The 60948-nt window shown below is 39.6% G+C and overlaps 2 protein-coding genes across 6 annotated transcripts; one reads left to right on the top strand and one right to left on the bottom strand.

Annotated features, from left to right (window-relative positions):
• Window positions 1-7931: 7931 nt before the first annotated feature.
• On the bottom strand, window positions 7932-29809 carry RBM27 (RNA binding motif protein 27). Of its 5 annotated transcripts, none has more exons than XM_068697703.1 (21): window positions 29638-29809; window positions 28290-28408; window positions 27585-27709; window positions 26346-26437; window positions 25561-25754; window positions 24512-24772; window positions 23730-23963; window positions 22336-22470; window positions 20045-20194; window positions 18051-18198; window positions 17610-17763; window positions 16241-16504; window positions 15982-16110; window positions 15139-15261; window positions 14580-14654; window positions 14310-14474; window positions 13774-13878; window positions 13470-13661; window positions 12338-12424; window positions 11778-11888; window positions 7932-11152 (listed from the first exon to the last, which is right to left on the bottom strand). In XM_068697703.1, the coding sequence occupies exons 1-21, from the start codon at window positions 29694-29696 to the stop codon at window positions 11066-11068; spliced, it is 3009 nt and encodes a 1002-aa protein (XP_068553804.1). In that variant the 5' UTR covers window positions 29697-29809; the 3' UTR covers window positions 7932-11065. The 5 variants fall into 5 exon arrangements, with proteins under 5 accessions (XP_068553804.1, XP_068553802.1, XP_068553805.1 ...); XM_068697701.1 differs by having other exon boundaries at window positions 26346-26440; XM_068697704.1 differs by having other exon boundaries at window positions 24512-24769; window positions 29638-29808.
• Window positions 29810-29971: 162 nt separating this feature from the next.
• Window positions 29972-57946, top strand: LARS1 (leucyl-tRNA synthetase 1). Its single transcript, XM_068697700.1, has 32 exons — window positions 29972-30105; window positions 30343-30461; window positions 33030-33117; window positions 33822-33902; window positions 34336-34476; window positions 35591-35752; window positions 36063-36175; window positions 36612-36675; window positions 37204-37271; window positions 37614-37839; window positions 39135-39222; window positions 39331-39407; window positions 40057-40110; window positions 41082-41222; window positions 41878-41955; window positions 42974-43059; window positions 43152-43217; window positions 43318-43400; window positions 44044-44182; window positions 45695-45907; window positions 47381-47438; window positions 48394-48457; window positions 48986-49169; window positions 49400-49490; window positions 50394-50534; window positions 51135-51275; window positions 51380-51490; window positions 52603-52713; window positions 54069-54173; window positions 55323-55418; window positions 56405-56537; window positions 57545-57946. Exons 1-32 carry the CDS (start codon window positions 30100-30102, stop codon window positions 57748-57750), a joined length of 3534 nt encoding a protein of 1177 aa, XP_068553801.1. The 5' UTR covers window positions 29972-30099; the 3' UTR covers window positions 57751-57946.
• Window positions 57947-60948: the final 3002 nt, after the last annotated feature.

A 60948-nucleotide genomic window follows, 5' to 3' on the forward strand; every position in this document is an offset into this window, starting at 1 on the left:
CGGCATTTTGTAACAGAACACACTTAAAAATTAATAGCTTGGTTTGGAAAGCAATAAAATAAATGGAAGCATAGTTAGAAAACAAGCTGCCTTCAGAAATTTAAAAATGTATTTCCTTCAAAGGAGTAAAGATTACGTAGCCAGGAAAGGACTTAGAATCCTCCCGCTTTGCCCAAATTCACTGGCCTGAAGCGGTGCTTTTGGTTGCTGTGAGATTGTTTATTGCTTGAACAAAAGCAGCGTGGGGACTGCTCAACGTGTGTTTAAGCAGACACTCCTAGGCAGCCTCTGCCTGATTCCGCAAGCAGTGTTTGCCTCCACATCCAGCTAAAGGAGCCACAGAAAGCATACGGTGGAAAAACTCATGAAATTACACTACCCAGCAAAATTCAACAACAAGCAAGTTCAAGCAAACAGTGCCAGAGAAAGCAGTTTAGCATCCTCAGGCATTCCCTCCAACATTACCCATTTGCCTCATATTTACCACATTTTGGCCATCACCCACAAGCTAGAAAGAGCAAATATTTCCACTTCATTAATAAGCAATCCATGATAATTAGCATAAAGATGAGAAAAACTATGTGTTTCTGTAGGAGAAAAAAAATCAAAATCTTTTGAATGCTGGGAGGCAGCTTTGCACTCCCCCCTTTAAATGGCTTCTGAAACATTGCAAATCGTGTTGAAGCACCGTGAGTTCAGGACTCAGCCTCACACACATCCTCAGTGCCAATGAGTTTCCACAAACCAAAGGGATTTTATGACTTGTCCATACTATAAAACCTCTCATCTATGTGTCCAACACAGCTGGACATTCCATCAGCATTGCTGCATCTTAAAACTAGCCCAAGGAGCAGGTCAAGCTGCTTAAATCCTGCCTCCACATCACAGGCTCCATATCATAGCTGGCGCTGCAGCAAGCAACGCGCTTTCCTCCCAGGATCCCCAGACGAGCTGGTTATCAGTTTAACGACCAAACCCAAAGCACATTCCTGCTCCTATGCTCCAGCAAACAATTTTCCATCACATGTGCCTTGGGAATCGTTCTGAATTTGTTCCAGTTGTACAAAGCACTGTGGGACCCCACACCGAGGGTTACGTGTTGTGTCCAGGAGGGAATGTTTGTCAAAATCTGCACCCCTGAAAGCTACTGATAGCCCACAGGCTGAAAATTATAGGGAGCATGGATGTTTGGGAGGTGGTGGATGCTTGTGTGCCCTGTAGCTCTATAAAATTATTCAGCTTTGTGCTGCCTTCACATTCCTTTTACATTAATGCTCTCTGAAATCTTCATTAAAATTTGAAATTAAAATGTAACAATCAGAGGGGGATGGGGAGAAATCCTGTCACCTGACATTAAACTCATCCCTTCATACATTTACATTTCCTGGATTTTTAATTAAAGAAGTCACACCGACCGCTATAGCAGAGTTTGGGGAAAACAAATTGTCACTGGCCAAAACGTGCATGTGTTAGCTACACTCCCTCAGCAAGCCCCACGTACGGTGTCGGTGTTGACAAGCCAAAGTTTCCTCTGCCACTCAGCTATGTTTTATTGAAGAGGCAGCTCTGCAGGGCCACGTCGCTGGCAGCGCCTGCTGTACACACACCAGCTGAATTCCCTCTGCCACCGCAGATGCTCCACGGCTGCGTGCATTACGCTGTATTTTTAGAAGCTCTGCATGTCGTCTTCCGTGTGACATCTCTTTGCTTCTTGCATAGTTTTTCACCTATCAAACCTACCAAGAAGCCTTGTTGTGATCAGGCAAAGAGAAAACTTAAGTTCCTAAGTAACTTTACAGTTAGAGGAAAACACCCCACCTAGAAAGCCCTGTGGGCAAGAAATATTTCCAAAGCAGCAAAAAGTTTATGTATAAAAACCTCCCCTTTGATGCGAGGTCTATCACACCGCCTGATTTCCCAAGCTCTTCTGCTGAATTGTGTACCGGGATGAAAATATTGTCTTTCCCATACGTGAACACCACACCTCTGCACTGTCCTTCCCCGCAGCCACTGCTGCCTGCGGCCAGGCTCCAGGGGCTGGAGGGGCTGCGGGGCCAGGCTGGCCACCGGGACATGCCGCCCGTGCTCCTGCAGGTCAGGCCCCACTCCACCTAAGATAACTTACACAAATATGCAAATGCACGTGTACTCGTGTGTGCAAATATGTGCGTGTTTCTATGCACATGTAAACGTATGGAGTGCTGAAATCTCAGAGGCGTTAGTGTAGCACTGATGTGATTTTGCTCCCACCCTTCTTTTGTTGCTGCTCCCACTTCGCTGCTGTCCCCGCTTGTTGGTTTAATACCATGTCCATACCAGCCAGCACTGCTCGCTCAGAGGGGCTGCAGTGGTGCTGGGGCAGCAGTGCCAGGCCTGTGGTGAAAGGAAACTGTGGGGCTGGTACCAGCTCCTGATAATCTGCATGTAACTAGAAAAATAAAAGAACAACCTGACTGCAAAGCGGACCTGGCGCTCCACATTACATAACACACAGTGGCCACATTACAGTTAAAGTCTCTCAGCAGAACTTCCCGTGGTGACCTTTCCACACGAGCAGCACCAGGCTGAAGTTTTCAAGCCTGTGAGCACACACCTCTGCTGCTTGAGCAAACGGACTGAGGAAGAAGAAATTCACACCGAGCAAGCAGGAATCAGAAACAGACCAGGAGCCCCTTCCCTTTAGGAGGAATTTAGTTCAAGGAAGCCCAAGCCACGTATAAGAACTCCTCAGGCTGACAGGTGACAGGCTGAGCTCGGAGAATTCGGCTCATGACAGACTTTTCTACCCAGCAGCCCAGGACACCCGCAGAGCACAAAACGTCTCTGCTCGGGGAGAGCCCCACGCTGCGCCCGTCCCCACGCTCTGCCTGGAAGCTGACCCCGCTGTCCCGCACCTTCAGCAGCGCCCGGCTCAGCGGTGCTGCCGTGCCACCTCCTGTGGAAAACGTTATGCTTCCTGCACAGAAAGCTGAGGTTTCCAGGGAACACTTACATGTGGGGGCTGCCAGAAACGTGCTCCCAGGGAGCTGCGAAGTTGCAGAGGAGGTGTTGGCTCCTCTCAAAGCCAGTCAGGGCTCAGACAACTGAGAGAAGTGTTTAACGGCAGCTCACTGAAGCGTAGCAGCGTAAGAAGCATGCCTAGGGCAACACGCAGGCATCTTGAGGCATAACCATGGGCAGGAGCTTGTTTCCTGTGTGGAAGCAGGTTCAGCAGCACCGACCAAGGCAGCACCGAGACTCGCAGGGTCTGCTTTCCCCACTGGGCTGCCTCCACGGGTGCCCGTCCCTCCTCCCAGCTCCTGCAACAGCCCCAGATGTGGCTACACCAACTGCTGTGCTAGGAGACAAGGGCAGCGGTGCTGGGGCTTCGCTGCAGCAGCAGTGCCTGGCACAGGGAGAGGGGAACCTTTGCTCTCCGTAAGGTCTGTGCCCCTGCTTGTGGGGTAAGCAAGGAGGCTCTGGCCCAAACCGTGCAAAGGCTTGCATTGCTAATTGTAAGAATACTTTCTTATAGGCCTAAATACGTTTAAAGTTACACATACGTCTATCACAATTTATACTTTTCTAATATGGGTATCAGAAGTTGGAAATTTGCTTGTTAGAGAACTCCTCATCACTTTTCTTTGACCTACAGATAACCCAAAGTCACATTAAAAAGCGAAAACGAAAGGTGGATGAAATTGTTTGACATATCTTTAGCCACCAGAGACCACGCAGAGGTACATTATATTGAGTTGACTCCAAATAATTTTCACATGAATTACTAAAGTGCCAGAAATGTATAATTTATTACCATTTAAATAAATCACGGAGCAGAAGTGCTTTAAGGCTACCAGTATAACATGTGCAGACCAGATAGACTACTTTACCTCAGAAGTACCGTGGAGCTTTACCACACTCACACGACCAAGGCAAAGAGCAGAGGAGGTTTGGCTCCCAAACAAATCAAACCAACGATACCAGCAACCCAGCCACTGAGCAGCAGAGGAAAGCTGCTGCGCTCCGCTCGTCTTTTGAGAGGTGGCCAGAGTGAAAATTATCATTTCTTGTAGTGTGAAAAGGGTCCTGCCTTATGTGTGCAATATTCAGTATTTGTGCAATCACAAGTTTAAAAACCACAACATCAGCTTTTTCTATTAATATGATTTTTTGGGTCATATGAAAGCTGCAAGATCACAGCTGAATATGTTTATAAACTTTCAATTTATGCCAGGGTTAAAAACAAGACATCAAGGAGGAAAATATTGAAAAAACACAGCAGCATATAAAAATCTGTATCATCATAACTGAGTTTCCTATTGTGAAAGCGCATGTAAGATCAAATTGAAAACAAAGCAAGCAGACAAATCACAATAAAATGCATTAGATTTGGATGAACATTGCTAGGGTCACAGAAGATATTGCTTTAAAATATATTTATCCTGGGATTAACATAAACCCTGTGTCACATGGTTTCCAATAAATTTTCTGCATCTCCCTTCTTCCCCAGAGACGCAATCCACCGTGCATGGACGGATGAAGCTAGGGATGAGACTCGAGGCGCCAGCCAAGCAGCCCGCTGGCAGCGCTGCTGCGCTCACCTCTCTGCGGGCCTGCACGAACCTGGACGGGCAGGGAATAGGCACAGGCGTCCCTCTGGAAACCTCTCCCCCCAGTCATTGCTGCTCAAGGTCCAAATGACACAAAAAAACACCAGCCAGCAGAGGGGAGGGCACGGCCCAACAGGCTCACCCCACCCCTGCCGTCGTGGCCACAGCCTGGCAGCGGCGGGCCTGCGTCGGGCGTGCTCGGGGCACCAAACGAGGCGCCCCTGCCTGACAGGGGTGTGAGAACACGGGCTGCACTCACCTGTCCTCAGGTGGCGTTGGACACTGGCCCAGCCCTTCATCCTTATTGCAGAAGTCCCAACTAACCCCCAAAAGCCTCAGCAGGGAGGAGCAGAGGGCAGTGAAAATGCTGTGGGGTGGGCATGGGATGGGAGGAGGGCACGGAGGGGCGCAGGCACCGGACACCCGTAACTGCAGGAGGTGGAGGACACTGCTGGCCCCCGACTTGTACGTGGAAAAACTGTAAGCTGATGAGCTCCAGCAGCTGAACACCAATGTAATATGCTCAGTTTTATAAAAAAATAAACCTTGGGCTGCACCCTGTTCAGAGCAACCCCCACCGCTCCAGACGAAGCAGCGATCGCGGCGCTGTGGGGCACAGCTCCGTGTGCAGGCCTGGGACAAGCTGCTGAGGGTTCGTGCGGCTGTCTGACTTTTAACCGAGTGATGCGAACTCAGCCCCGATATTCACAACGTGCAGATACCTAACGATGCAGATTTCTAACAGCAGCAACAAGTTCAGATAAACACTAGGTTCTGGTGCTTCTAACTGCCCCTTGCATCCGTCTCCAACGGGGGGAACACCCGAGGGATGCTGAAGCACCTCGGGTGCCGCGGAGCAGCTCCCAGCCTTCTCCTGCCCTCTGCAGGGGAGCTTCACCAGCACCAGGTGAGGTTCTCCAGCCCACACGGCTCACCCGCTTACACCTGGCTGCTACAGCTGAACAGAAGGCCCCCGGATGGGGGTCAAAGCCCTTTGAACACTTCCCTGGCACAGGCACTTTCTGTCGCCTGCACCCCCCACCCGTACCTCAGGGCACTTCTGTACCTCGGGGCACTTCTGTACCTCAGGGCATTTTTCTGGGAGCTGCCGAACCTCACGGGGCGAGCGCCCGACGCCAAGCACCGTGCTGTTGCTGTTGTCCCTCACTGGCTTCCCCCATCTGGCTCCCACTTGCAGAGCCACAAGCCCAGGGTCTAGCACAGATCAATCTACCCTAAAATTAACCAGCATCAGCCGGAAACACTCTGGGGGCAATTCTGAGGAAAAAAGAGAAAAACTTCTAGTGAAACCAATGGTGGTTACTGCTACTGTGGATCCATCATAGAAGTAAACAAATAAACAAACAGGAAACCAGCAGCGCAAGTGCACCTCGGTGTTCTTTAGAGGAACTGGAACAGTAAGCACTGGCATAGCTCACTCGTTTAACTGCCTACAGAGTCCTTACATCTAGGAAAGGCTTCAGGTTCTCATCACTTTCTCCTCAAGGACAGACCCCAAGCCCAGCACTGCACCGTGCTGCTCGGCCAGCTGGAGCCAGGACGCCGGGAAGGCTGCTGGCACCGGCCAACCCCAGGCAAAACATTTCCCCATTTTCAGCCTCATGCTTGTGTCAGCGCTCCTGACAAGGAGGAAGCAGAAAGGTGTTACACTACCAACGGATACACAAGACAGAACCGGATCCCACAATTCAAGAAAAATTAAAATTATATTACCATATTTGAGAAACCTCTCTATATACAATTACTATTGAATTTCATACAGGCAGAAGTGTAACTAATATATTAGGCCAGGAACCTCTTCTTAGAGCAACAATTTACCTTTATGTATTCGTTCAGCTAAAGCAGTTACTTGGCGTACCTTTCTTTAAAATGGCTGAAATTCCTTTCCGTTGCTTTAGTCACATCCTACTAAAACATAGTTCTTTCCTTAACAGGGAAAATTTAAATATTTGAAAAAGGCAGGGAAAAAATAATCCAAAGCCACATATGTACACAAATAGAAAATGCTATCCCCCTTTCTTGATTTTTTTATTCCTTTTTTTTTTTTTTTTTTTTTGCTATTAAGATTAATTTTGATCATACAGAAAAATGCTTTTTTTCTTTTTTATTTTTTTTTTATTTTTTTTATTTTTTTAAAAAGGAACAAAATATTTCCCATTCAATGTCTAGACTCCATTTCTTCAAGGGATTTTATTGCATCTTGCAAAATAATGAGGATAAGTTGGTGATTGATTATTTATACACAGGAAAGCGGACTGTGGAAGGATTCCTAAATTCAATTATTGACAATGAAAATAGGGCAAAAGGCATAGGTTTATCACGAGAACTCTGTTCTACGATAACAAAAAGCCAGTTCACGTTCTAAAACATTTATATTGCAGACCAGAGACGAGAGAGAGAGAGAGAGAGAGAGAGAGAGAGAGAGAGAGAGAGAGAGAGAAAGAGAGAGAGAGAAAGAGAGAGAGAGAAAGAGAGAGAGAGAAAGAGAGAGAGAGAAAGAGAGAGAGAGAAAGAGAGAGAGAGAAAGAGAGAATAATCACAACAATTAAATGTACTAGCAGGTTCTTTGCACTCCTCCCCCTATCCCTCAGAATGAACGCAGTGAAGAAAGGAGGGAGGAAAAAAAAAAAAATCACATCCCTGTAAAACGTCTCTTCCCAAAAGTCTTATTGCAGCACACCAACAATCCAGGTTAAAAAAAAAAAAAAAAAAAAAAAAAAAAAAAAAAAGGAATGTGAGAAAAGTGTAAGAAAAGATCACAAATGGTTACATTCATGAAAACAAGATTGAAAGGGAAGGGAATAAGAGAAACTAGAATAAGAGAAAAAAAAAGAAGGAAAGACCGAAGATAAAGTTAATGATAAATAGAGTAAAAGAATAAATTAGTTTTCAGACCAAAATGCTGAGGGGTTAAAGATTGCATTTATACAATTTTTGGTTTTGCACTCGCTATTTTCAATAACCCAGCAACACCGGAAATCTGTAAAAGAGACCATGGAATCCACTGTAATCTATAAAACAGTTCTCTTTTTATATTAGAATTTTGAACTGTCCCCAGAGTGTAACATTGTCTTTACTGGAACTCTGCTCCCACTTAAATATGACTGGGGCTTATCACCTGTGTCTTCTCCCAACAAGTTGGCTATCTTAATTTGCACAATTTCAGAGCACTGAAGCACTTGATTTTTCTCCTACCTGATTCAGCAATTACTAATGAACATTCACTATTAAGCAAAATAAACTTGCTTGCATTCTCCACAAATAAATACCCTTCATACATACTTCCAGAAAAAAGAAGTGATAACGCTCTTTTTGTGATAATTGTATTTTTTTTGAATGGTTCTGCTGTCCAATTTATTTAAGTTAGTTTTCATTTTTTCTAAATCTTGAACCATTCCATAGTATATCTTTATTGCAAAAATTCAACATGCATCTTAGAAATTCAGATTGTAATCAATAAAACAAACATTACATATATGAATTTAAATGTATAAACAGTTAGAAATTCAACAATATCTCCTATTATACTATTACACAAGTTCACAATTTTGTAAAAACTATAGTACAAGTTTACTATACACCAAGAGGAACTTTATTCCTTTTCACATGATTTTGCTAAGAAAAAAAAAGTGTTGGATTTTCCACAATAAGCAGGCAACTGTTTTCATATTTATCCTTTTAGCTGTTGGGGTTTTGTTCCTTCTGCTTAGCTTAATTAGATAATGAAAGGGAGGTAAGTATGATTCTATGTAACAGATAATTTCTTTTCCTATCACATACACTTTCAATGTTCATACACTATGCTTAGACTGGTAACATCTTATTATAGATGTCCTGTAAATATACTTGCTGGTGTACAGAAGTCCCAGTGTTGATTATAAGTTCTATCTAATGTACTCTCTGAAGTTCATTAATTTCACAATAAAATGTTACCATAAAGCAAGCTGTACCATCATGTTACCTATTAAAATAAACAAAAAACACACGGAAAAAAAAAGAACAGTTTAATATTGCCTAGTACATACATCCTAAGGTACAGGGAGATAAGCTTTGGCAAAATGAAGGTCACTTTCAAGCATCTTTTCTACTCCTTAAACACCACAAGTCAGATACTGCTATGCTGCCCATCACTTAAATCCCCAATAATATAATAATAGCATGCTTTCAATACACAAGCTGAGTTCAGAGGCACAACTCATTTTTGTGCCTCAGCATTTACAAATCATGTTTGGGATGTCACTTGAGGATTTATGTAAGCCTGCCAATGTGTACTCTAAAGGCAAAAAAAAAAAAGTAATCATGTGAAGCTCTCCAAAAATCATTAAATAAAGCTACCACAGTCGCTTACTTCCTGTCTTGCCCAACTTGAAAAGCCAGCACGTGTGGGAAAGGGCGAGTGTCCCTGAATATAGTGTGCCAATCAGGTGTCATTTTAGAGCTAAAACCATATGAAAAGGAATCCCATTCTACGCGTGTCAAAGGCTACTGCAATTTTTCTTACAGCTTCATTCATTCACTGTAATTTTCATTTTCCAAATACAAAAATACAACAGTTCTTATTGAAATCTATACGCTGGTAGTTTTAGTACACAAAAAGCAAAATATTTACAAAATTATACAGTTTAAGAAAAAACTCTGTACAAAAAAATATATAAATCCTTTGTTCCCTCTATCATTTTTAAACTGTCAGGACTCAAATATGGTTGCTGCAATGGATTTTTCAAAATATACACTGACTGAGCCACAGACATTAAAAAAAACATTAGAGATGATGGGAGAAAAATCAAGACGTTCTAAGTATGTAGAATTGGTTTTCCCTTGTTTCTTTATGTATGCAATTTAGCCTCAGTATTAGCAGGAAAGCCCTAATTATAAAAAGAGGTTTTAACATGAAGAAGAATACTGAAAGGCATATTATCTTCAACTGACAAGGAAACAAAAAAAATATACTATTTTGATTTTTATATTCCACCACAGCAAAAAGGTAACAGGGGAACAGTAAACTCAAAGGCTTGCTCAACTCCATGTCATTAGCTAAGTTCAGAGCCACTGAAATTTAGAGGTCTTGATGCAATTTTTTTTTTAGTTGGGAATTTGCTGACAAATAATTCTGGTAAACTATTCAAAAGAGGAGCACGGTTTTGCACCGACATTGTTTATTTTGTATAGAAAAGTACATAAAAATGTACTGAAAAGTGTACGGTACAAATACAGAGAGTTAAGGAAAACGCTTCCTAGATAACACATGTTCATGAACTGCAAAAGCCACATAACAGTTAAGATACATGGCTTAAGCATCTAAACTTGTTATACTAATTTCTATTATTATACACCATTTTTGGTGTGTGTTTGCTTTTTCTTTTTCTTTTTTTTTTTTTTTTTAATATGGTAAAGTGACGAGGCAACTAAGAATGTAATGGTATTCACCTTAAATGTGTCTGAACAAAACTATACTTGAAGATAAATGGTTAACGTTCCCAAACCAGGTCTGAACACTACTCTGAAGGCTCGCTGACCAGCAGACTGACATTTTTTGGATAAAAATATTTTGCTCTGAACACTTTATAGATTTGGCTTGAACATAAATAAAACAGGGATAGAAGAAGAGTTTCTAATGGCTGGTGAGCAGTTCCCAATTTCATTCTTTTTGGGGAAAGCATAAAACATCATATTCACAAATACTGAGATGCAATAGATGAACAGTATAATTTAAATTTGAACACTACTGAAACTACAGAAGGAAATCTCAAACACTCACTCAAATCGTGTGTCGTTGCTGATGTTTTTGTGAAGCAGGATTTGAAGAAACAGAGTGAACTGGACAATATTATAGTAATAACCTGTTGAATTACTTTTTCCATCTCCTCTGACAAAAAGCAGAATATAGAAACTGTGTGGCCTTCAAACATCCTTAAATAAGTGAAGGATGAACTTAGCCACAAATAATTTCTACAGTGAGTGATTGCATATGAAATAAAATGCTACCTTTTTTCAATTAGTAAATGAGGCATTTTTTCTTTCATAACATTTAATGAAAGTTTGTGTCTTTCCCCCAAGCCTGTAATATTGCTAAATAAAACCTGTAACATCTTTTCAATTATAAGCTAACAAATCAATCACATTATAAAAAACAAAACAAGGTAATACAGGTGACACGAAAATAGGACAGGAAAATACTAATATTCACTTTCTTTCTCTCTTTTTAACCTTCTTAAATAGAAAAGAATCACCACCCCGGTGAGCTTGATAATTCTGTAAAAAGTTACTGGGCCTTTGGCTAGCTTGGCATCACAGCCCTTATCTGAAATGTTTTTATAACAAACTTTGCTCACTTTAAATCTTGTGGTTTGAAAAGAAAGTAAAGCTTTTTTTGGCTCATCAACTTTCTTAAATAAAAGTTTAAAAGATATAGCTTGAACTATATTCCTAAAATTATACATTTCCAACATCAAGTTTCATCTTCTCCAAGAACGGGATTCATCCTCATCTTCATCATCATCATCATCATCTTCATGCAAAAATAAATCTGAGGTTTCAGTCTCCTAGATAAAGAAAAAAAATGTTTTTAAACAAAGAAGTTCCATGCTGTATCCTAGGAAACTTGTATGACAACACAGCCTCCCCATTGCTCTTTACATCAGATTCTTGTTACTGTAAATCTCACTGAAATGCACACAACTATTTTCCACAAGCTTTAGGGAAAGAACAGTAGCCTCACACATAAGAAAGGGAAAGAAAGCCAAACTTCAAAGAAAGCAGGAATAAACAACCACCCACCCTCTCTGAAACAAGTTTCTGTCAAATGCCTAGGCAGAAAAGCATTTAAAAGCCTTAAAGTGCTCATAATTACAATCTAAGAATATACATGTACAGAACTTATCCCTCAGTAGAGAATTAATAAAGTGAAAAACGATTAGCAGCATGTACATATGTGAGGATGCGATGTTTATCATTTCAATTTAAAAATCTAAGATTTTGGAGTGGATTTATTTATTTCTTTCCTTTTTTAAAACATGGAAGTTGTACCTGACTATTGAAAAACAGTTCAGCTTCTGGCTTGCAGAAACATTTAATGGAATTTCTCAGTAAACAAAAAACCTATCTGAAAAGAGCTCATAGCTTTTAGACTGTTAAAAGAGTGATAACTTTATCAACATATTTTCATACCTCTTCCTTAGGCTCCTCTTCCTCAATTTCTGTTGACACAGAAGGTACCTTAGGTTTGTGCCATGATATCTGTAGTCTTCGGTCTTTGAACCGGGATCCCTGGTTAGCAGCCTACATTGTGTTTAAAATGAACATATTTTCAAAAAGAGAATCAAGTAAAGGATTAAGATCATCAATAATGAGCTAGACCCAGTGAACACCTATCACTGCAGAGGTGTATCAAAATATCTCAAACACACAATAATCATCTGCTTCAGTCTCCAAGAGCAACTTCATTTAAACCTGAACCTATAATCAATGCTCATCTACTATCAATCTGAAAAGACTAACAGAGTTCTACACTGATGGGAACATTGAACCTACATCAGAAAAGACCTTTACTAACTCATGTTATTAAACACAAGTTATTTCACCTTTTAGCAAACTATATGTGAAAGCAGCAAGTATTTGCACTATCTAGCTTGAAATAGCAGGATCAAAGCTAGCTCAATTTTAAAACACAAGAAGGCAGACATGAGTAGTTTGGAACCAGGAAAAAAATAATCCATTATTTCACTTACATTCTCAGCTTCAGAGCGAGATTTAAAAGTTAGAACAACACTTAGTGGGGAATCCTCTTCTTGAAGGTCTTCAATATCTCCAAATTTCTGTAAGAGGAAAAACTGATTAGGAAAAATAGTAATATTCTCCTCCAGAAACATGATCATCATGTACTACAAATACATTGTTCTGTATCACAGCACTACTGAAACCTTGCTATTTTTTGGGTAGAAAAGAGAGACAAATCTCAGCTGCATCATCTGGCAACGCTGTAGCATTTGTACTTGTATTTTTGGGCAACAGCTCAGACTTATTAACATTCTAATAAGTGGGGATTTATTTTGCAGGAGAAAAGGCACTATATAGCTGACAAGTGAACCCAGAGAATTCACCACTTTATATCTTCTGCCTTTCAATGTTGTACTACTACAGAGCTGTTAAGTCCTTTAGAGCTTATTTACTTGCAAAAGAAGAGATTTGATCAATAGGAATCAAACTTTGCTATATAGCTCCTGAATATGCTAAATACAGAACATTTTTTTCATGGAACAGGAAAAAAAAAGTCTAGTATGGCTAGATTAACAGAACATTGCATCTTTAGAAATGGTATAGTGCATAATGTTAAAAATTTGAATGTACACAGCAATGATAGATGTAAAAAAAAACAAAACAGGACAAAGCATCAAACTAACAAACACAAACACAATTTTATCTATTTACGAAGTATTAGATTATCTCCCTTACAAATTTACTAGGTTTGCAAAAGGAAACATTTTATTCTGGGTAGTGTTAACTGAAGGAAATGTCCAATGTGTTTATCCTTTATTGTGTTAACTCAGGTCTGATACTAACATACCGATTAACTCAGCTTGCAAACTACCAGCTATTTTCTGTACAAGTTTGTAAATAAGTTTAACTTACAGAATTAATAAGATGAAGCCATTTGGCTTTTCCTATTAAAGGAATGCATTGGGCAGCTACTGTAAATCACCTATAAAAGACATTATATTTACATCCTTGATAACTCTTGAAACTGGTTATCCATAGCCTGTTCCATGAATTCAGGATAAATTTGTTTGTATTACAGAAATAAAGACTTGCATCTCCAACTCTCCTCTCCAGTTTCTCTATTTAACATAACCTAATACTTACAGAGAAGTGCTGTAACAATTCATCTTTTTCTTCTTCAACAAATCCTCCAACTGTTAGTGCTTTGGGACGATGGTCTACCACCATGTGATTCAACATGCCCCTTCCTCTCCCACCACGACCCCGCCCTCTTCCTCTTCCTTGAGCTGGCATTGTCTTTCCTCGACCAACAGGCAAGATACCTAAACGGGCAGCCTGTTTAAAAAAAAAAAAAGGCAAATAATATATAAAGCTTATCCGCAGCTTGAAAGGATTTAAAACATTTATATATCTAATACATTAGAAACATAAATGCAGACACGCTTACTTCTACTTGTAACTGATTTAGCTTTTTTCGCAGTTCAGTTGTGTCTTCTCCAGAAGAAAGTCTTTTATGGAAGTCCAGTTCTGCATCTAGAAGTTCCTTTTGTGCCTTTAAGAAAAATGTATAGAAAGAGAAAGTGCATGGGAAAAGCAGAACACAAATGTCTGCTTTTAATATTTAATTCCACTTTAGCAATAAATTTATATAAAAGATAAAGGTGAACCAGCACACAACTTCCATATTTTCCTCTAAATTCAGTTGTTTGTTTTACTTGCCTCCATGTGCTTCTCCCCACCTTTTGGAGGGACCCAGAATTCTATACTTCAGAACAGGAACAAGCTCGAGTAGGTTATATGCAAACTGGGTCACCCAAGGTACTTAAAACTACTGCTTGGTTCTCCAAGCAGTAGTTTTGAGCTATCGCTCAAATTCAAAATACTGGTGGGAAGTACACTGATCTAACAGCATTGTGTTTTTAGGACACATCATTAGAAACAGTTATAGGAGATTGATGACCAAGTGTCTTGTACAATAAATACCTCTGTCTTGGACTTTAATTTTGATGGTGTAGAGGTTGCAGATGAAGTTTTTAACTCATCCTTTAATTGAGATATTTTTCCTGCTAGCTCTTTTAAGGTCTTCATTATTTCTGCTCTCTCTTCTGGTTTCATAGCCTTATTTTTCTCCAGCTTGGATATCAACATCTATGTATTAATAAAAGAGCAGGAATATAAAACTTCAGCAAGAACAGCACTGAACAGATGCCTAAAAAATCAAAACACATGTACTGGAAGCCATTCCAAACTTACCTTCTGACATTCTATTTGTTTTTCTAACATCTCTTGCTTCTTTTTCCTCATGTCTTGTTGGAGTTTCATTGCCTCCTGTGAGAAGAAAACTCTTTGAATCAGAAAAAGCAGTCTAGCATTGTACGTACTTGTATGTCATATTTTCTTCTTCAAGATATGTAAGCAAGAGCCATAATAAAAACTACTAGTCTGTGAACTACACTAGTATTAAATGTATCTGATCTGGAAAGTAACAATTAAAACTTGCCCACTTCCTGCTCTGAGGTAATTTATTATTTTTTTCTTTTCCTTCCAACACCCCTTGAATATCCTGTGCTGTTGTTTAAGTTTTCACATCTACAGAGATTAAAACCAGAGAAATATCAACAACCCCTTATCGCTCGCTCTTTAAAAACAAAAACGCCAATCCTCAACCTGCATCTGCAAAAGTGAATCATAAAAGCTACACTGATCATGTGTAGAAAGCTACATAGCAGTATTTGAGGTTTCATGTGTCTTTCAGTCCTTTCTTTTTAAAGTACTTTGACCACTACACTGTCGTCAACATATAGCAGAGCACCTGTTTTTTTTTAAGAGCTTCTTGCACATCATGAGGTTTAGACCCTGCACCAGGCTTCATAGGTGTCTTTAAATTTGAAGTACTGTAAACCGTTTTTGAGTGGCTTGTAGAAGTAGGAAACGTCTGAAATTGTAAAAATACACACACACAAACAGAAATATGTAATAGGTTAAAATGAATGTGATATACCACCATCATATAGTTTAAAGGGAGATATTCTATAAAACAAACCCAAGCTTCCAGATTTATGCAACGATTCATAAATTAAAATATACGCATAACGTCATTAATCTAATGGTCAACTTGCTTGGAAGCAATCATGTTACACACTTTTGCAGAAAATGTTTTAACAAGATAATTTATTTCAGTCATTATCCAAAATTGCCTTTGTATCCCAATATCCACTAGGAACACTGCTGAAGCCGATCTTTTGTAACTGCACTATATTCAGCTTGGTAACACAAACTAACATCACGCTTACAGATCAAACACTTAAAAGAAATAAGGCAGTAACAGTCACCATACCTCACTGGGAAAAGCAATCAGATTTATCAACAAAAAGCTGACGTCCCATGTAGGCTGTCAAATTTGTTTAATAGGAAACACTGCCAAAAATATTTGATGATACTTAAAATAGTGGTACTTTGTTTCTGAAATAATTCTCCCTAGTATATATAAGCAGCTAATGAAACTAAGAAGTGACTGACCACATTGTATAGAACTTCAGTGATAAAGAAATCTACTAGGAACAGAATTTTCAAGTTCTATTTGCTAGGTCCCTTTTTCAGCTAATGGGTAAAAGCTTTAAGCGAGTATGAAGATGGTCAGCTTTCAGAAACATACCTGAGAATCCTCTCCTACAGCCCCAGCCTGACTTATATCAGACTGACTTCCACCTGCTGCTCCAAGGCGACGTTTAACTGGGACTTTATTAAGGACATAGGCACCAGAGGCCAGAGGTTTACTCATTGCCTGTGTATCAACAGATATTAAAAAAATTAAATGAGAAAGCTTTAAAAATGCAGAGTACAGAGCCTAACAGCTGTCACTTAAGAACACTGATAACCTTCAGCATATCGAAGGTGTGTTTATGAAAGCATACCTTTGACATATTGCTATGCATCGTTACGGCTGGAGGCGTGGTCAGGGCTTGCTGCTGAAGGTGAAGCTGGTGATGAAGAGACTGTGAGGGTGACTGCTGCTGTGCTTGCTGCAGCAATGGGGGATTCTGTTCACTTTCTCTGTGCCACAACACCCTTATAAACCGATTGTTTAAAACTGCCTCTGTGCTTGAAATTGCCTTCCTGGCCTCATCATTAGTTACGTACTGAATTAGTGCAGCTTCAGGATCATTCTGAAAAGCAACCTAAAACAAAAGGTCATAAAAATACATTAATTCTCAAGAAAGAAAACATCTCAACCAGTAGCAAACCAACCTATAAATAATCTGCAGGAACAAGTGGAATATCTAAGGATATTAATAGCTCAAAAATGAAGGTAACTATTTTATATAATTAAAGCCAAGTACATTTTGGAAAACACACATAATTACAGCAAAGACTATATGCCGTAAAATAAAATCAAATAAATAATAAAAGAGACTTCTCCACCAAATATCACTGGATAATCAAAGCACAGTAAAACACTATTGGGATATGACTGATGAGGCTGATACAAAGCCCAAAGCTTTTTATTCTACTCTTCTGAAATAAAAACATTGTCCAAGGATACGTAGTGCAAAGATTCACCATATTTCCAAAGAAACATTATCCAGCAATCATGAAAAAGACAAATTTTCCCTAAAAATTAATCATCACAGAAATACAAACATACTTCGTAGTACGATATGGTTGAGGTAATGTGTTTTAAATGCATCATTTAATTACCATCTTCTGGGCTAGTCTAAAACCGTCAACTCAAGAAATAGGGAGGCCTCCCAGGTATGTCTTTATTCAGACCTCTAAGCAAGGACTCTGGAGGCCATTGTTTTGCGTAAACAAAACAAAAGGAAATTAAGTAGTACTTTAACAATGCAACTACCTGCATATTGCTTATACAGTGCTTTTCCACTTCTTATAATGCAAGAAACACCACTGAATTTGAGCCAATTCTAGGATGCAAAATGATAATAAACTGATGCATAAAGACTCTCCTGTAGCATCATTGCCCAAATCCTAAGAAATAATGCAGGACTTCTATACAAAACAGAATTTGCTGGCAGATCTCTCTCAAAATTTATGCTCAAGTTGCTCAAAAGCCTGATAGATACTGTTAAATTTGCAAGACTTTCAAATGTTATAAGACCTCATGAAGGCAGAGGACCAAGAAAAGGCTTTTTTGAATTTGATTACTTACTTTTGTTAGTCTCCACTAAGATTTCTCAGAAACAAAGTATGGCTACTGTATTCAAGAAGGCTCCAGGTGAAATAAAATACCCACATGCAGAAATAAAATCGTACTTTGTTTTTTACCTGAATGTTTACAATAGTTCCAAATTTACTGAAGTGTTCGTTGAGCTGTGTAATATTGTTCATTTCTGGTGGAATTTTTCGAACTTCTAATTTTGTATTAGTATACTGATTCTTTTTCAAAAATCCTGGCTTATTCTGGTTGTTATTTGCTTGCCTAGAGAAAACGAGAACAAGATATTTGTTCAGAAAGACATAAATGCACCGAAGTAGGGCAGCCATTGTTAATACACATTTAACTTTTATTTTCTCATTAGAAGTAGACTAGAGAGTAACAACAACCGAACTACCCTACCCCCTAGTAGTTAGTCTCCGATTATTATTTGGACATAGATTTTCTGACTCAGCCCACTCAAGTTACAGGGACTAACGAATCGCTCTATTTACAGCACCGATAACATTAAAGTGCATTCCAGTTAGTCAACTGCAGTCATTAATTCTTACTTTCCCAACCATGGTTTCTTCAGCGGTGGACATTCCATGCTACTTGGAGATCGTTTTCTGCTGTCTGGTTCAAGCACAACTCTAGTTACATTGCTGCTATTATTCGTAATGGGAATGGGAGGTTCAGTCTGGATGATAATATTGGCAGCTGGAGGAAAGGAAAGGAATGGAAAAGATGTATTGTTTATCATACATGTATGGAAACATTGACAGAGCTTGCATTTAAACAACAAGATTGAGATGATTTTAAAAACCTAAGAAATAAGACTACGTTCTGTTTATAAAGTTACTTCAGAGATTGCTTGCTAGCCTAACAAATCAATCTGAGTAAAACAAGCATTTAGTCCTGCAAGCAGAGATGGGATTTTTGACCTTCAAGATTAATATCAGTTGGAAGAAACAAAAACAAAACTTAATTTTGCAGGTACTGAAGCTTTAGGTTCTGCAGACCACCAGCACCACAAAACAAAACAACCCACTACATTCTGAGATTTTGGGTTAGAGTTCTGGAATGTGGCATGGGCTTAATAAACAACCAACTTTCCCTGAATTAACCTTTGATAGTGAAAGGCAACCAAGAACCCATTCCTCCCACTGCTATCCCCTCGCCACCCCTCCATCCAGTTTTCAGCAACAGCAACTGTCAATTGAGCACAGCTACAGCATGAAATTATACTCTCAGAAATGTTAAATTTATTATTTGAAGCAAATTCTACAAACACAAATCCAAAGCACTAGATCATAATTTGCCAAGTATTTATTACATCCATTTGAAAATTACGCTATTGCTGTTGGCTTCTTATGTATGCCAAATATTCAACTCCTAAAAAGAAGTCTGAGTTGTAAATCAATTTTCTGTGGTTTTTATATATGCCAGAGCTCTGCTGATTACACTCGTAAGAAAAAACAAGACTAGGCTTTTTCAGGCATACAGTTTCAGTCTTACATTGGAGGATGATTTTAGAGTAAACCTTTCAGGTACTTGACAAAGGCAGCAAAACAAGCGGCCTGAGGCACCATAACCAAACACAGACCCATTCCTTACAACTGGAATGGGTTCTTAGAGAGACCAGCAATAAAGCCCCAACCCTGCCTTTATGACATTTATTAAGATGAAAACAGCAACAACAATTTCTACAATAACATTTAAAAATATTCTTTATAGGATGAGTCATGGGAAAGGAATACTGGGAAAAACCCCTTTCTAATCCACTAAGAAGCACTGAAGTGTAACAATAAACACTGGAATTTACCAACTTTTCCCTTACAGATCATGGGGGGAAAGCAGGAAGGAGAAAGAAAGCTATGCTAGCAGAACAAAAATTTCTTTGAAGAGCCTGGACTTCTTCTCTATCCTAAAAGAGACTTTGTACACGCCACGCTACATCCACATTCATCCAACTTATGATTCAGAATTACTTAAATGTAGACTGGGATTTCTACAGGCTGGGAGAATTAGAATTCTACCTGCAACAATTATTTTAATATAGCATCTGGCTGACAAAGTCAGACCATCAAGTACAAAAACATGATAGCTCCCCTCGCAACTACTATTGAACCAGACGAGACAAGTATTGTGGATCATCACATCTGTGCCCCAGCTCTTAAACATGCCCTTGGCAAATCTGAAGTTTCTTCAAAACATACTGTTTAAAGTCATCTTGCTGTATCATTGTTCCTTCTAGAAGCAACAGCACTCAAAAAGTACCTTTGTAGGCTAAAGACAAATAAAAACCCAACCAACCAAAAAACACCAAAACAAACCAACCTTGTAACATTTCCAAGCCAGTGGTTATTTTTAATCAGTAAGTCTGCTGTTACTTCAATATGGTCGTATTAGCATTTTTAAAAAAAGTTGAGATGTCTGAAAATTGCTCTGAAATACTAGATCAGTGAGAAAAAAAATATGCTGCTTTTAGCCTGAAAAAGGGGAAAATAAGTGTTGACGTTCTCGGACAAAAATAGCAACAGCAATGACTAGAAACCCTTCCTACCTCTTGGATTTGTATCCATCTCCCCAGATGTTAGGCCAATTAGATTTGGACGCTGCGTTTGTGCTCTTGTAAAGAACTGTCGATATTGAGATCTACCAGCACTGGTAATACTAGGAGCTTCAGGGTTATAGCCATCTGGCTCATATGTATCTATAAAAAAAGGAGAGAAATGAAAGAATTTTTCAAATGCGTTTAAGACTCAGGGTTAATTTTCCTTTAAGGAAACGCATGGATGTCCAAGAATCAGAAGTTGTTTTGGACGAAGAGAAGAGAGAACAGAGGTTGTAGAGCCAATGTGTGTAGCTATTTAAAGCCCTCATCTCAACTTACGCCTAAGTTTATTTGGGCATATTCCCCTTCAACGACTGCTACTGTTTGTACGAAGTGCATAGATCACAACTATCGAGTACTGATGATGAAGTGCCTGAAAAAGAAGTGAGGTTCCTGTATCATATCCTTCACAGTCTGACAGTGTTTCACGGGGAGCAACAAAATATTTAGTTTGAGCATTTATTCTTACATCTTATCCTGAGATGTAAAGAGATTTTGAGTCTTTGTTGCACTAACAGATTATGTTACTTCAGGGAAGGATTTTTGGAGAAGAATGGGCTTAAACGATTCCAATCAAAGCAAGCTGAGAAATCAGGAGATTTGACTAATACTTACCTATTAAATTATCTTAATTTATGTGAGATTAGCTGCCTACCTTCATTAAAGTATTAACGATTACTTAACTACAAGAGACAACTGTGAGAACACAAGATGACAGAATTGACTCATGTTGTTCCTCTAGTCCAAGGTACATCAAAGATGATGTATTTTTCCAACAATAAAATGGAAAAGCTATACAAGACCTTGAATGAATAAAACCCATGAAAAGCCTCCATAGGAGCACAGCACATCCTGAAACAGAAACAGGTGCCAATACAGGGGGATCCAAAAGACCTGAAGCACTCTACATGTCAGCTCCTTGTTCTAAAATGACAACGAAGACTTGACAATTTAAAACAGATGCCTCAAAACTTCAACGCTGATGTTTTGTCATGCAGTGCTGAATCTGCACTCAGGAGTTTCAGACTCTGCCAAGAACTTTCATTAAACTTGTGTGAGCTGAACTACAAGTTTCTCTTCCAAGATTCTTCGTGCAATTGCAAGAGCAGTTCATCAGCAGTTTAACCATAACAGTCCAAGAACAGGACGTGAGAATCAATGTCCACACAGGTTTTGGAGAAGAGAATTACAGAATTACATAGTGCAATTGAAGTCAAAGATGCCCCATGAGTTACAACACATAGAATCACTCCTTAGAAGAAGCTCTGAAGCTGAAAGAATCTGATGGTAGCATGGCCTGACAGCACTTGGAGACAACTGAACAGAGATCCTAACAAGATATTTGAGTGACTGATGTTCTAAAAAGCATGGAAGTCATGAGGGAAATGACATGGACCATAAACTGGAGCTCTCATTTGAATAAAATCTAGAATATTTATGTTAAAAAGAACAATAAACATTATAATTACTTATTATTATTCATTGTATTATTTATAATATTCCAGAAAGCTATATTAGAAAACACAGATTTTAATCACCTTATTTTGCTCACATAAAACATGAAAATGTCATTACCATTTTCATTATCAAAGAAATATACATTTTATTTGATTTAAACTGAATGATTTGGGGTTCTCCAGTTATTTTGTTATTCCTTTCATGAAAAAAATAAAAAAGTGCTCTGTAAGGAAGATGTCATGTCCATTGAAAGCAGTCTTTTTTTTTATTTCTTAAGTTAGAAGGCCAGGATTAAGTCAATTTTGAAACAAAAACAACAACAGAAATAAAATACTAATGCATATGAAGAACCTAAAGAAAATTTTGGTACACAGATGAGAGAAAAAAGTCTCTCATATGAAGTAGTAGCCAAAATTGGGTAGGAATAAAGACCAAGTTAAACAGTAATTACAGGTTTGCAGATGCATCTTTTCTCTACTGATGTTCTACTAAACAGCTAGAAGATGAACACATTTTTTTCTTATCCTACTGTTTTATTATTTTGAAAATATGAAACCGAAAAGAAGCCCCTGACAAATGATCTTTTCTCAGACAGTGACAGAACACTACTGCTATCTCACACAGTAACAGCAGATGATGCACTGACCACAAGGAAAGCCATCAGACTTCTTTTTAGATTTGTATTCACTGGAGGAAGATAAAGGTAATCACTTCTAATTACACAAGCAGAGGAACTTTTAAATTTACATGCCAAGCAGATTTTAAAAAAGAAATTTGCTTACGTTCTGATACTGTGTACAGTAGGTTCTGGGGTAACGGAGGAGGTAGCCTTGCTCCTACAGAGGCAAGACTGGGCACGGCACTTGTCCCAGGCTGGTCACGATTATTTATCAAACTTGACTGTGTTAAAGGTGGTCCTACAACGACATCATAGAATCACTAAGACTCCACAGATAAAATGTACAAACAATTCTGTGCGATTTGTTTATTCCTTGTAAATAATCACAATGCGTGAGAAGTCCCACTCTGTTAAGTTACTCTGATTCCAACACTTTCTCTTTCCCAGAAAGAAGAGTAAGGAGGGGAAGGGGAAAAAAAAAAAAAAAAAAAAAAGACTTTTCTTCCCCAGAGCTTTATTACTGTTAGAGCTTGCATTAACAAAAGCAGCTCCTCCCTCAGCTCTGCCATGGAGAATCAAGGCTTGATGCAGAGCAAGACATACCAGCAACATTTAGATTACAGTTCTAGAACAAAAAACTACAGTGTGAAAGGAATTAACAGGCAAGGAATCTGACTAATTTTTGCTTTGTTTGTACCATATACAATACACATACTTCAATTTACTATGTAGCCAAAGAGGGGCAGTGAATTAATCCTATGCAAAGTACTAAAACACAACTACAATCAGAGAACTCTGAACAGAAGCAAGCCAACTCAGTACCCTCTAAAAGGCTCAGGCAAAGTTTTGAGTAAATTATCCTGGTAAGTAGAAAAGCTTGCCTTAGATAAGGTAAATATGGTATTTCCTACCTTTGCCATTTTAAGCTTTTGCTCCTAGGGTTTGTGAAAATAAGTAATCCAAGGAAACAAAGGCAGGAATAAGACTAAGTGTGTATGAACAGATATAATCTACAGGTGCCTTTCATGTAATTGTAGCCAGGCACAGTTTCACCAGGAGCACCACTGTTTTGGAAATAAAACTAGCACAAACAACAACTATATTCCCTAAGATTAATTTCATAAATGATCCTTCTACTACCACTGTAAAATGTTTTCTAGTTTTTCACCAATTGCCTCGTGTTAACCCTATATGGAAACTATTTCTTATCCCATAACTGCTGCTACTTGTTACAACTATGACAGCACGTACTGTGTAACTGGAGTCAAGAGTACTGAAACAGAGTAATCATATATCCAATATACTAAGATTTTTCTTCACAGAATTTACAATATGCAACGAGGTAAGAAAAAAGGTTGAACAGACTCAGATCGCTGTTGAGCTAAAACAGATCTCAGCTGCTAAGAACAACACATAGTATAGTACAAACACAGATGTATTAGAACTTTCAATAGATTAGACCTCAAATTTTTTTCATTAGGAAAAAAATTCCTTTCCAGAAAGAGCCATCATTTTAACTTTGTGACATACAGTAAAACAGAAAAATGTTTAACTTACTTGGTACAGGAAGCACAACAGGAGGTGGTGCCTGCGGATGAGCTTGTGGTACTGGCATCCTCATATTGCGAGCTGGACCTGGCATTGGAGGCAAAAGCATACCAGGAGGAGGAGGAAGTCCAGGAGGTGGTGGAGGAAAAGGAATCATACTTGGCAAGGAAACTTCATCTACTACTAAAGGATCGTTTCCATGATCAAACTGGCAAAGATCACCAAGTACACAAAATCCTCTCTCTGCAAAACAAGAAAATTAATTATCTTCTTAAAGGAAAAAAAAAATAGTTGTCAACAATTAACGTCATCTCAGTTTTTGCTGGAATTTCTTACTAAAGAAAACATACAATCAATGACTTAACATTATCAGATGAGGTTTCAGAATAATTCAAATTATAGTAATCTTCCATAAAAGCATACAGACATATGTATGTATGCACAATAAAAGCCGTGGAAAAACAAAGCACGAATACGTACGTTTTACATTAAACACATGTAGTGAAATCTTTTTCAGAACTGCCAGTCATTAAGTTATTTGCCAAGGCAAATCTGTAGCATTGTGAACAAAATCCTTATGTTCTGTCCAGCAGCTGTCACATTACAAATGAACTGCTTTCAGCAAGATAAGTTCCTTTCCCGGTAAAATATTGGGCATTCATGCATTTTTACATATAAAGGTACACCACAATCTACTGCATTTTGACTTGCTACACTTAACTTGAATACCTAAAATAAGTTACAGAATTATTGAAACGAGGTAGGAAACCGAAGACTAGAAAACAGTTTACCATCATAATCTCGACATCTTCTTTTAGGTGGAGGGTTTCTGCCAAATGAACTGGGATTGCTATGATTGTTATAATAATTTGACCAGCTCTCTGTTGTGTTTTCCAGATGGTGCGCAGGTGCAATTACAGTAACAGCACTGGGAATAGATTGTGCAGAAGAATACTGTTCAGTAGAGTTACTTTGAGACACAGAAACTGGATTATATGAGCCTTCAACATCATTTCTTTCACTCTTGAATTTTGATCTCTCACGGTGCTCTGCTTAGAAAACAAAACAAAAACAACAACAAAAACACAAATTAGGTACATCTTCATACTTTGTTCTGTGCATCAGATACCTGAAAAAAGATACTACACAACAGCATAGACATTTACTTAAATATTCAGTGTTCTGCACATGAAATTGTTCTTAAAGCAGATTAGTCTTACCAATGGAAGACAAACTAAATATAATGCAAACAGGGTTTTAACTTCAGAAATTAGATATTTTCTTTGCAAAATGAACATTCTTTCATCTACTCCTTATCCCTTCTTGGATTACAGCTTTCTTTTGAAGTAAAAAGGGGGAGAAAAGCAACAAACCAATAACTAAAGTGGTCTCAACACACACTGAAGCGTGTGGTAATCTGTGCCTCTTAGTTTTCCAACAGTTCTGAATTAGCCCTAAAAGTACAACGTGTGGTAACCACCTTGAATTAGAAAGAAAACTTCTCTAAAATATACAATAACAAAGTGAAAGAGATTTATACTACTTAGCAAAAACATAGCACGTCTTTGAAAAATCAACAGCTTTGTTAACACATACAGCACATAAATATCAACTACTGATATACACCTGTGGATAAATTAAGAGGTTAGTGAGTAACACAATTCCCTTAATTATTCTACTCTGAAGAACAGCATCTTAATGATTCCAGCAACACGAATTTCTCAAAATTTGCTCAGACTGCTCAAGGACATCTACAGCCTGCTAGACTGTACAGTATGTAGGAGTCACCACACGTCACTGACATTAGATCTTCTCCTAAAGCAACACCTTGAGTACTCACCAACATTTCTGCTTGAATCGCGGTCTTTGCTTCTACCCCTACTGCGGCTACGACTTCGGCTTAACCCTCTGCTTTTACTACGACTTTTACTCCTGCCTCGTCGCCAGCTGGACTTGTCTCTGTACAAGTCACTCCTGTCGTAGTATCTGTCATAGTCCCTCCATTTTCCATCATCTCTCTTTTTCTCTCTGGTTCTAGAAAAACACATATGTAGACCATATTTATGAAAAGAGAAACCCCATTCAAAAACAAGTTTGCAAATTAACATACCGTTTTTCCATCCTGTCCAGTTTAGACAGCAAAAAAAAAAAATATTTGAATCAGAATTTCTCCAATTACACAGAAAAATTCAGAAGCACTCATTCATAGAAACTCGCTACAGGAGGATGAATAAAAGTAGGAAAGGTGGAGAAGTTATAGATGAACAGAACAAGTTCTAAAAACAATGTTGACAGTGTGTGTTGGGGGGGAAGTATAGGGGAGGGGCAGTAAGAACACTGCCACACCCCAATAATGCTTTTCATTTATATAACAAGGGAAAGAATGGAACTGAGAGCATCCCTAGGTATTAACATTTGAAAAGTACTGTCACCTTTCCCAAAGAGACTAACATCTAGTGAAGGGTTCTCATGTATGAGATCAGCACTGAAACACATTGCAGACAGAGAAAAGTGGGAAGGAAATCATTGCTTTTGTGAAAATCCTAAGAAAGAGGTAAAAATCCTCAGTTAAAGACTGCCAGCAAATACAGAAGGAGATATCAGCATTTTGGTTCAACTACTAGCCTTTGTTCACTGGAATCTCCCCGGCTTCTCTGTGGACTAGAATGCTTCTTTTTCCTGCCATCCCGCTCTTCTTCAACTGATTCTTGAAAATTCTGCTTAAGAGACAGCCACTAATTAAGCATGAGCATAGCTTCTTTTTTTTGTTTTTTTTAATGAAAAGAAAAAGACCAAGATTAATTTCATAACAGAGTTAGTATCTTGTATAAAACAACATTTTAAGTATTACTTGCACAGAATACCTAAGCACGTCAAGTAATCACACTGCAGAGGTTGATGGGCTCTGTGCTTTAAATCTTTCAGGATTTTCTCTAGAGGAGAGGCTCCAAAGTAAAGCTACTTTGAAATTTTGTTTTTAAACAGGATTCACAAAAGACAAATGTTATATCCACTTTCTATCCCATTAGAATTAGCAGTTATACAAACCAGGCATTTTCTGAATCTCATAGTAAGAACACAACAAAGGAGAACTACTTCTCTCAACATAGACAGGCCGGTAATTCACATTTTGAAATAAATGCTTTAAAGCCAGAAAAAAAAAAGACAAAAAAAAGACAAAAACCCAAACCTGTTCACATAGTTGAAGTAATCACATTTCTCGCTGGCCTCAACAAACGCAGTATTACAAGTCTGAGTTTCCCCAGTACTGTAAATCTGTTTGAACGCATTTTGTACATTTTCATGCATTTGCTACCATTTTGCTTTGCTTAGAAGTTACTGTAAAGTTGGGTGGCAAAAGTTTTCCTGCAGTAATATTTAAGAGTTTTTGAAGTCAAAACAATACTAAAAGGCAGGCTTATTAAAAAAAAACTCATCCGTGTTTAAGATTATATATAAAGAATTGGTAGAAACACTCAAGAATTGTCTTGACAAGGCTCTGGATAGCCCAGTTTAAGGTCCTGCTTTCAAAACAAGATTCGATGATATACAGAATATACAAAATTGAAACAGGAAACGATTTGGGATGTTTTTCCTTCTTTCTCATCTCTTAAATCCTTTCAAATCACTGTCAGCTCTTATTGCCAGGGACATCTGAATAGGATTTCTGAATGATATTAACCTAGATAAAAGTAAAATGTTCTTTCGGAATGATCACCTTCCATTTCCATTCAGATGCACAGAGACAAAAAAAAGATTACTAGTCACAACAAAACAGATTTTGCTTTTGCATTTTGCCTCACAGATGTTACAGCAGGGATAATTTGAAAATTAGAAACAGGCAGAGGAAAAAAAAAAGGTTACCTCCTCCTTGACGACTTCTTTTTCCTGACTTGCAGGCTTTGCTTCTACTTTCGTGGGTTCAAGAGAAGGAAGGTAACTCTTTGTGTACAGACTTTCAAAAAGTTTATCTACAAAACCTGAAGTTTCTGAGGATAGAGAAGACAAGAAAAGATTATATACCAATTTAAGTTCGTTGTTTGGAATGGCTTTACCAGAAGAGCCATTTACTTTCAATCACATTTACAACTGTGCAATGTTCTAAGGGCCAAGCGTGACTGAAACTTGTATCAAATCCACAGTTAGTCCGCTAGCTACAGAGTTAGCAATTTCTTTTAACACTTTGAATTTAAACCAAATTGCCCTGAGAAGCTTGTCAGAAGCCTGAGAGATCAACGTGGGTCAGGTTTTCAGAAGTTATCAAATATCTGATATGGAAGCTTCTGGCAGCACGACATATGTTTTAAAACCAAATCAAGTGGTAGCTTTTATTTTGGAGGATTTCCTCCCACCCACTGTGAACACGACAGGCTACAAAACCATCTTGTGAAAAAAAAAAAACAAAAACACACACACAAGATGTTTGTTCCTTCACACTCTGTAAGAAATAATCAGTTTATGGATAACAAGAAATATTTTGAAGGAAACAATAGCGTATCACTCTCCCCCCACACACACTCTGAAATGGAAACCAGGGAACAGGAGATACAGAAGCACAGCCCACAGTACCTTTTTGCAGAAAGACGTCCAGCTGATCAGCACAGAAAGCTTTCAGCTCTTTCTCTGGTTTGTCTTTCTTAACTAACGCCACAACATAGTTGGCTAAAGCCGACGGGTCTGCGTCACATCTACGGAGAGAAAGAACCATTCCTCATTCTGCTGAACGCCCAAACCACCGCATGTCAGACGGGCGCTGGTGCGGGAGGGCCGCTGCAGAAAGCCCAGCAACAGCCACGGGATGCTGCTCTGACACCCGGCATGGACACAGCTGCTCTGGGATGTCTGCGATGGCAATTTTTTTTTCCCCAATTACAGCCAGGCACTTTAATCACCTTGTGACCACCTCCCGTGCCCTGCTGCAGCTGGCAGCCTTCCCAGTCCTTCGCCCCTTCCTCAGGCGTGCTTTGGCGGAGCTACCTTGCTGCCTTGTTTAACAAGGATCCAACTCTAGGGCAACTGAGCAGCCGTCAGTGTTTTGCAGCTTCCTCAGCGCATCGCAGCCACTGCCAAGCGTGGCCGGCCCAGAGCAGCCCAGCAACTTCCCGGAAAGTCACCGCGTGTCTGCTCTGCAGCACTGGGGCAGTGTCACAGCTCCTCGCTCTGCCTCTCTTCAAAAACACGCGAATGCGAGCTACCAGAGGGTAGGAAGGACCCAAAAGAGTCGGGTGATTTATTTTTAAATTAACATTTAAAGAGAGGAGCGTTTTTTTTTTAATAACATTAACCATGAAAATGCAAGGAAATAGCACGGAGCGAGTAGACCCCAAATTATCTCAAATAATAAAAAACAAAACCAACAAACGCAAAGAGAAATGCAGATGGCAACTGGTGCAAGGATTCCCAGCGAGCTGTCAGTCAGGCAGCTCCGCTCCGGATTAATCTGCTCCTTTCCGAGAGCTGCTGAGAGCCGCGCCAGACGCAGCAATTCCCAACACAGAGCGCACAGCTCACAGCCCCCGCACCCGCTCAGCCCCTGCGCGCAGGGCCCCGCCGGCTGCCTCTGCCCCTCCCTGACCTTGCCCGGCCCCTGCTCCACGCGGGAGCGGCTCCCGGGCTCCTGCCCCGCAGCGCGGCGGGGCGCGGGCACGGCCGGGCAGGGCCAAGCGGGGCCGCCTCGCCTGAAGCGCGGGGCGCTCACCGGGCCCGGCGGGGCCGCTCCGCACCGGGGAGCCGCGGGGCCGGGAGCTGCTCCCTGCGGCCGGGCCCAGCCCCAGCCCCGCTGTGTCCCGCTGCCGCTGCCGCTGCGGCCCCGCCGCGCTCCGGGCCCGGCCCTCCCCGAGCGCCGCCCGCGCCCCGCGCCCGGCCCCAACGGCCCCGGCCCGGCCGTGAGGCGGCCCCGGCCCCGCGCGCCACTCACATGGGCTCGAGCAGCCGGGCCAGCCAGGACTTGAGCGCGTCCACGTTCTCTATGATCATGGCGCCGCCGCCACCATCGCCCCCGGCCCGCGGCGGTTGCTGCCCCGGCCCCTCCCCCGCCGAGGCTCCAGGAACCAGCGCCCGGCCCCGCCGCGGAGCCTGCCGGGCGCGGGCGGGGCGGGGCCGGGCGGCCGCCGGCCAATCAGGCGGCGGCGCCGCCGCGCGACGAGCCAATGGCGGCCGGCCGGGAGCGCGACCCGGAGGTCGCGGCGCGAGGTCGCGCGAGCGCGTGAGCCCCGCGGCGGCGTCCTGGGGGGGGCCTTAAAGGCGCAGCGCCCCGACACCGCGCGGCCGGAAGGGGCGAGGAGGCCGCACCCCCCCCCCGGCCCCACCGCGCTTGGTACGGCCCCGGCGCGTCACGGGGCCGCGCTGCCCCCCCCCGGCCCCTCCTCCTTCCGGCGCCATGGCGGTGAGCGGGACGCGCGCGGGGCCGGGGCTGGGGCCGGGGCGGGCACTGCCGGGGCCGGGCGGGGGGGGGGTGCGGGTACCGGGGGGATACCGGGGGGGGGCCGGGGGTTGCCGGGGCCGGGGCCGGGCTCGTGACCGCGCCCCGCGGTCCGGGCAGGCAGCGGCTGGGAGCGGCCCCGTGCGGCTCCGTGCGGCTCCGCTCCCGGTGCCCGCTCAGGCTCCGCTCCCCGCTTCCCAGGAGCGCAAGGGCACGGCCAAGGTTGATTTCCTGAAGAGCATCGAGCGGGAGGTGCAGCGGCGCTGGGACGCGGAGCGGGTCTTCGAGAGCGACGCCTCGGATGCGCGGAGCCGCAGCAGGTACGGGCCGTGTGCCCGGAGCCGTGTGCCCGGAGCCGTGTGCCCGGAGCCGTGTGCCCGGTTTTGTTCCCTCAGCAGCCGGGGGGCGCAGAAGCGGCCTCCCATGAGCGGGCCGCGCGCCCCGGCCACCCGGGGTTGTCCCGCACTGGGTCAGCATCCCCCTGCCTGGGGGCGTGAGGCGGTGCCGGGCGCCTGTTGGCCAAGGCCCAGCCGCCCTCAGCACGGTCCGGGAGCTGACAGACACGGTTCTGTTTGGGATGTTCGCCTCCTGGCGCTGGGAGCCTCTCTCGGTATGGTAGAGGAGTGGCAGGGCCTGGCAGCCCCCAGCCAGGAAGGAGCTCGCCTTTACCTGCGGCGTGGCCCCGCTCTGCTGCTGAGAACAGAAAATCCTGTACCAAACACCTCGGGTCCTGGCGTAGGCCAGCCTGGTGTGCTTTGTGTATAAACGGGCAAAGGCCGCGTGTGTGCTCATTGCACAGATGAGGAGCTGTGATCTGTTTTGGTGTACGAGCTGTGTTGACGCTGTGTGACCTGTTCGTTAGTCACAGGGCTTTGCTTGGGACTCCTCTTGTTGTGAGCTGCGGCTTCAGCAGTGTTGGTGTCGGGACTGCGCAAATTGTGACTGACACATCTGCCCCTAAACGGGTCGGAGGAGTTGAATCCTAAATCTAGGAGGCGTAATAAAAGTGGTTGTGTGGGTACGCTTGTTGTTAGCGTTGTGGAGTCTTTTGTGGCTTAAGAGTAACGCAGTCTGAAATGCAGGGTTGTAATTGGTACCGAGTTTCTGACGCAAATGAACACAGTAGGGCAGTTTGCAATACTGAGCAACTGTGAAACTTCAGCGTTCGCTGTGACTACGTATGCACACCCTATAAATCAAGAAAAGCTGCTTCGCTGACTTGATTTTGTTATATTCCAGGTAAAACTGTGTGTGTTTACTTCAGGGCTTTGTCAGAAACTTCTGTTTTCAGAAAAGAGCTGATACTACTGCAAGCTACCCTAGAAGAGAGAGAGAGAGAGAGAGAGAGAGGTGCTGCCATGTACATTGCCGCAGTCGTTGCTCATGTAGTCACGGCAGGACCTGATGCTGTGCAGGAAAAAGCTTTACTTGCGATGCTTTTTGTTAAGTTGAGCTCTTGAAGCTCCGTGGTAGTGTGATAGAACTGCTGTAAGAGATTTGGTGCCATTTGTGCAATATTCAGTCCTAGGAAGTGCTGGCAGAAACGTCCGCATCAATATTAAATAGCAGTTATTCAGAGAAAACCAGCCAGGAGAGATGACTTATAATGTGCTTGATCGCTTCCAAAATTCAGGCTTAATAAATTCTTTGATATAATCTCTGCTTATGCTTAAGGGGATTCCCGAGGAAAAAAGATGCCCCTTCCTTAACGGGATGGTGTTCCACCACAGCTCTTCTTTGGGTGCTTTACCAGCTGATGATGGTTTTGTTTTATTTCAGTTACCTGACCTCAGGTCCAATCACTGCATTTCGTTGCATTTCTGCTTCCTTGCTTAAAGCTTCCTCTGCGAATGTAACTTCTGTGTGTTTCTAGAGGTGCTGTGCCTCAACCACTTCTTGTTTTTTGCAGTTTCCATTTCATAATGCCCTTGTTAGGATTAATTATGTTCTTTCATTTTTTTAAAACAAAATTCCTTTTGTTGGCATTATCTGCATGTGAATCTGTACTGAGTTATCTAGGCATTTTCCAGTCCTTGTTGGTGTTTGTCACTTCAAATTCATTTGAACTACTATGAATTTCACTGTGTTTTTCTTATTAGTTTTTTTTTTTTTTTTTAATGGAGCATTCTACTTTTAATCTGTGCTGATTTCAGTTAACGTAACACTTTCCTTTGATAACTGCCATCTGGTCTTGTGGTGGAATATTCCCAAGCTGCTATCTGCCTGTTATAGAAGGTGCTTCTTTTGTTGTTTAATTTCCTCCCGCTTGATTGGTTTCATTACTAACCCAAGATAATAACTAACGTGCTATAACAGGTGGCAGCTTCTTAAGCTATAATATTTTGCAAGTAAAGTAAGTGCAAAGGCGGAGGCAGAAATTTCAAATGGCCCAGATATCTAGAAATTATCTTAGATGTTTTCAGGGGTCAGATTACGGCAATATGTATTCAAAATGCTGTGCAATAATACTACTGTTGGATATTAAGTGATTATTTACAGCATACCACTAGTAAAGCTGAACTCAGGCAGTGGGAGATTAAATAAATTATTTCTGTAAGCCTTTGCAGTAGTTGTTTAGAGAATCAGGATTAGAAGTTCCTGACTTTGGAAGATGCGTCAGAGTTTCTTTGAACTTTTGTCAGAGTTTCTTTGGGATGTCAGTCTGAGATTTTTTTTTTTTTACATATGATAAAACTTGTTAGTATAGCAGTGGTTTACAATCAAAGACTCATGATATTGCAAGAAAAAAAAGTATTTTAATGTCGTTGTGAGCTGATGATATGGGAACATACCTAGATGTTAACTGTATTATTCATGCTTTTCCTGGTGCTCACTTTTGAAGGATGTTTCTATGTTTGTATGTTTCAATTCTTTGATTTTCTTTTCAGCAAAGGAAAGTACTTTGTTACTTTTCCTTACCCCTACATGAATGGACGACTTCACCTGGGACACACATTTTCTTTATCCAAATGTGAGGTAAAGTTTTCCATCGCTAATACCTTTAAAGGCTACTTTTAAAGGAGCTAATGCTACTTTTGTAGTTACGTGCTAATTTTATAGTTAAATGTCAAGCTAATGGAATGCCTTGCTAATTACTTCGTAGATTCAATCATGATGTATTCAAGTTTCCTTTTTTCATATTTCCGGAAGCAATATTGGTGGTTGAAAAGAAAGACTACATATCACTTTTTTTTTCAATTTATTCTGGGAAACTAGAATACAGGTGTTTCCTCTGGTTCTTCCTTCATGTTTGCAGGTGTTTTTAGGAGGTGCTGCTTCCTATTGTTTGTTTAGCTGCTAATTAGCACAAACTTCACAAAGAACCTTATTGTCTTTTTTGTTTGTGAATACTGTGCTCTGTTACCTGTATGTTAACAGGTTTTAGATACTAATGGATAGGATTCCACAAAATTCATTTCTTCTTTCCGTTCTTCACTAGTCAAAAACAGTGAAGTGAAAATTAGAAGGCTTTGTACTCTAGGCAGCCAGTCAGTGGCAGACCTGGTAACAAAATGTGTTTTTACCTTTTCCTACAATGGGCTTCTTAGATGCTGTTGGCTGCATTCGTTTCTCTTAGTAGCTTCATGTGGAAAAGGAATTACATCTACGTTTTAGGAAGGGTGTTGATTTAGCCCTCTACCATTCTTATTTCATGTGTTTCGTTTTTCCACTTTTTATAGTTCGCAACTGGGTATCAGCGGCTAAAGGGAAAGAGTTGTTTGTTCCCATTTGGCCTACACTGCACGGGGATGCCTATCAAGGTAAGAGTTACTGAGGGCTTTTTCTCATGCTTTCTATGTGTAAAGGTGCTTGGAGCATTGACTGCTGTCTGTCTGGAACATTATGGTAATTTATTCAAAAAAATGATTAAGACAGTGTGATTTGGAACCTGAATTTGTAGTAAAGATGTGTTTTGTGCTTGAACTATGCAGTGTGACGTTCTAGAAAATAAAATGCTTCAAAATTAAGTCCAAGTAGTTTTCTTTCATTTGCAAGTAAATCCTCACTGTAAGCATCATCCTGCCCCGGCAGGCTTTCTTTAAGTTGCAAGGTGTCCCAGAAGGTCATGCAACTTCCAGTAAAAGTTGAAATGTTGTAGTAGAACACAGTGTTATCAGTAGAAACTGATCCTTGTCAGGTGCTTCAATCATAGCTATGGAAAAGTACTGATAGTCTACCAATAACTCTATTTAGGCTTGTGCAGATAAGCTAAAAAGAGAAATGGAATTATATGGCTGCCCCCCTGAATTTCCTGATGAGGAGGAAGAGGAAGAAGATAATTCTGGTAAAAAAGAAGAAGAGGTTATCATCAAAGACAAAGCAAAAGGGAAAAAGGTAAAGTTGATTAAACAAGGACTCAGGATTGGCAGCTGTGCTCACAAAGCTTCAAAGTATGCATTGTAGTTTGGTGTTCCTCCTACACACACTTCAGAGAAGCCTGTGATAAAAAATGTTTTGATTGTTTTTTCAAGATAACTTTGTCCTTTTAAGGTTAACTTGAAAAAAAATGCATTTACTGCATGGTTCCAGAGATACCACTTTAATACATGAAAACTTAATGATAAGCTGGTGCACTGTTTGATAGCCTCCTAAGAGAAATCAGATCATCCGGAGTAATATAATACCTGAATGCTTTGCTGCACAGAGCATTCACAAACTATGAAATAACCCTGCTTTCTTAGTGGTAGGGGTTAGATGTGCTATTCTGAGTACTCTATTGTAAATGCCCTAAGGAAAATAATTCAAAATACTGTGATTTATCCAATTTTTAAGAGATGTATGATTTTGTGAGTATCACAAGGCAAGGAAAGAATCAAGTCCAGGAAAACTTTAGAGGTGTTCTAATCTGTACTATTTATTCCAAATAGATTGTTGCAGTATAAGTATTAGATTGAGGATTCTGCCTGTTATGCATCAACAGTAGGTAGGATCTTGATTGCTCTTGCAGATAGTTCCAGTTGGGTGGAGATGTAAGATAGACAAAGGACAATAGCTGGAAAAAGTAGTATGACCAAAGTACCAGCAGAAAAGGCTTTTATTACAAGGATTTGGTATAGGACTGCTCCACCTTTTCATGGTAAAAATACACATTTGTTTGACCAGCACATCAATTAGCTGGTCATTTCTTGCCAGTGTCTCATGGCACATGTTTTCTGCAGATGTATCCTGATATCAAAGCATGTATCGAAGCATGTATCAGTTGAAAAGAAGGGGAGGGTACAAAATTGTGTATACTTGAACATGAGCTAGGAAACGAAATACTGTAGATCAAACTGTAATTGTCTTCACTGCTTGTGAAAGGCAACTAGAATATTCACATTAACTTCTATATCTGGAAATAGAAACCACAATGTAAGTGGAGGGGAAAATGCACTAGAGCATATGAAGGTATTGTCAATGTGAGAACATGCATTTTTTTTTTTTTTTCTAATCACAATTCTTCTGTTAGAGTAAGGCTGCTGCCAAGACTGGGTCTTCCAAATACCAGTGGGGAATTATGAAGTCTTTGGGTCTATCTGATGAAGAAGTCATTGGTTTTTCTGAAGCTGAGCATTGGCTGGATTATTTCCCTCCCCTTGCTGTCCAGGATCTGAAGAGCATGGGATTGAAGGTAACTGTATGAAATCTAAAATTCAATTATGGAAGCAGCCATACTTGACTTGTTACTACATTTGTGGATATGCTTTTGTCTTAACACATCAGCTCTGAAAGACCAAACACATGCACATTGCTCCCTTAGTATGATATGTACTTGCAATATGTTTTTGGAGAAAAGTGTCTTTTTTAGTTTTAAATTTATGGTTTTACCGTAATTCAAATTTCCTTCAATTTCTTTATTTACTTACAAATACTCTTTATTTAGAGTATTTTTTATTTATTTTACTCTTTTTTTACTTACAAAAACTCTTACAAATTTCCAGGTGGATTGGAGGCGTTCTTTCATTACCACAGATGTTAACCCTTACTATGATTCCTTTGTACGATGGCAATTCCTTACCTTAAGAGAAAGAAATAAGATTAAGTTTGGGAAACGGTAAGTCTGCCATGAGTTTGTGAGTTTGGATGAACTCAGCTTTATAAAACATGGAGACCTGTGAAATGTTTCTAGAACTTGCCTATGACTCGAATTAAACTAAAATCCTTTTATTTCAAATGCCCTATATACATTGTAACATAGTGTCTTTATTGTGCTAGCTGCCTTTGTGAAATAGCGTCCCTGTGTTTTAGTTTGACAACAGATGCCAACTCAAAGTAAGGTCAATACTAAAAGCTCTGGCAAAATCTTACTGACGGCAGTGGAAACAGAGGCAAAATTTGAAAATACCATTTAGGGAATTTCCTTTTAGGAAAATCCCTAAAAATTAGGAAATATATAGGGAATCTCCCTTTGGATACGAAGCTTTTTTTCCTTCTCTTCATCTATAGATTATAGTACTTACTACTAAGTGAACATACACCTTTTTTTTTAGATACACAATTTATTCTCCAAAAGATGGACAGCCTTGCATGGATCATGACAGGCAAACAGGAGAGGTAATATTTTTAGTTGACATTTTTATGCGTTGCTTATGGTTCTTAAATACTGAATGGAAAAAATGTATCTTGGTCAAATGTATTTTGTACATACTGTACTATCTGTTCTCAGTTGTCAGTACCTGTGAAAACTGAATGAACTCCACTGTTGAGAATACTTATCCTGAACTATGGATAGTATTTTTCACTGTAGCTATTTTCTGTGATTATCTGGCAATTTGTGCCACCAACATCACTACAGTGTATCATTATCTATTTGTTGAAACAAAACAAAAAGCTTTTGTTATGTTGCTGAGATAGTTGCTGTCATGAATAAATTTTCAGACGGAGGAATAAAATAGAACCTCTCTTTTCAGACTGCGTTTTATTAAGCAGCCATTTCTATCAATAGAAATATGATTTTCTTTGAAGAAACAACTGGTGCTTTCAACAGCGTTTGTGTTAGGTGACTACAGAATAGAATTTATTTTCTTTATTGCTTGAGTCAACTTCGTATATTGATCGGTGCATTGTTTATGTGAACTGTAGGGTGTCGGACCTCAAGAATATACTCTAATAAAAATGAAGGTGTTAGAACCTTACCCAGCAAAATTAAGGTAGGTCTTGAATTCATAATGGCAATTAACTTCCATCTTATGGCCAGAAGTAACCATTAAATTAGTTTGTTCTACCTAATGCAGAATTTAATTTCGTAGTGTTATTTCTGTCATGCAACGACTTGGTCTCTGTTTTGAGCTGCCATATTCACTAATCTGTGTGGAACACAAATTGGGAGTTCAAAAACAAAGTTAAATTAAAAGCCCCACAAAGAAGCTAATGAGCCACTTTCATCCCTTAGGAAATGTTACTTACAGTGCATATTAGCTTAAGAGCATGTTTTATATTACCCTGAATGTTTTTATTTTGGTGACTTATAAAATACTTTTTCCCCCCCCCAGTGGCCTAAGAGGAAAAAATATCTTCTTGGTGGCTGCTACGCTCAGACCAGAGACCATGTTTGGACAGACTAACTGCTGGGTTCGCCCAGATATGAAGTACATCGGCTTTGAAACTGCGAATGGGGATATTTTTATCTGTACACAAAGAGCTGCCAGGAACATGTCCTACCAGGGCTTTACAAAAGACAATGGAGTCGTACCTGTTGTCAAGGAACTGATGGGAGAAGTAAGCATCTTGCAGCTTGTGGGCCAGGTTTATCTACTCCTGTGAAGCTTATACTTAGAAAGGTGGTTGTAGAATTCTGCTTATAAAGAAAATAGAGGAACTACAAAAAAAAAATCTGAGTGTCAAGTAACTTGAAAACAAAAATTAAAAATGCAAAAGAGCTTCTTTGGCAGCTACTACTACATTTGGGAGATTAACCAGATGCACTGTCTCATTGACAAATGCATTACTGTTGCCTTAGCAGTACTGATAAATGAATGATTTAAGTAGCGTTTTTGTGTGTGCTGCAAAGAGTGATGACTTCTCTGTACTAGGAGTGGAAAAAGAAAAGTAACAGCTGTAAGGTATTATGTGAGAAAGACTGGTGCTGAAGCTTCCATCTTTCTGAATACAGCTTTCTTAGTTTTGTAGTTGAATGTTAATTTTTGGTATTTATGGAGAACAGAAATTAAAGGGTAGTAAAAGCATGGTTAGAGGCATTTGTTCATCCTAACCCAGAGTACCTTCATGCTGTTTACCTCATTTGATCTTTGTTCACTAAAATCTTTCCATCCTTCTTGATCCTGCTTTGCATTAAGTAGAAAGCACACTTTTTTTTTCTTCATTAGTAGAGATGATATGGATCCAAGCAAATTAGAGAGGGAGAAGACAACTGCAGCACCTAGACTACCTCTTGTCAGTGCATAAGTCTCGACTATATGCTTTTACTGCCTTTTAGTTTAATCTAGCTTTCAAAAGTGGTTAGCTAATTCTTATAAAACACAACATAGAATAGATTCAGTTGGAAAGGACCTACAAAGGTCATTGAGTCCAACTGTCAGACTACTTTGGGGCTTACCCAAAGTTAAAGCATATCATTAAAAGCACTATCCAAATACCTCTTGACTGATGCCTCGTGCCTGTCCATGTCCACCTCTCTAGGAAGCCTGTTGCAGTGGCTGCCTACCCTCTTGATAGTGTCTTGATGCTGATGTGATCAAAATATTTGGACACAAACTGTTTTCCTGCTTCTTATCTTTTTTCCAGCTCTAGACTTTCTATTTCAGTAATTTTGCTTTGCTCTATATTATTTTGTGTATATTATCTGCCATTTGATTTTTTGACTAGTAAATAGTCCATGTATTATCTCAAATGGTACACAGATGCTTTTCTTCTCCTTGTCTAACAATACATGTAGTTAATTTGTTTATAATATGTGGGGAATGCCAGCAAGTTTAAAATACTATCAGCAAGCAGAGCTTACTCAGACTGAAAAAGTGCTCTTTATAGTAATTATATTCTTTTGCCCCATGTAGGAGATTCTTGGTGCTGCACTTTCTGCACCTCTCACCACCTACAAAGTTATATATACTCTTCCCATGCTCACAATCAAGGAAGATAAAGGTAACGTTGCAACAGCTTTGTGCCTAAGCCTGTTTGATGCACACCGTACATCATGTTGTCAGTATGTTAACTAATTTTTTAATCTGTTTTATCTTTTTCTTTGTCAAGGAACTGGAGTGGTAACAAGTGTCCCTTCTGATTCTCCAGATGATCTTGCCGCCCTGAGAGATTTGAAAAAAAAACAGGTCAGTCTCGTACCTGAATCACTTTTCTTTCTATTTCCTTTCCAGAGTGTGGAGCAACAGAAGTGGATATCCAGTGGGTAAAACGAAACTCCCTTTGGTGGTTGTTCTGCCATCTCTAACTTCAAATCGAAATAGTTAAACAATAAAATAAAACCAGCTGAGGTCAGCAAAGTTTTTATTCTCGGTCTTCAAGGAGGGTTATGAATGAGAATGATGTCACTTCTGTATCTTAACATACAGAGAAAAGTGTCAGTGAAATAGAAATGAATTCCTGTTGTGAAAATAACTTCCAGAGATGAGAACTCTGTATGAATTCAAAATTTCAAATGCATTTCAGGTGCGTAGAGTAGCTGTTGCTATCACAGCTTCAGAAGGGCATCACTGTCTAAACAGTTGTCCACTGGCTGTTGAAGTTCCGTTCTACACAGCTCTAGTGTGGCTTTTTCCATCTTAGAAATGTATACTTTCTGATAGAAAATCACGTGAAAATGAGACCAGAATTAATGTCAGGTGCGAGAAATGGTGAGCATGAAGAGAAGTATTTTTGTCTGTTTTATAATAAGATATTGTGTCCATGAAAGACACTAAAAACCTTCAAAGATAGAAAAGTTTACTTCTATTCATGTTGTGTTTTTTCTGACTTTCAAAGGCTTTCAGAATGAAGTATGGCATTAAAGATGAAATGGTCCTGCCATTTGAACCGGTGAGTACACCCAGCTGTGTGCATCTGCAGTGCACATGGCTTTGTATTCACTGATGAGAAATGTGCCAGAACTGCCTGCCTCTCTCAGAATTTCTATCTGATTTCTCCCGAACTTCTACTTTTCAGATGAAAGAGATTGAAAATCCAATGTTTTCGTGTTTTGTTACAGTAGTAATATTTGGTCTGTTAGGGTTTGCAGTCAAGATTTATTATTCTGTGCTATACCAGAGTTAAATAAAAGTACCAATTTTTGTGGAAATTACTGTTTTGGAGAAAGTGCATCATTATATTGATAACCTATTGGTTGGTTAAAACTTAAAATAACTATCTTGTTATCTGCATCTGTTCTGTGCAAAGGGCTGAAGTCCCTTCCTATTAACACAGACTCACGGCTGAATCAGTTTTCATTGGAAAACAGGTGATGGGTAAAGCTCCCCCAGCATTCCGTATTACCCTTGCTTCCACAGGCTAGCTTCAGTGCTGGTACAACTTGGTACTGGCATGATGTGAGGAGATAAAAGTGGGTTATTGTTGGTGGGAGAGCAGATCAGAAGTCCCAGCAGGGACTACCAAGAGTTCTTGAGCTGATCAGTGGAAGTGCACCGATACGCCTGTGTAATTTGATTACTAATAGATGCTGCAAATTTACACACAGAGTAGCGCAATGTGGTAGAAGTTGGCCCTTGTCTTAGCAGCTGCTTCTGTTGTCATTAAGGCCGTTTAATACTGCTTTTTGCCAAGATATCATTCAGCACAAACACTGTGCAAGTAATAACCGCCTCTTGTTTCCCTTCTTGATCTCTGGTTCAAACTCATGTTAGCCTAAGGCCTGCAAATCAAGCAAAATATTGTCTCTTGTTCAGTGCATCACTTCTTGTGAAGTACATCAAATCTAGAAGATGAATCCTTGTGTAGAAATTGCATTGAAATAACTTAAAGTCAATATGCGACACTGTTTTGTTAATTCTCAGGTGCCCATCATCGAAACGCCAGGATATGGCAACCTTTGTGCTTCATCAGTCTGTGATGAGCTCAAAATTCAGAGCCAGAACGACAGAGAGAAACTTGCTGAGGCCAAGCAGAGAGTATACCTGAAAGCATTTTATGAAGGAGTAAGTAATAAAAGATTTGGCTTAGTTTGATTGGGAGAAAAAAATATCATGGGGCAAGGTAAATAAATAATAATAATAAAAAAAGAGCAGGAAAGAGGGAGTTTTTTTTTTTTTCCAAGAGTCCATTTTACATTAAGAATTTTTCAGCAGTTGCATTCTACAGTTGGAGGAGTTGTGTAGAAATGAAGAAAGAACAGAGAAATGTATGAATACAAACCGAGGCTCATAATTTGGTTTCTTAGCAAGTGGTCACGTTAAAGAACTGATCAATTTTGTTAAAGTATTGATTTGGAAACTGATAGGGAAAGATGGCAATACATTTTTTTTTTTTTTTTTATCTACTTGTGTAGTGGGTTACTGTGATGTAATCCTCAGCCGTTTTTTTGTAAACTGGAAAGAATTTGCTGTTCCTACTAGCCATGTGGGGTTGTCTATATGCATGTATACAACTTTGTTTTAGGTAAAGAAGATTGTCTATTAAATAAAACCAACCAACCAACCAAAAAAACAACCAACAAACAACCTGGAAGCTTGATTCCTATTTGTGCACATCAAAAATCCAGTAATCACTATTTCTTTCTTAGATCCAAAGCCGTACTGCACCTATTCCTTCTTAATTTAAAAACAATCAACTCTCTTTACTCCTCTTTTACAGGTAATGTTGGTGGATGGATACAAAGGACAAAAAGTTCAAGATGTCAAGAAACTTATTCAGAAGATGATGGTGGATAACGTATGTCATAGAATGCACGCAGCTTCTCCTAAATCATCCATTTTGTCTTTTTTCACAGTAACAGTCTCTGAAGAAACCTCTCTTTTGTTCTGCAGTCCTCTCAGTGGTGCTTAGGGGTAGCTACAGAGTATATTGTACTGCTCAAATCGCTTGTGTTCTTTTGTTAAGTGGGATGAATAGCTTAAGTAGAGACATCTTATTCCCTGCTTCATCCCATCACCTTGTCTAGGAAATATTTTGGTCTGATTTTCATCTTTGATATAGCTGTGAAGATACTGAAAGTATAGGATCTGAACTTAAAGGCTCTTTCAAGTAGAAGTAAAGGGTAGTCATTACATGCAGACACCCCATGTCTGGGTGGGGATCATCAAGCAGAGGAGAAAGAGTAAATGAACAATGATTGTCATTTCTCTGGTAAGATTTTTCCTAGTGAGGACTGGAAGTGAGAGAGTAATCTGTTACTTTGTCACTATTAGCTTGTCATTTTGGCACTGTATGTTCAGCTTGTAACATAACACTTTATACTGTTTCATCCTGTATCAGAATGTATAGTCTGTGAAGGAAGAATTAAAGCTCACCATTCTATTTTTATTTGCCTTCCCAACCTTTTTTTTTTTTTTTTTTTTAATAGTAGCTGTGATTTGTTATATTTTTTAGATTCTGTTGTAAATAACTTTTTCCCAAGAATATTTTCAACTGCTAGGGGCATAACTAACGAGTAAGATTTTTTGCTTCTGTCCTCCTTTTTGTAATGAATGGAGACATTCTTCACAGAATTATGTGAACTGACACATCTAGGAGGTACATAGTCAAATGTTATCCTTATTTTACTGAAGCAAATACTGAGGTAGACAGCCAGTGCAGTTATGAAGACCATGCAATAAATGTTGTAAAACAAATTAGAATAAAGATGGTGGTTTTTAGATGTGAGGGTTTTCAAGGCTCTGATAAATTAGCTTTATTGCCCTTTATCTTGGCTGTATTGCCCTTTTAGGTGTATAATGATCTCTTCCCATAGGATGAAGCCATGATTTTTATGGAACCTGAGAAACAAGTTATATCAAGGTCCTCTGATGAATGTGTCGTGGCCCTTTGTGACCAATGGTAAGCAAAGTAAATCTGTAGTTAAAGCATTACTGTCAAGTTATATCCAACTTGCTGATTGCTGTGTTATGATAAACTTTTCATGGCTGTAGGTATTTAGATTATGGTGAAGTGGGCTGGAAGAAACAGACGTCAGAGTGCTTGAAACATCTAGAGACGTAAGTTATCAAAGCAGATGTAAAGAGGAGTGATTGTGTGGTGGTGGTGGTGGTCTAAGAATACTGAGAGGAGTGATTAGTAATAGCTCATTGCTTACAGGTTTTGTGAAGAGACTAGAAGAAATTTTGAAGCTACTTTAGGATGGCTACAAGAGCATGCGTGCTCAAGGACGTATGGGTTAGGTAAGCAAAAAACTTATTTGCTCACTCATTGCTTCATGAGCATGGTACTCATTACTTCATTTGGAAGGCTGAAGCATACCTTGGATCCAAAATGGTACAGTTAAGTCTGTTCTATGCTTATCCAATTTAAATCTTGACACAATATCCCAGAGAAGGCACCCGTTAACTCGTAAACTCGTGGGGCTATGGATAATCTCTGGCATTTTGTTTTTTGACTGGGCAGTTGATTTGGAATGGATCTTAGCAGAAGGGACTAATTCCATTTCTTGGGTGTTCTCCTCAAATGATGACTAGCCTTTGGCATGTGTAGCCTGCAAGGTATGTAAGCAGGTGCAGCTTGACATGGGACAGCTGTTATAACTGCATTATAACCTGCAACAAATAATCATGAATTAACATTTGTTTGTCAGTTAGTTAAGATGCTGGCTACAAAAATAGCAAGTATTTTCTATTGAATAAAACTTTCAAATGCACAGATTTCTTTTAAAGGATTTTTAAATGTGTAAGCATGAGTACTTGCAGAAGGAGAGAGATTCCACTAAAAGTCACGAACTGCTTATGTATGCTTGAATGTCTTGCTTGTTAGACCTGCAAGTAGGGATGATGCTGGCTGTGTCTGATACCAGGCTTCCATCTTTTCCAGGTACCCGTTTGCCTTGGGATGAGCAGTGGCTGATAGAGTCTCTCTCTGACTCAACTATCTACATGGCCTATTACACAGTTGCTCATCTGTTACAAGGAGGGAACCTGAGCGGCCAGGGAGAATCTCCTCTAGGCATTAGGTAAGGAGAGTGAATCACTGAATTTGCTTGTTTAATTTTGTGTCCTCTTCTGAATTGTTCTTGACAAAGACTTGTCAAGCAGGCTGATTTGCTTTTGTGTTTAAAAAGCATTACTGTCAAAACTTAACTTACTTGTTAGATAAGTTGTAGCAATGCTATAGAGAAATACAAAGGAAAAAGGGAAGTAGTACTGTGGCCGGAGAGTGGGAAGGAATGTCCTTGAGAGCAGAACCTCTCCTGTGTTCAAACCTCTCAAATTACAGAGAGGTTACCTACATCCTAGTAGTGTCTGGGAACAAACTTTGGAGTGAGCATCCTTAGCACTGAATTATAGATTTGATGTATGTAATTAAGTACCTAAAGTTGCATTGTGCTATTACATGAGTTGATAACTCAAGTTGTTTTTAGTATTAGCAAATACTTTTTTTTTTTTTTTTTTTTGACTAAGACTAACACTGTGGGGTACAGTAAATAAGGGATTCATGGCACATCATGTCATTTATCATTCAGATACACCAATCTTTAGCACCAAACATAGAAACGAAGTCACAGCACCCAATAGTAAGTTAAAGCATAGAGCAGTAACCACCTGCTAAAGCAGAAAACTGGTGCATATATGGCTATTCTGAACTGGTGGTGTTGTCTGTCATTTGAACTGTGTTTAACATGTGCAAAAGTAGTTTGAATTCAGAAGGGTTTTTTTTCCTCTCTGTGTAATACAGGGCCAAAGCACCTTAGTAGATATTAAAAGATGGTAAATGTGGATTTGACATTTAGTTTGAAATGTTTTCAGGTAGTATATGGTAGACTCCAGTGAAATTCTAAGAAGCTAGGAATAAAAAACTATGTAAAACAATTTCCTTTAACTTGTGGATCCTACTTCCAGTAATTGTTGGAATGTGTCTTATTTGGTAGTAATTTTGAATGGATTTGGTATCCCAGCTCTGTGTTGGTAATGAGGGGTGGGGGGCACACAGGAAGCGGGACACATTTTTCCATGTAGGAGGGTGATTTTGAATTGTACGGAAATCTTCTTGTATTCCTGCTATTCTACTTTCATAGAAACCAGAAGGAATGACAATATGACCCAGTGCAAGCAATGCAGAGAAACTTATGTACTAGTAGGTTTTCATTACAGAATTAAGGTCACAAGTGGTGCCTAGAGGGGAGGGCATTTGTAAAATAAATGGGTTTTCAGGACGTTCAAGATTATACTTTAATTATTAATTGCTTTTTCTTTACGGAAGTCCTTATGGTTATTAGGAAATATCAAAGGGCATTTTAAGCAGGGCATGGCCTGAGCTGGTACATCTGAGCTCTGATTTTGTATTTGATGTTTGACTCCTTCAATTTTGAGCAAAATACCTATATTTTTTTTTTTTCGTGTTTGCTTTTCAAATGTGGAGTATGTTGTGAGAATGAATCAACAGATTTAAGAAGTTTTATTCAAAATGCTGTGGCTTGCAAGAGGAGTTTTTAATCTCAGATTGAGATGTCAGTGATTTTGTGCAGGGCACATCAAATGAGCAAAGAAGTTTGGGATTACATCTTCTTCAAGGCAGCTCCATTTCCTAAAACAGATATTCCAAAAGAAAAGTTGGACAAGCTGAAGGAGGAGTTTGAATTTTGGTATCCTGTGGATCTCAGAGTCTCTGGCAAAGATCTTGTTCCAAATCATCTCTCATACTACCTCTATAATCATGTGGCTATGTGGTCAGATCAAAGGTAAGTTTGGAACCAATGTAAAACAAAGGTGTGCAGGAGATAAAGCTGGAGTGTTTTTATTTTTGATGTCTTTGCTAATTTTTTCGATGACCTAACATTCAGGATTAGCTTAAAATCTTATTCTTTATATTGCAGTATTTTTTCTACTTTCTATACTAGAAGTTATTGAAATTGAAGGCTTTTTACCCTTGTTTTTCCTTTTTTTTTTTTCCCCTAGAATTCTTTAAAGATTTTAAGATACAAGTCTTTTTTTTTTTTTTACATACGGATTCTAAAACACTGGCTACAACAAAACTGAAATTTAACTGCGTAATACGACTCTCAGTCAGCTTGTTGAAACCCTGTTCTAAACGCTGGAACGCTTTCATGGAGCAATCAATTTGGCAGTTTAAATCATAGCTCTAGATCAAGCCGAAGGATTTGCATGTTCTGACTAAGCAGTACCTTTTCTTGGTACCTCTTTAGAGGGTACATGTTAAAAACATGTTAAACCAGCATTGCTGTATCTTTAAGACTTTTTCTATCTTTGAGAACTGGAGAATATACAGTAGCAACATCTAGAACTATATTCATATGCAGCTGTTGAAGGAAGCTCTGGTGTTTGCCACTATTTTTCGTTTGTTTTGGCTATCTGTTGAGGCACGAAAAGCTCACAGTTAAACAGCCACATTAGAAAGAAAACATATAAAAGTAAAGAATCTTTGCTGTAGCCTTCATTCACCTTTCTAAAAGTCAAATGTATTCTGTATTCTATGGATTTTCTGGTGTTGAATCATATTCTTGTACTGAGATTTAAGTGAATTTATTATCGTTGTTTTCTTAATTACTTCTCATGAACTGTTGAAACTGTGTGTGTATATATATATAAAATATATATGTGTGTGTGCGCGTGTGTATATATATATATAGCGGTGTACTGTATAGTACAGACTGAGAATTTTTGCCAATCACACAGGGCTTTTAGAACGATGTAGTTCCTAAGCATGAATATACTGTTTGTACTGCCTTGAACCACTAGTTAAAAGTTGCCTAAAATTGTATGTAGGAAAAGGTGTTTTCTCATATGCAGTAACAATGATCATGGAGAAGGAATCTGCTTCCTCCACTGGTTGAGATATGTGGGTTTGCCCTACAGAAGACTGTGTAGCTCTATCCAGTGCTGTTGAGCAATGCTAATCACAGTCTTTTAAACTAAATATAGCTGAAGGGAGGGAGGTGAGGTAAGTGAAGTGTAATTGTCAGTGCAATGCTCCCTGCTTTGCATGTCAGCAATGGTAAGCCCTAGCCCTTATATTATATTTCTTTTCATCTTCAAAGGCACTCCTTGATTTTTTTTTAAAGCCACCTCTCCAGATACTTTTTGAAGATTCCATTTAAATTATTCATCCCAAACAGGAACATAAAATGTTTATTTTATCTTTTAAAAGGAATATTTTTACTAAATTATATGCTTTGCATCTTGTCTTCAAACAGAGAAAAATGGCCAGTAGCTGTGAGAGCAAATGGACATCTCCTTCTCAATTCTGAAAAGGTACAGTAAGGTTCTATGTATCTAGCTGTCAAAATAGGCACTTGCCAGCCAGATCGAAAAAAAATCTATCTAGGAACTTAAGAGGAAGAAATTGTGAAAACTTCAGTTCCTTCTTTGGTGCCTTTGAGTTTTTCATTCACTGGAGGCAAAGACATGCCTTTCCTCCCATACTGTCTTAACTCTTTTTCCTGTTGGCTCTTGTATTGCTTCATCAGTTTAGTGACGATTTCAGTGGATTTTTATTAAGTTTTAGGATAATTCAGAATGTAGAATGCTTTTTTTTTTTTTTGACTGCATTTTTGCTTTGTTAAGGCTTAGAGTAGGTATAAGCAGAAGAAAAAGTTTTTGTGACTAACTTTGTAATTCCAACAAGTTCTGAAATTGAACTTTATTGAATTTAAAAGTGCCTGAACCTTGGAATTTGACCTTGGAGACTGTCTAATTGAAACAAAAACAAATAATAAAAAAAAAGCAAACAAGCATAAAAACAACAACAAAAACACAAACAAGACTCTACCTCAAAAATTGATGTGGGATAAGTTGAAAATGCCAATTACAGAGTATTATTTTGATTTCAGAAATTTAGTTCAGGTAACTTTTGGGATTGAATTTTGGTATCATTTGTCCTGTTTTTCAAAGTCTGATGAATTCTAGTTCGGAACCCAAATGAGACAGAAAGCAGCTACTATTCCCATGCAGTTGTGGTGTATGCAGACCTTAGTAGTAACAATTTGTTCAGTCTCAAGAAAGTTCAGGAACTGGATCAGTACCTGCGAAATTTCGTCTCTTTGCTATGAAACATAGTTCAGTTTTACCAAACTGCTTTTGCTGTGATTCATGAGAAAATACTTTCTCAGACAATCAACACTTTCTCAGACAACAATTCTTGTTTGTCTTGCTTATCCAACAGCAAAATGAATGTAGGAGAAAAACAAGGTTTTTCTATTTCTTTCAGATGTCTAAATCTACAGGCAACTTTCTTACACTAGCTCAAACTGTTGACAAGTTTTCTGCAGATGGTAAGTATGTTTTGACCTGTTTCTGTTTTTCAATTTTAGTCATTTTGGCATCATTAATGTTTTGCTCCAGAAGGAGCAGTGGATATATTGGAGTATTTAACTGCAATAAGTCTACCACTTACCAGCTGGTTTTGTTTGAAAAGTTGAACTTCATGTAGAAAACTGGGATGTGTGTTAAGACAACACTTGTTTAAATCCAATACTTCCAATGCTGAGGCTTTCTAGAAGGTGCCTGGATGAAAACCCATTCTCGCTGGAGGTCAAAACATCAGACAAATGCTGTTGTGTGTGCATAAATGTGTGCCATGCTCTTTCTTGAATCCTCATGTTTTTTGAACAGTGATGGTACTACGCTCTTGTTGTCTGTCTGATCTTCTTCCTTTTTATAAGAAGGGCAGTGTATGCATCATGGGTAAAGGGCATCTTTTGAGATACCTCTGGTAATTGAGCTTGAGTCCCTTGCCTCCTACATCCATATCTACTGGCTAATTGCATGCCTGCCATGTTAGCTGATGTGGTTTCCTTCAGGCATGCGTTTAGCTTTGGCTGATGCTGGAGACACTGTTGAAGATGCCAACTTTGTGGAAGCCATGGCTGATGCTGGTATTCTTCGTCTCTACACGTGGGTGGAGTGGGTAAAGGAGATGATTGCAAACAGAGACAGTCTAAGAAGCGGTCCTGCTAACACCTTCAATGACAGAGTCTTTGCCAGGTACTGTACAAAGGCTAGTGTGGTTTAGTCTTTTTTTTAGTCTTGCTAGGATCATCTTTGTAGGTTTTTTTTTTTCTTTCTACAAGTTAACTAATTCCATAAAACAAAACACATTTTTGCCTCACTTCCAGAATAGTGATTGTGTCACACTACTGACATTGTTAGTGTTGCTTTACAGTGTTGCTGTTAAGTGAAGTGGACAATATTGATGATCTCACTTTCCTCCCTAGTGAAATGAATGCAGGCGTAATGAAGACGGATCAAAATTATGAGAAGATGATGTTTAAGGAAGCACTAAAAACTGGCTTCTTTGAGTTTCAGGTAGGTGATCTCTCTTCAGGTGTAGAAAACTAATACTTGCCATTTATTACTTTTGTGTGGATTTCTTTTGATCCTAACGTCTTTGATCGTTAATTGTACTGCTGAATTGGAATCCAAATTATATCAGGAAAAAAAGACCTCTTCAGTAGTCTTAAATTATAAAGGTCTTTTGGTGGCATTTTGCAAAAGTCCAGAGGTGAGCACCTGTGATGCTGCAAATAGTTCTGATATCTAATATGAGCAAAAAGCTGTTTAAAAAAAGATGCTATTGAGAAGGGTGTTTCCTTTTTGCTCCTTTGGAATAAGGAACTCTGCATAAGAAATACAGATGATAATCAACAGAATTGTTTGGAAGTAGAATGCTTTTTTGATATACTCTATAAACTGTGTCTCCAGAGTGTCTGCTGAACCATGCCACTTCATATAATTACAGAGACTCCTCTATGTGGTTCCTTTGTGTTGCAGGAGTGTGATTAAGTAGGCTGTATTGTATGCATAAGGATAGATCATATTCATTACCTTTTTTTTTTTTTTTTTACTACTTTTTAGTATTAGTAGTAATATAACTTACGATTTAGCAAGTTATTGAAAGTGCTAGTACCCGATACACAGTTGTGGATATTTTTGTATGTTACGTCTGCTCAAAAAAACACCTCTTCTTTTGAAGTACCATGCTATTGTACAATGGTCAACTGACAGCTTTACACTTGCATGCTTAAGAATGTAATTCTTTTAATAATACGTTATTGAGTTCTAAACTTGTTACATTCTAAAGGAATGTCAGAGCAAAGAATTGTTTTTCTTTAAGTGTTTCTCCATGTCAATTAATGTGTTCACAATGGTTGTTTTAACACATATAACATTATTTTAACATTAACAGTGGTTAAACTGGCTTTATTTCAGGCAGCAAAAGATAAATATCGTGAGCTGGCAATAGAGGGAATGCACAGAGAGCTGGTGTTTCAGTTTATTGAAGTTCAGACTCTGATCTTGGCTCCCATTTGTCCCCACTTATGTGAACACATCTGGTCACTGCTGGGAAAGGTACTAGTAGTATATGTTTCAGTATTGTTATTTCATTCAGAGCTAAGCTTTTGCTGATTTTTAGTAAGGCCAGTATCAGACTTGAGGATGTCATTCAAATGCAGCTAAAAGCAACATCTGTCCTATATCAGTGTATGAATTGCCTTGATAAGTCATCACCCGTATCACAGCAAGCATATTGAATTAATCTGTATATTCATGGTTACTGTAATGATATATGTAACTTTCATACAAGTCACTTTGACTATCTTCTCACTGAGAGGTGATCTAAAATTAATCCAAGCAATGAAACATTTCTACATTTATGCATGAAACTTAGCTTTTGAACTTGTGTTGGCAGGTAAAGTGGAGAAATAAGTACTTGTAAGTGAAGTTACGTGGCTATATGGCAGGTGTGCTTGTATATGTAGTCTTTAACATACTTGCAAACTGGTGCTTGTTGGCTGTACGCTTGTTCCTTTATAACTGAGTTATGGGTGGGTGCTCATTGAGATTCAAATTGTGTAAGCCAGTTTCCACTCAAGCTATAATGGTTTGAAAAACCACCAGACACTAATGTATTTTTATCTCACTGCAAGTAATTTCTTCCTTTCTTCAAAGCCTGATTCCATCATGAAAGCCTCCTGGCCAATAGCAGGTCCTGTGGATGAGATACTAATTCGCTCTTCTCAGTACCTCATGGAAGCAGCTCATGAGCTCAGACTTCGTCTCAAGAGCTTCATGGCACCTGTGAAAGGAAAGGTGAAGTGTACTAAGTCAGCCTTAAGTCTTCATACTCAGTAATTTTGGATTGCCTCAGAACTCCCTCCTGATGTTACTTTTTTTTTTTCCTATTGTTCCCTTAGAAAAGTACTAAAGAATCTCCCCAGAAGCCTTCTCACTGTACCATCTATGTGGCAAAGAACTACCCGCCTTGGCAGCACACCACCTTATCAGTTCTGCGCAAGCACTATCAGGTGACTGCTCTTGTTTCTTTGGGCTGCTTACCTGCTTTTTTGTACTCTTATTTTCTGTCTCTAAAGAAACTTATAATCTGTAACTTGCTACCTAATTACTTAAATATGAGGCAGTTTTGATTTCCTTTATGCTTTTATATCTGTCTAGTAGTTTTCAATGCTTAATGAAGATGTTTGGAGGAACACCACTGATTGAACAGTATGACCTTGTTCCTTTTGACAATTTGAGTGAAAACTGGCCCATGTTATGTTATTTTTCATTTTTAAATTGATAGACTTTTAAAATATTCTCTTCCCCAGGAGTATTTTTGAGGCAGTGTTGTTGACTAAGAGATTAATGTTACTATGCAAGTGGGCTTAGAAGCATTTTGTGATCTCTAAGTAGGTGTATACCATTCAGTGATGTTGCAAGAAGCATGTTGAAATGCAATATATCTGTTATAAGCAGAAGAAATTAACTTCTGTGAAAGCAGAAGAGTCTGCTTCTGATGTGCAAACTGGTGAGAATGGCTTTTGGCATGCTGATGAACCATCATCTTTTTCAGCTTAAACAATTGGTGTTGTAGCTGATAGATGAGAGTTACTACTCTCAACGTGCAATATTGAGTTAAAGCAATGCTCTTCAAGTAAAACTTTTCTTTAGAGTATTAAGTTTGGGGAATTGTATAGCCTTTCTTGTATCACTATTGAATTCTGCTGTTCAGTCTGATGCACTGACTTGGAGTGTTGGCAAATATCTGAACTGTGAATGCAAAATATAAACAATTTGGGAAAACCACTGCATGAAAATCTGCTTGAGGCAAGACTTAAATGTGGATTTAAAATGCATCTTAGATAATTCGGGTACCTTAATATATAGTCAAAGGTAAAAGAAGAAAACATAGAATAATACTGAGTTGCTTGAACGGCAGTAGGTAAGTGGTTTTGGTCAAGATTTTACAGTCTTACTTATAACATTTTTTAAAAGGATGAGAAAATGATTGTGTGGAAATCAATGATAATAGTGTTTGCTGGTATTTTGGGAAAACATGAAGGGTATATGATATTAAAGGGCAAATATTTATTTTTTAAATGATGCCTGTTCTTTTAAATGTATATTCATTAATATCCAGGACAGTGGAGGTCAACTGCCAGATAATAAAGTAATTGCCAGTGAGCTTAGCAACATGCCAGAGCTGAAGAAGTATATGAAGAAGGTTATGCCTTTTGTTGCCATGATTAAGGTAAGTGATAGAGGGACACTTCTTGTATAGAACAAAATTAGTGATGTCCTGGGCTGCAGCAGGCAAAGTATTGCCAGCAGGTTGTGGGATGTGATCCTTACCTTCTGCTCAGCACTGGTGACGATGAACCTCTAATACTGTGTCCAGTTTTAAAATCTCTTGCCTTCTAAGGTCATTCTAAATTATTCTGTTTTCTGATAGCTCAAACTTTTAGAGGAATAGGAAGTACAAAGCAGCTATGAAGCTGTCTGTATAAGTGAAGTTCTTAAAACGAGGTAGTATTTATTAGATCAGCTAGTGCAGTTTAAACAGATCAGACAAACTTTCAATCAGATGAGTAAGTTTAGGTCTGAAAAATACCTGGTTTTTGATAGTGTTCATCTGGCAATAGTTAATGATTCTGTTGCATGCAGGGAATGGGTTGGCGTGCTGAGGCTTACCCAATAATTGATCCTTGCCCTTTCTAAGATGATTGGTAAGTGATTACATATAAATACATAGAGACTTCTGAACTCAAATTCCTTCGACCAGTATATTGTTTTGTGAAACTGATTATTCAGCAGTTCCAATGTACAAGAAGCATTTTTGCGTTTGCTTCCTATTTCTTCAAAAGAAGGCTTAAATCCCAAAGCTGTTTCTGTGTTTACAAAGAGGAGAAACTCATTGTTAATTTAGGGAATCTCGTACATTAAACTGACGAGGAAACTACTGCCAGGATAAGTCTGGAGCAGGGCTTCTAAAGAGACATCTGGCTCAGCATATGCAAGTGAGAAAGGGACAGGTTAAATTCCAAAGACAAAGTTCAGTTTTTTTAAGATGTTTTTTATATTGCTGTTAATACTTCAGATCTTGTGATTTGCTTTTGGTTTTCTGTACTAATGAAGTTACCTTTATGTTAACATATACAGTGATTGTTATTTCCCTGCAGAGAACTTGTTTTACAACTGTTGTGAACATGTCCAGTTGTTGTATGCTCATTCTTTGTTTTAAACTAGGTCATAAGACTAAATTTCCTGCTGTGAAATAGCACTGAAATGCTGACTTACTTGGAGAATTCTCAACCTGCACATTAAATAGAGATTATAAGTAACTTAATATAAAACACCTTTTGAATTCTGTATTAAAGATGCGTTATAATTGCTCTTACTCCTCCCATCAGTGTCACTAACGCCCTAAGGAAGAAACCCTATTACGAGAGAATTGTTGCTCCTGTGCTAGCATATTGTGCCAGCAGAGAGCTCTTATATTTAAAAGCCTGTTCTTTTCATGACTGATGTGTGTTGCTTGCCACTTTGAAGCATTATTTTACTTGCCATATTCAGAGGGTTTTAATCAATTTTTTTTTCCTCTGACAGGAAAATCTGGAGAAGAAAGGTTCACGTGTTCTTGATCTGGAACTGGAATTTGATGAACAGGCAGTGCTCATGGAGAATATTGTCTATTTGACAAATTCCCTAGAGGTTAGTATGTATTGGCATCTTTGTTGCTTGATTCTTACTGGGATAGCTGGAGGACTGGCCTGTCCAGTGACACTTTCGAAGAGACATTTTTCTCAGACCTAACCAATATCTTAAATTTTTCAACTGAAGAAGTGAGAAGGAGATATTCATAGGCATCACTAGTAAGAATGATCACAGCCTTGTATCTTCAGACTCTTACAGTGGCACATGTTAACTGCAGCAGATTACTTCACCCTCTTCAAGGAGTGGATTCTAGGCAGGGTTTTTAAAACTGTTATATTGTGAAAGGCCAGTCTAGAAGCATTTATGCCAGTTTTGTATGATAACCAAAATACTTGAATGAGGGACCAGCTCAGGCAGGTTTATAAGAAATAGCTTGTTTAAAGAATTAGAAGTTTCAAAAATATAAACTACAAAAACTTCATTTTTTTCACCTGTGCAATATAATAAATGTGGAGCTCCTATATAATATATAATAAATATTTGCTCCTATATCAGAGCAAAGTCAAAAATGAGCAATAACTTTTGTTGTAAAATGTGTAAATTTGAAAACAAACAAACAAACAAAAAAACAAACCACTAACTGGTAGAAGAAGCAGTTCTCCTGCATGGAAGTTCCACCTTTTAGCAGGACAATATACAGAAGCATAAGAATTAGACTACCAAATCATACAAAGTTTAACAGGAGTTGTCACGTTCTGTACCAGGGCATAATAACTCCGTATTTCCAGATAAGCTGGGAACTGGCTGGCTGTCTATCAAGTTTGCTACAGAAGACACTGTGGTTACTATGGGGCTGTCAGGTTTAATGCAAGTTTAATGTGAGTGTGCTGTCACTGCAAATGAGCCATGCTGTTTGTTGACCTACATTAGAAAGAGTTATCTGTATAGAACGTGATTTGGGAAGTCATCCCTCTCAGCTTTGCTGAGCCCAAATCTGGAGAATGTGTCATTGTTTTGCCCCTGTCTCATCCTCCATTCTCTACCCCTATTGTTAAAGGGATGATGAGAAATTGCTGCTTGTTGAACAGAGGACCACCAAGAATGTTAGGGGCGGGGACCTGGAGTGCATGGAGGTCTGATAATTCCTGTTGCTCCCTCCAAAATGATTGAACTCCTATTTACACGCACACATATCCTTTCTTACAGCTGGATCACATTGAAGTGAAGTTTGCTTCTGAAGCAGAAGATAAAATAAAAGAAGAATGCTGTCCTGGAAAACCGTTTTCTGTATTCCGAACTGAGGTAAAATCAGAAATTTAGATACTGGAAATCTGAAAACTTAAGTTAAAACAATCTCACAAGCATGCCATTTAAAAGTTATTTAGATATACAGAGGAATTTTTGCCCTTAACCCAACACCTCATCAAGACAGGAAACACTTCCTGAAGTAGTTGTAGCTGTGTATAGGGGGCAGGGGAAATAGTAAACGTGGCTGTAACTGTACCTTAGCCTCAAGGCTCTTTAGGTCAAATCTTTAAATTGTGCTGACTGGGACTGTTAAAAATGAGTGACTTGAGCATCAGCATATTATATTTGTTTCTTTGAGCCACACGCCTCGATTACCACTCTTTAGATAATTAGATGGTATTCTAGTTAAAACACAGGTCAGAAATAGAGAATTGAGTAGTCTTGATTCTACTGGTCTTGTGTGAGTGTGACTGAATCTCACTTTACCATGGTTGTTTAGAAATTCTGGCAGTTACGCTTTTTTTTTTTTTTTTTTTTTTTTAAGTTTCTTTAAACTTCCATATGAAACTTAGCTTGCTGAATCCTAGGGTGTTTTTTAATATTTTCAATGATTCTCTGTTAGTTTAAAATTGGCTAATAAACCGCATTCAGTTGCATAAAAATAAAGCCTTTTGAAATTATTCCTACAGCACAGTGTAATGTAGTCCTGAAAGATTTAGTGAGTAATGTGTAAAATTAGTGAAACTCTCTGGCAGTAGTATCATATATGAATATTTCTAGCTGTAATACTTTTCAACAGTAAAAATTTCATTGATTTCCCTAAATATGTCCTAAAAAATTATGCATACTGTGGCTTATATTTTAAAGATTCCTGTGAGTGCTTGCATTCTGCCAGTGTCAGTCAGTGTTTCTAAATGAAGGTTATCCATCCAGATTATTTGTTGATAGATTATATTTATTTGTTTTATTTGCATGTTTCCCTGAGGCTTTGATCACAAACACAGATTTTGCCTTTACCGTTATTACCAACTCTCTTATAGCCTGGTGTGTCTGTATTTTTGGTGAACCCTCAACCATCAAATGGCCACTTCTCTACAAAAATTGACATCAGACAAGGAGATAATAGAGAGACAGTGATCAGGCGCTTAATGAAAATGGACAGAGGAATCAAAGGTAAGGTACTAACACAGAAGCACAGCTATCACATGCTGATGAGATTCACATTTCAAGGAGCCAAGTGGAAAACAAACATGAAGTTTCTGGCCAGTGTAATGAAAGAAAATAGCTTTCTTAAAGGAATAGCAGCTGTGTTTGTGTTGAAGAATACAGAAATTAAGATTCAAACAAATCTGAATCACTGTAGAGCTGGGCATTAAAGGAAAGATGGACTTGATCCAACAGCTTGTGACAGCAGAGACATCTTTTCTTTCCTTATTTTTCAACAGCTTGTGTTTATATAAACGTTTATCTGTCTAACAAAGACAACTGCCCATTGATGGTGCACACAGAGGGAGGAATATATGATAATGTGCAGCAATATGCACTTGGGGAAATGTGCTGTGTGCGTAGTAGATGTGTATGCATATCTACTACCCTACTGCTGAGTGAACATTTTGAAATGATGGAAAAAAAGTGACTCTTCATAGCTTTCCATCTTTTCCAGAAGGTGTCACTGTTCTGTTGGTGCACAAGGGATAGGAGGTGGTACTGGAGGAAGGCTTGACTAAAAGATCTGAGGCTTCACAGTGATTTTCCTGGTCTGCTTAGCAATCTCTTATTTTGGTGTGAATTCAAAAATGGAATTGTGTTTACAAAAATCCTCACCTTCCTCTTTCTCACAATTCCTGAATTATTTCCTCAGAAAATGAAGACAGTAACTGCACAGTTACTCATCGCTGTCACAGAAACAAATAAGGGAAATTTAATGCTTAGAACATGGTATTGGGACCTGGGGATAAAACAGACAAATACTGTTTCTGCTAGTAATGTGCTCTGTAACCACTGAATGACATCTTCGGAGTGGGTTTAAAACTTAATGTGAATAGTATCCTTGAGAGAATATGTTCTTGGGGACGATATTTTATGAGTACTAAGTCTTAAGTGTTGTTTTGGTCAACTTATTTGGTACTATAGCTTGTGGGTAGATCCTGTAACCCAATTAATGAGTCTTTTTATTGCAGATCTCTCTAAAGTGAAACTGATGAGGTTTGATGATCCCGTACTTGGACCCCGTCGTGTTCCAGTCCTTGGCAAAGAAGAAGTGGAGAAAACACCTATTCTAGAGCAAGCCATCTTCCATATTGACCTGGATGAGAAACGTGTTCACATCACTGAGAATGGCCTCACAAAGGACATCGGTGACACAATTGTTTATTTAGTTCATTAAACTGGCACGCACACGGCTCGATTCCTGACAGTGAGAAGGTTCATAGAGTGACTTTGAAAGCATTTGTAACGAACAAAGATGCTTATCTGTTCTTAAAGAAAAAAACACCCCAAACAACCTAATTAGGCATACAAGTTTGTCCCTACTCTTTTAAATGTGGATATAATAAAATTTAATAAAATTATTTTCCTCTGGCCATTTGGCTTTGCTTCCTTTTTTTTAAAAAAAAAAAAAATCCCAAATGCTAACATGACAAATTTTCTTTTTCAGCTTTTCAACTGTGGCCTATTTTCAGTATCACTTTTGAGTACCATATGGAGAGAAGTTGGCTGTAAATATCCAACAATAGAGGGAAAAACATTGCTTGTATGCTTACGTGTTTTACTTTTTCAATGACCTTAGTGACTGACCACCGTTATGGTATTTTTACATGGACTTACCAATTCAGAAATAACTTGATACTGGGGAACTCTGGGTGCATTGCCTGGACCTGAATATTGTTGCATATTTGGCTTCCTTGGTGCAAATTTGTCTCCAAGGCTGAGAACAGAAATTTCTTACAAAAGATATGAACAAGGGCTTTCCAAATAGCTTGAATTAGACGCTAGATTTGCTCTCTGAGCTCCACGCGAGAAGACCACCGTTTTGGATAACTGCTAGCAAAAGCAGTACGTGGTAAAACAAAGCCTTGTACTGCCCTGGATAGCAAGGTGGGACTTACAAACAACTCCCACATACATGTGTTTTGGTCACCACGACTACAAAAAAAGTTACCAGGTGAAGTGAACTGATCATTTCCTTGTACAAAAGCACCTTTATCAGTTCCAAGAAGCAGGGAATACAGCAAGAAAACGTTAATTTATCTGGCTGCTGCTTTGTCAATAATCCGAGCAGAGAAAAGTTACTTCAGAGGTTTAGAGCAAAAGTTGCTTTGTTGCTCTTACGATACGGGCTTGTTTCAGCCACCGCCTGGAGAACAGCCTCACGTGCACACTGCACAGAGCTGGTTGGGAAGCCTGGGGGGTGTGTGTGCAGTTGGTTTTTTCTCTCATAACAGGGAAGTTAACCAATGGTGGTGTTCCTTACGTTCTCAGTGTTTGAGTGAATCAGACAAATTGATTCTTAATCAGCAAGGCAGAGCTAATAAGCTGCATTTTTTCCTGCAATTGTCTGTTGGCTTCCAGGAGATGTCACTGCTGTGCTCCTTCGGGTGCTTTTTTTCTCTAGTAAAAGCTAGTAACAGGATAAAGAGTTTTTGTGTGTGTGTGTTGGATTTCACATGTTATTAAGAAAATTCTGGTCTTTCCTAATATTCTCCGTGGTATGATTTAAAATAAAAAAAATAAAACAATCTGGAGAGAGAACTTTTTTTTAAACCCGAGTGTGTTTTTGAAGGATATAATTTCACAGGTACAAGAACAGGCCTCTTTCTTTTATTTCCTAACTTCCAAATTTCTGCTGTCATGCAGTGGGGTATTTCCTTTACTTTCATTGTCCTTGGGTTTTCCTCTATTCAGAGGAAAGTACAGATACTTTTCGCAGAAACGCTCTGAGCTATAAATAACATCAGGGAAGGAAGTTAACGTTTTGGCAAAAGTTCAGTGGGACAGCAGGGGACTTCAGCCACGTCCCTTGACTCCAAGACTGGATGGAATCTGAAGCTGCACAGCAGCTTCGGAAATGCGAAACTAAGCGCAAAACAGCGTGGAGATGTTTTGATGTCTGGATGTTTCCAAAGCAGAGTATGGTACGTGTCTGTGGTAGTGCCCTGCTGCCCGCCTCGTGATGTGCAGGAGGTGGCAGGTTTGCTTCAGGTTGTCTCCTGCATGCATCCTGCCCAGAGCGAGCTCATAGCGAGACGAACGTGGGCACCAAGGCAATGGGGAACTCTTTTCCCACCCATGTGCCTGTTATGCAGGTACTTGATGAATTTGCCTCATTTAAAAAAAAAAAAAAAAAAAAAAAGCAGTGTTAAATTTCCCCTGATATTAGTAAAGCGTTTTGCTGACTGACAGGATTCAGGTTCAGTATGTGTTTGCAAGGAGGAATATATTCTGGCTGCCCACAGAAGCGCTGAAGCTGCACCTAACTTCTTGGAGGGATTTACCTCCGTCCTGGGCCGATTCAGCCGAGCACTGAGCCTGATGAACCTGAGGAGCTTCAGCCACCCCGGCCCTGCAGCGCGCTGCTCGCCTGTGCTCTTGCGTCCCTCTGGCTGAGTTGCTGCCCGTCTGCTCGGAGTAGTGCAGAACAGCCAGCTTCAAATTCCGCCCGGTAATTGCCACGAGTTTAAGGGCTGAAGGATGTGCTAGCGCTCGTGTCTTTGTGGAGCAGCACCAGAAGTAACAAAGAGCTCGCCCAGCACCAACCCCTCGCCTGGGGCCGCGGGCAGCAGAGTGTCCGTGGGGCAGGGCAGGGCGGCAGCGGTGCCCTCACCCCTCGGGTTGCTCAGGTTCCTCCAGCAAGCGGAGCCATCCATTTCCACCCCCCGTGAGGTTGTTGCTCCGTGGTGACTGCTGCTGGGATCCTGTATCTATTTATTCCTTCCTGGCTGACCCCTGGGGATGGGACCTTTTTTTCTTTCTGGCCTCAAAAGAGGAGTAAGGTCAGGAGGCTGATCTGTGGCTGATGTTATAAATAATCTGGTACAGCATAAAAATCTATGTAGGAAAATCTATATAGGAACCATATAGATGAGGAGAAATGAAAGCTCCCTGTTGCATATTTCACTAAAATATCTTGTTCCTGACACAAGACTTAAGTAGGGCTGCCTCTGACTCAGGAATTCAGTTCAGAGAAGTTTATTAATCCCTGTGGGTTTTGCTGGCAGAAGAGAGAATTATTGACTCTGTGGCACCAGCAAAGTATCCCGGATCTATATTTTGTTTAAAGCAGTAACAGTTATTCTTCAGTGCTGTCTGGCTGTGTTAGAAGGATTGCTTGACCTTCGGTGAATTATTTTCCGCTGAAGGGGGGAGCAGCTGAAGCCACGGATTGAGCTGGAGGTGCCATCGGCTGCTGAGCAGCAGGGTGGCTGCCAGGGAGCAGCTACCAGCGAGGTTCTCTTAGAACGGTCGTTTTAATGTTTGTGCAGCGCTTCCAAGGGGTCGCCATTAACACTGACGGGTTCTGGAGCTGCCTGTGTATGGAGAGGAGCCCCCTCGGCACGCACCCCTCTGGCAGCGGTCTCTGTCTTGC

The sequence above is a fragment of the Anas acuta genome, chromosome 14 (assembly GCF_963932015.1).
Source record: "Anas acuta chromosome 14, bAnaAcu1.1, whole genome shotgun sequence".
NCBI lineage: Eukaryota > Metazoa > Chordata > Aves > Anseriformes > Anatidae > Anas > Anas acuta.

What these genes read in the sequence shown, in the direction of transcription:
- RBM27 (XM_068697701.1), bottom strand. Translation starts at nt 29,696, where the DNA reads ATGATCATAGAGAACGTGGACGCGCTCAAGTCCTGGCTGGCCCGGCTG. An exon ending in AAGAAGTCGTCAAGGAGGAG is followed by an intron (nt 26,441 to 27,584) that starts GTAACCTTTTTT and finishes CTGTCTCTTAAG; the next exon opens with CAGAATTTTCAAGAATCAGT. An exon ending in AAGATGTCGAGATTATGATG is followed by an intron (nt 23,964 to 24,511) that starts GTAAACTGTTTT and finishes CTTGTTTTGCAG; the next exon opens with AGAGAGGATTTTGTGTACTT.
- LARS1 (XM_068697700.1), top strand. An exon ending in GCACGGGGATGCCTATCAAG is followed by an intron (nt 33,903 to 34,335) that starts GTAAGAGTTACT and finishes AACTCTATTTAG; the next exon opens with GCTTGTGCAGATAAGCTAAA. An exon ending in AGAAGATGATGGTGGATAAC is followed by an intron (nt 41,956 to 42,973) that starts GTATGTCATAGA and finishes CTCTTCCCATAG; the next exon opens with GATGAAGCCATGATTTTTAT.